This window comes from Phaseolus vulgaris, chromosome 2, assembly GCF_051622355.1.
Source record: "Phaseolus vulgaris cultivar YP4 chromosome 2, ASM5162235v1, whole genome shotgun sequence".
Lineage (NCBI taxonomy): Eukaryota > Viridiplantae > Streptophyta > Magnoliopsida > Fabales > Fabaceae > Phaseolus > Phaseolus vulgaris.
The window spans coordinates 13,524,095-13,596,183 of record NC_143499.1 but is presented as its reverse complement, the minus strand read 5'-3'; the positions used below and the strand labels follow the sequence as shown (position 1 = coordinate 13,596,183).

The 72,089-nt window shown below is 33.4% G+C and overlaps 5 protein-coding genes across 5 annotated transcripts in view; 2 read left to right on the top strand and 3 right to left on the bottom strand.

Moving 5' to 3' along the window:
* The window catches only part of AHP2 (Tat-binding protein 1(Tbp-1)-interacting protein (TBPIP)), a 2,947-nt gene extending 75 nt beyond the window's left edge, over window positions 1-2,872 (top strand). The window contains exons 1-6 of the mRNA XM_068610730.2: window positions 1-81; window positions 160-185; window positions 348-615; window positions 2,096-2,166; window positions 2,273-2,461; window positions 2,552-2,872. The exon at window positions 1-81 is cut by the window's left edge and continues 75 nt beyond it. Of these exons, the coding sequence (XP_068466831.1) occupies window positions 54-81; window positions 160-185; window positions 348-615; window positions 2,096-2,166; window positions 2,273-2,461; window positions 2,552-2,650 (681 nt within the window). The 5' untranslated portion in view covers window positions 1-53 and the 3' untranslated portion in view covers window positions 2,651-2,872. The remainder of the gene's footprint in view (window positions 82-159; window positions 186-347; window positions 616-2,095; window positions 2,167-2,272; window positions 2,462-2,551) is intronic.
* A 15,239-nt stretch (window positions 2,873-18,111) lies between these two features.
* Window positions 18,112-20,268, bottom strand: LOC137810726 (uncharacterized). Its single transcript, XM_068612135.2, has 5 exons — window positions 19,888-20,268; window positions 19,594-19,697; window positions 19,339-19,510; window positions 19,048-19,167; window positions 18,112-18,956 (listed from the first exon to the last, which is right to left on the bottom strand). Exons 1-5 carry the CDS (start codon window positions 20,071-20,073, stop codon window positions 18,282-18,284), a joined length of 1,257 nt encoding a protein of 418 aa, XP_068468236.1. The 5' UTR covers window positions 20,074-20,268; the 3' UTR covers window positions 18,112-18,281.
* A 30,166-nt stretch (window positions 20,269-50,434) lies between these two features.
* Window positions 50,435-52,785, top strand: LOC137810722 (uncharacterized). The gene has a single exon (XM_068612132.2). It carries the CDS (start codon window positions 50,920-50,922, stop codon window positions 52,441-52,443), a length of 1,524 nt encoding a protein of 507 aa, XP_068468233.1. The 5' UTR covers window positions 50,435-50,919; the 3' UTR covers window positions 52,444-52,785.
* A 6,337-nt stretch (window positions 52,786-59,122) lies between these two features.
* LOC137810723 (Peroxidase superfamily protein) lies at window positions 59,123-61,634 on the bottom strand. The gene is made up of 4 exons (XM_068612133.2): window positions 61,330-61,634; window positions 60,665-60,856; window positions 60,364-60,529; window positions 59,123-59,781 (listed from the first exon to the last, which is right to left on the bottom strand). Exons 1-4 carry the CDS (start codon window positions 61,558-61,560, stop codon window positions 59,357-59,359), a joined length of 1,014 nt encoding a protein of 337 aa, XP_068468234.1. The 5' UTR covers window positions 61,561-61,634; the 3' UTR covers window positions 59,123-59,356.
* Window positions 61,635-63,727: 2,093 nt separating this feature from the next.
* Window positions 63,728-64,913, bottom strand: LOC137810724 (trigger factor). Its single transcript, XM_068612134.1, has one exon. The coding sequence runs from the start codon at window positions 64,743-64,745 to the stop codon at window positions 63,984-63,986; it is 762 nt and encodes a 253-aa protein (XP_068468235.1). The 5' UTR covers window positions 64,746-64,913; the 3' UTR covers window positions 63,728-63,983.
* Between the last annotated feature and the right edge of the window lie 7,176 nt (window positions 64,914-72,089).

Here is a 72,089-nt window from a genome sequence, read left to right as displayed (position 1 = left end):
AAGAGAAAAGCAAGATCCTGAATTTTCCCGCCAATTTTTCTTTGATCCGAACAATGGCACCAAAATCCGATAGTGCCGAAGGTACCATCTCCGCCACACAACTTTCATTTCTTAGTTCTTCTCTCAAATCCTAACATCTCTCACTCTGTCATTTCGCAGCGATCGTGTTGAACTTCGTCAATGAGGTAAGCAACAACACCGTTCCCATTCCCGTGCTTCGCAATTCATCTCACGTGATACGCTTTCATAGTAGCAGGAAAATTAAAATTGAAATGGAAGTTAAAAACGCCTCATTTTGTAATGATGGTTTCCATTTTTGATTTTGATTTTTTTTTAAATTTGATCAGCAAAACAAGCCGGTGAATACGCAGAACGTGGCGGATGCGTTGCAGAAGTTCAACCTGAAGAAAGCGGCGATTCAGAAAGCGTTGGACAACCTCGCTGATGGAGGGCGCATTTCGTTCAAGGAGTACGGTAAGCAGAAGATATATCTCGCGCGGCAAGATCAGTTCCAAATTCCCAACAATGAAGAACTTAACCAGATGAAGGAACAGAATGCTGACATGCAAAAACAACTAGAAGATCAGAGAAAGGCTATCAGTGAGGTTGAAGCAGGTATATATATTCTACTATAGTCATGGGCCCTATTTGTTAGGGATTAACATTTTTTGTAGTTTAGGAAATGTTTACATAAACTTAAAAAAACAAGAAGTAAGCATCTTCACAAACTAAAATTAGTTTATGTATAAACTTAAAAAAAAACTTTTTTGGGCAACTTAACATGTGAGAGCGTCTGCAAATTAATTTAATCTTACTTTAGTTTTGGGTTTATGGAGGAACCAATTTATATTTTTCTTCTTATTTGTAAATGTTTACCAGGAATTTATCTAAGCAGGTTCTTAGTGTAGTTCAGTGAATGAGACAAAGATAATTTTGAGTTCATGTTTTGATTTTGATTAGCGATTCTTCCTAGCTCATTTTGGGATTATTCCTCATTTTTGTGGCTTGGAATTTGTAATACTACATTTTCAACTTTTACCCAAATTTAACTTATCTGCATATTTGGATGAGAGTGGAGAGAGTTCAAACGCATCTTTACTTTCTAAACAACATTTTTCTTCTTCTTTATGAGTGTATTGAAGTTCACAATTAAGCATTAGAATGTAAAAATATTTTTTAGAGTTTAATCTAAATATAGCCATCTGACCTTCATCCAATGGTTTGATTTCCTGACTGAACCAATTATATGAATTATTGAGTGAACCAACTCCAGATCATTTTCTGCAGTTAGCGATTTCATGCATTCACGCAGTTAGCAAATCGGAAACATTGAAAATCAGATGACTCGTATACTTTAATAAATTGGACTTAAAACATGTATCTGGGATTTGGTTTTGATTGGTTGAGTTGCCTGATTTCCATCAAATGGTTTCGATTGGGTGACTGTAACAATGATGTGAATTACTGTTGAGTATACTGAATCTGGGTGATTTGGTGGTGTCAATTATTTCACGCAATCATGCAGTTAACGAATCAGAGTTGTTAAACGAAGATCAGACAACTCATTTTGTCTTGGTAAATTAGACTTAAAATACACATTAAAAATTGAGTAGTTTGTTCTTCATGAAGTGATTCTAATTCACTGATTGTGTGAATGCTTGAAATTGTTGACCGTGGCAAATTCAGCACAATGTGGATGCCTAGGAAGTAATGTTATTATGGTTTTTCACGTTGATTTCGTTTGGTTTCTTGATTTTAAAGATCTAATAAAACCCGTGAAAACATTGAAAATCTTGTTAGTATTTTTCGTTTGAATTACAAAAATGAAATAAAAATAATGTGACATTTTGTAATTATATCTGAAATAGAAAATAAATAGAAAACTCTTTTTTCTGTGACTAAACAAACAAGTCCTTCTATGAGTACTCCTGTGCAATGATCTTAAAATGTGACTGTTGCATTGCTTAATAATTAATATTATAAAAACATTTCATTCTGGATACTAGTTTTCGTGCATTTGGAACAATTGAGAAAATTCGAAATTGTGGACATAACTCTTGATCTTGCAATTTATGGATGTAACTTGGTGGTGCAGAAATTAAATCGTTGCAATCAAATTTGACACTGGAACAGATCTTTGAAAGAGAAGTGAACCTTAGATTGGAGGTAGCTGATGGGATACTTTTGTGCTTTTCTTTCTAATTTCTTTGTAGGGAATTGTTGGTTTGAGCTGTTTCAACTAAGATGTTTTGCCTTTTATGTTCTGCTTCAGGTTCAAGAAATGGAGGAAAAATTGACCAAGTTACGTGGAGGTGTTACTCTGGTGAAGCCAGAAGAACGCAAGGCAGTTGAGGGTATGTTGTCAGAGATAATAGGTCACTGGAGAAAGCGCAAAAGAATGTTCAAGGATTTATGGGATACCCTCACTGAGAACTCACCTAAGGATCCCAAACAGTTTAAGGTTTCTTTCTTGGCCAGTCACAGCCATAGATCTTATTCGTTATTTTTAAATGTTTCTGTTATCATGTTGATACTAGTTCGCACTTTGCAGGAGGAACTTGGAATAGAATATGATGAAGATGTTGGGGTGAGTTTGCAGTCGTATAATGACCTGATTCAACATGGTAAGAAGCGGCCTAGGGGGCAGTGATGTATTTATTGAAATAAGTGTAGATTGTTTGATGTTCTGACCACAGTAAAATTACTGCAAATTACATACAGCTTATGCATTAAGTTTTTACAAATCTGATATAGTTTGGTTTTATTCACTAAAATTACACGCCTAGTTCATCATCATTGGAGCATTGTCTCAATGCAATATATTATTGGTAATTTCACTTTTGGCCTAAGCATTGGTAGTCTTTACTGTGCATACTATTCTGGTGCTCATGTTTCAAGGACATAAAACATTACCTTTATTGTTAAACTTCATATTTACTGTTATCTAACCCATATGTTTAGCTTTCATACATGTGCCATGCAGTGTTTATAAACTGTGTACATCATTCCTTTTGTATTAGTATCTTTCATATCAATAACAAAAGGTTTGCTCTTTCGTTCTTTTTTTTTCTTCTTCTGCATTCCGTTTTTGTTTCCTCTCTCTCTAACCTGACTGGTATCAAGAGTCTTCATGTCTTCTCTCACTCCACACATCTTCACCACACCAATCAATTTCAAGTTAGATGGTGATAACCATCTCATGGAAACAAGAAGTTCTAGCTACTCTTCATAGTTTCAATCTTGTTCTTTTCTTGGATTCTTCTTTTGCTCCTTCTTGATACACCACAAATATCTCGGATCAACTCATTTCTTCTTATATCACTTTTCTATCCTATCATCAACTAGATCAAGCCATCGTGGCATGACTACTTGCGTATATGTCTTCATCTCTCCTCACCAAAATGGTGGGACTTTCTTGCACTCATCAAATATGGGAAAAACATTAAGTTTACTATGCGTCACAAACACGACCACACGTCAAGAAACTTAAACTGTAGCTTCACACACCAAAATGTGACTAGACTATTTTTGTATTTCTTCTTGACATCAAGAACAAGAAGACTGTTGACACCTTAGTTACGATTGACACCCTAAACCTTCGTAACCTTGCGTCTCGATCCCTACACGGTTGAAGAGGTAGAGACTCTTCTTTTGGCCTAAGAATAACAGTTTGAAAAGACAAGATCCTTCAATGATAATCTTTTTCAAGCTCACACTACATTTGTTCCTTCTTCACGCTTTGGTTCTTTTACCAAACTTGGTCCTAGTCAACCCTACCCATCTTTTTTGTAACCACCACACTATTTCTTTGGATCTAAACCAAATAGCAAGAATTATTGGTTGTCTTCCTCTACTTCTGCAAATTCCATAATGTCTAACAAGACTTAATGCCAAATATGTGGCATTCCACACAAGATTGGCACAAGTATGATCGATCATCCCAATCCATTATCAGTGCTAACTCTTCTCAGTTTGTTCCTACAACATGTGATGATAATGAACCCTCCATTCTTGGCACACCGTTTATTCTTCACAATCCTTTTTGTGGTACCCAGGCAATGGTGCTTCACATCATGCATGAAGAATCAAATCTCACCGCCAAAAAGCCTTATAGAGGTTTTGATTGAGTCCTTCTTCTTGCATGGTTTGATTTTTTGATTTGGATGAAGTTTGGAATGAAGTATGGTGCGAAAGCTAGAAGGAACTTAAGAGAAGTTTTGTGAGTTGAAGTGGAGAATGTGGATTATGGCTTAGTGAAACTTTAGGTCTATTAGGTAGAGTCAGGAGGCTATAAAAAAGACCACCCTAGAGAGAGAGCTTACACAAGTGTATGGGTTGAATTTGGCAGCATAACACTATGGCTAAACACTCTTATTTATATATGCAAAGTAGTAGTGTAGTCAAAAGAGAGGGAAATTCAAAACTTGAATCTCCTTTGCTTTAGGCGTCGAGTTTGCTTGCACAATTAACATGTTTTTAATGTGCAAAGCATGCTCTAGTCGTGCTAACTCTCTCCCATGACCGACCTAAGGTGTTTTTTGGGCCAAGGAAGCCCAATTGAAACCCTATGTAGGTTTTCTAAATCCTAATATACTTTAGGTTAAAATACAAGCCCAAAAAACTACACTAATAGACTCAACTTCTAGGTCCAATTTATTCAATTGATTCCAAAACAAATAAATCCTATTATATTATGTACAACTAGGTCATGGCCCAAGATGATAAATGTTCAAGGAAGAAAAGGAATAGTACACCTGGGTAAATCAAAGCTTAAAGATCAAAAGTACAAAACTCAATTCTATTCCACACACTTGAGATAATCTAAAGCTTTTGAAATCTTGAAAATTGTTTTTGATAAACTGATACAATCCAAGTAGCCAAGAAGATGACCAAGGACTCAATAGACAATTCACACTGTGAGTAGTCATCTCAACAATCAAGTCAAGGCCCCACCAAATATCAGACGAACCTCACTAGAAAAGAAACCTTGCCAGAGTGTTGAGTGAGTCTTGAGTGTTCCCTTCCTTGGTCTTATCTTGTCAGTGTAGTGCTCTTCAAACCACTTATCTTGGAAGTTTCCACCCTTCCAAGTGGCGTGATCCACCTTCCATAAGCTTTCCTTCCTTCATCTTTTCATTCCTTTTTATTACGCCATTAATTCCTCTTTGTGTTCTTGTTTTTATCTTGTTCCAATTCGGTCATCTTCTTCATTTCTTGCTTCATTTTTTGCTCATTCAATTCCGCAATCATCATCATAATCACCATATATTGTGTTTTTTCTTTTTTCCTCTAAAAGTGAACCTTTACACTTAATCACTTGGTTAAGTTCGTGTGGATCTTCTTTGGGTCTCATACCATAATTGTTAACATCGAAAATCATAAACAAAGTGTCATAATAAAATGGGTAACTCTAAAATCAACTCTCATGTAAAGGAGTGTAAAACAACCTTTATATGACCTCAATCAAGTGGTCAACGTAGTTAAAATAACAAACCAAAAGCAGTTTGAATCATTTAAAACTGTTTAAAACACTTAACAAAATTATGTTAAGGTTTTTACAAAAAATAACCATTTGATTTATCGAAACAACCAGTTGATTTTATTTGACAGTAAAGCCAAAACAAAGCTAAGCTTTTCCAAACCATTTTAAAAATCACTAAGTGTCAAACAACAAGTTGATTAGACATTTTAACAGGTTGAAATTTCACAGCCTTTTAGAAAACCCATCTTTTCAAAAAGATAAAGATTCAAATGAACTTGGATCATCTTAAGGAGTGAATTAACAAGTTAAAAACTACTAGACAATACAAACACACCCAACAACAAGGTCTTCAAGCTTTCCACATAAATTTGGAGACATCAAAGCATCTTGTTCAACAATCTTCCCATATTTAATGAAGACAAATCTCTGATTTGTTTGTGTTGTAGTTTTTGACCTTGAAAGGTCTTGCAAAACAGAATTTGTACACATACAAAGCAAGTATAGAACCAGGATTTAAAACAGTTTCACAAGGCACAAAAAACCAGTTTTTTGCATAACCCATAAGCAGAAAAAATCAGTCCAAAACCGTGTGGCAACACCATCTTTTTGAGCAGCAGAACCAGGGTGTATGAGAGTGTGGCAACAACAGTTTTAAACATAATTAAACACCATAGAATATCCAAAATTACAACCAAGAAACCACTAATTTCTCCCCTTATTTGTCTTCACAAATAAACTAAGAGAATGAATGTACTTTTTGGCAACAACAATGTACACCAACATATTTAAGAAGCTAAGTCCACCTAAAAGGAAGAAAGAGTAATGGAGATGACCTTTGTTCAAGTTATTAGGAATCCAACCAAGATTTTCACCTCGTGTGGTAAAGTGAGTTACGATAGTAAGAATGAGAGAGCTCAAGTGTGATTAGTTCAATAGTTTAACCATGTGTTACTTGATATTTGCAAAGTTTTCGTGGCGATATAACATCCAAATAGTACTAGAACCACCCAAAACTCTCCTAATGCATTTATCAAAATCTGTCTAGCAACATGCGTATTTAGAGCACTTAGGGGATCATCAAAGATGTACACATCAGAATTGGAGTACACAACTTCAGCCATGGAAACTCTCTGCTTTTGGCCACCGTTGATGTTAACCCCTATTTCACCGATTTTAGTAAGATCGCCACCAAGAAGTAATATAAGGTCGTGTTGTAGTTCGGTCACATTTATTGCCCTTCGATATCTTGTTGTGTCAAAGACAAAACCAAACAAAACATTATCGCGTACAATTGCATTAAGAATCCATGAAACTTGGGGTACATAAGCAACTGATCCTCTCATAACAATAGTTGAATCTCCAATTGGAGGAATTTCTCCAAGCATTGCAGACACTAATGATGTCTTCCCTTTTCCTGTACTGGTAACAACTGCAACTAGACAGCCAACAGGTATTTCCAGATTTATGTTTGACCATGTAGGGCTCTCTGCCTTTGCATCCCAAGAAAAGTATCCATTCTTGATTGCGATAGCTGGTAAAATTAGATCAAGAGGTGGATTTGGTAGAAGTATTCTCTCTTCTACTAAGAGCAAATATTCTAGTCGTTTACATTTGCATTAACCAACTCCAAGCAAGGTGAAAACTCCAAATGTAATCATAGTTACAAATATTCATCAACCCCATAAACACCAATGTGATTGCCATTCATAAAAAGCTTTGAATTTCCAAGAAAACAACAAAATATATTCCCTTATGACCAGATTCTGAGACATACATATTGCATATTTGACCAACCGGTTTTGCAAATCTGAAACAGGTTTAACCATGCATAAGCAATTATGGCAGGTTTATTTAGAGGTGTCAGGGGAAAAACAACAGGTTGTTTCGTACATTCAACCGATTGTTTTATTATGACAACAAATGGATATTTTTCAAAAAAGATTATCTTCCAAAGTGATGAGGAAAGCATTATGTAATTTATTCATACCTTTGCACAAAGATAACCCCCAAAAGATTTAACCAAACGAAAAATATTTGGATGTTTATTTTATCATATGAGGCACATACATAAGATGAGAATATACAACTTACTTTACATGAGTTATGAATTTTTGAACTGTCAAGAATATGAGTAAGATGCATATTTCTGAACCATAAGAACAATCATCACTTTGATGAGTTTTCACCAGATAACTTCTTTGACTCAAGGTTTTCTTGACTCCCAAGAATACCTACAAGAAAGAAATCAAGAAACAAGATTTGGTCCCCATATGAATTTGGGTCCATTGGCATTAGCTGGGACATTAGGAACCTTAAAAATCTTAGGAGCTCACTTTAAAACACTTCTAGGAACAAAAATCCTCCTCACTCTGCAGAATCTAAGAATGTGCCCCCTTTTCATGCAGTAAAAGCAAGTTTCAATCGGTTGTTTCAACAAAACAAGTTGTTTTTCAAAAAAACTGGAAAAGGGTTTTGAAACTGATTTGTTCTTGCTGTTGGGTTAAATTCCAGTCCATCCTTTCCAAAAACACAATTTTGTGAGGCAAGAACAATTTCAAGATTTGATTGGCCTTTGGAAAACTTATCCACAATTTTTAAAAGATATTGGACCTTCTTTTGAAGAGATTCACAATTTTCACAAAAGCTTGAATTAACATACTTACCAAAAGAGTTTTGGTAAATCATTTTCAAGTTTTCAAAATCTGTTTTTGAATTGTTTAACTCTTCTTCTAAGGTATTGACTCTATTTTCTAGCCAATTGTTTAACCCTTTCAACTGGTCATTAAATCGGTTCATCTTAAGCTCATGCTCCCTTAGCTTACCAAACAAGGAGGTTGTGGTCAATGTGGTCAAATCCTTGGATTTTGAGATTGCAGTGACCTTTGGTTGCCAAGATCTATCCAAACATTTGAGGATCTTGATGTTCAACTGCTCCCTTTCAAAGATCTTGCCAAGGTTGATGAGGTGATTCACTATTTGGGTGAATATTTTCTGCACATCCGAGATGGTTTTCTCTTTAATCATTCTGAACATGTCATATTCTTGGATCAAGGCATGCTTCCTTGCCCTCTTCACATTAGTTGTGCCTTCATGGGTAACCTTAAGGATGTCCCATATCTCCTTTGCAGATGCATATTGTGAGAATCTAGAAAAGTCATTAGAATTCAAAGCGGAAGTGATGATGTTCTTGGCAATGCAATCATATTGAACTCTTTTACTTTCACTCTTAGTCCATTGGAACCAAGGTTTTTCAATGAAAACATCATCCTTTTCAATTTTAGGTACAAAATGACCATTTACAATAGCATCCCAAATTCCTCTATTAATTGATTCAACAAAACTTTTCATTTTAACCTTCCAAAATTCATAGTTCCGTCCACAAAACAAAGGTGGTATGTTTATAAAACCACCCTCCCTAAATGGTAGTTTTCCAACCATTTAGAAAAAGTTTTAGGATCGAAACTTGAGTAACTTTCAAGAACTCAACTCCTGATGCCAATTGTTAGAATTAGAGGGCTAAACAAGAGGGGAGTGAATTGTTTTTGAAAGATTTTTGCAAAGATTGAAGATAAAGTGAAAAGGTATGAAGAATCAATCAATTGAAAATTTTGTTCAACCAATAAAAAATTGTTTTAAGTTTGATTCTAGAAAATCAACTAGTTGTTTTCACGAAACAACCGATTGTTTATACCAGTAGAATTGAAAAACAGTGTTAAAACAGTTTATGAGTGTAAGGATAAAGAGAATCACACAAGATTACAAAACACACACCAAGAGTGATGATCTTGAACCTTTCAAGAACACACACCATTCTATGGCAAACAACACAATTTCCAGAAACACCTTATGAAACTGCCTTACACAAGAACACACAAAAATACAATGTTAAAAGAAGAAGAGGAATATAATACACCTGGGTAAATCAAAGCTTACACTTGAGATGATCTAAAGCTTTTAAAATCTTGAAAACCTGTTTTTTGATAAACTCTATTTCTTAGTTAATGTAAAAGAGCGTAAAATAACCTTTAAAAACCACTAAGTGTCAAACAACAGGTTGATTCGACCAGTTGATTCTGTTTGACAACAAAGCCAAAACAAAGCTAAGCTTTTCCAAACCATTTTAAAAACCACTAAGTGTCAAACAACATGTTGATTCGGCATTTCAACAGGTTGAAATTTCACATCCTTTTAGAAAACCCATCTTTTCAAAAAGATAAAGATTCAAATGAACTTGGATCATCTTAAGGAGTGAATTAACAAGTTAAAAATTACTAGACAACACACACACACACACCCAACAGCAAGGTCTTCAAGCTTTCCACATAGATTTGGAGACATCAAGTCATCTTGTTCAACAGATTATAGAGCTTCGGCCTCGGCTACTTGTGAGCTTATTTGGCTTAAATAGTTACTTAAAGAAATGCAATTTTGAGAGGTCACTCAAATGACACTTATATGTAATAATCAGGTTGCTCTTCATATTAGATCAAATCCAGTTTTTCATAAAAGGACCAAACATATTGAGATTGATTGTCATTTCATTTGAGAAAATATTATATCGGGAGATATCAAGACCGAGTTTGTTAATTCAAATAATCAATTAGCATATATTTTTACTAAACCCTTACGAGGGCCTAAGATTGATTACATTTGTAACAAGCTGGGTACATATGATCTATATGCACCACCAGTTTGAGGAGGAGTGTTAGATATTATTAAATATAATTAGATATTAATAGATATTATAGATATTGTTAGATATTTTATATTTATGTAATGGGCTTAGTCCTTATGTTTCTTTTCCTATATAAACATAACCCTATGTGTTTAATATACACAAGGCATTTACCCTATTCTTTCTTTTCCTTTAATACATTTTGTTAATGGAAGAGAATATGTGAACCAAAACCTTTCCAAGTTCTTTAAGGAGAATGAAGTTGTTCAGCAAAATGGAGTTGTTGAAAGGAAAAATCGTCATCTTCTTTAGGTTACTAGAACTTTACTTTTCTGAACGTCTATTCCTAGATCTTACTAGGGGGAAAGTCTTGACTGCCACTTATTTGATTAATAGATTACCCTCCCAGGTTTTAGAGGGTGTTACTCCTATTCAGTTGATGACCACATTCTATCATTCTATTCCCATTTTGACTTGTCTTCAGAATCGTGTCTTTGGTTGTCCTGCATTTGTCCATGTTCATAGTCTTTATCAGGATAAGTTAGATCCTCACACCATCAAATGTGTTCATCGGTTATGCCTCCAACAAAAAGGGATACAAATGTTATCACCCTCAAAGTCATAAAATCTATGTTTCCAAGGATGTCACCTTCCATGAAATAGGGTATTTCTTTCCTAGTTCTCAGCTTCAGAGGGAGAGTATTCAAGAAGATGAGGTCCTTGAGTTATCACCTTTACCATTATTGCAAGATTTCATTCTTAGGGAGAATGACAATGACCATGTGCCAGAATCATTACTAGAGAAGAATAATGAGGACAAAAACCGGTCCTAATCGAACAACAACTTTATTTGTCCGAATCGAAGGTAAGAACTCATATCCGTGAGACTTTTGAGGACACCTTAAATCTTGTTTTTGAACCTAACCTAGATGGTTTACCTATTGCCTTGAGAAAAGAAAAATGATTTTGTGCCAAATATCCTATACCCCAATTTGTGTCTATAGAAAAACTTTCTATGCAGCATCGAAGTTTGCTTTCAGTTATTGATTTTATCAGAATCCCTACATCAGTACAAGAAAACTTAAAAGATGAGAACTAGATTCGAGCTATGAATGAAGAAATGAGTGCATTACAAAGGAATGAGACTTGGGAGATTGTAGAGAAACCAAAAGATAAGAAGGCAGTGAGTTGTAGGTGGATATACACATTTAAGTATAAGTCTGATGGCACAATGGATCGATATAAAGCAAGGTTGGTTGCAAAAGGGTATACTCAAACCTATTGGATTGATTATGAGAAGACTTTTGCTCCAGTGGCAAAAATGAATACAGTCCGAATTATTCTCTCCCTAACAGCGCACTTTGGTTGGGAGATGCATCAATTTGATGTTAAAAATGCCTTCTTGCATGTAAGCTTGGAGGAAGAAGTATACATGGAAATTCCACCTAGTTATGGTGCTATTAATGAAGGGAATAAGGTGTGCAGACTTAATAAGGCCTTATACGGTCTTAAACAATGACCTCGTGCTTCGTTTGGAAGGTTTACTCAAGATATGAGATCTTTGGGGTACCGACAAAGCCAATGTGACCTTACTTTGTTTATACAACATTCTTAGAATGCTAAAATCACTTTACTTTTGGTCTGTGTAGATGATATGATTATTACAAGTGATGATGAGATTGAAAAACAAACTTTGAGGGAGAGACTGGCTGCTCAATTTGAGATGAAGGATCTTGGGAAGCTGAAGTACTTCCTTGGGATAGTGGTTGCTTACTATAGACATGCCATCTTTATTTCTGAAAGGAAATACATCCTTGATCTCCTCAAAGAGACTAGTAAGTTGTGTTGCAAGATCACTGAAGTGCCAATAGAGAAAAGTCATAGGATTGGGAATGATGAGGAAAATCCAAAGGTGGAGAATGTTGAACAAGATGCCTTGATGTCTTCAAATCCACGTGGAAAGCTTGAAAACCTTGTTGTTGGGTGTGTGCGTGTGTTGTTTAGTAGTTTTAACTTGTTAATTCACTCCTTAAGATGATCCAAGTTCATTTGAATCTTTAATTTTTTTGAAAAGATGAGTTTTCTAAAAGGCTGTGAAATTTCAACCTGTTGAAATGTTGAATCAACTTGTTGTTTGACACTTAGTGGTTTTTAAAATGGGTTGGAAAAAGCTTAGTTTTGTTTTGGTTTTGTTGTCAAACAGAATCAACCGGTTGTTTCGATAAATCAACTGGTTGTTTTTTTGTGAAAACCTTAACAAAATTTTGTTAAGTGGTTTGAACTATTTTAAATGATTCCATTTTCTTTTGGTTTTTGATTTAATTGTTTTGACCAATTGATTGAGGTCATATAAAGGTTGTTTAATGCTCCATAGCATTAACTAAGAAAGATAGATTAATCAAAATCTTTTTTCAAGATTTCAAAAGCTTTGGATCATCTCAAGTGTGTGGAATGTGATTGGATTTTGTACTTTCGGACTTTAAGATTTAATTTACCCAGGTGCATTCTATTCCTTTCTTCCTTGAACATTGTATTTCTGCATGTTCTTTTTTAGGCAATTTCAGAAGGTGTTTCTGGAAATTGTGTTGTTTGCCAAAGAGTGGTGTGTGTTCTTGAAGGGTTCAAGATCATCACTCTTGGTATGTGTTTTGTAATCTAGGGTTGATTACATAGTGACTTATCAGTGGTTAGTTGAGGACTAGATGTAGCTCTTGGTTAAGAGTGAATCGGTACAAACATCTTATGTCATTCTCTTTATCCCTACACTCATAAATTGTTTTTCAATTATGCTAGTATAAACAACCGATTGTTTCGTGAAAACAAATCGTTGATTTTCTGAAATCAAGCTTAAAACAGTTTTTTATTGGTTGAACGAAATTTTCAATTGATTGATTCTGTATAGATTTTCACTCTACCTTTAATCTTTGCGAAAATATTTTAAAAACAATTCACTCCCCTCTTGTTTAGGCCTCTAATTCTAACAGAGAAGACACAATATCAAGGACTAGTGGGAAAACTCATTTATGTATCATAAACTAGGCCATATATACCTTATGCAGTTAGTGTGGTTAGCCAATTCATGCATGATGCAAGAGAAAGACACTTGCAAGCAGTAAATGGAATTATTCAGTACTTAAAAGCCTCTCCAGGGAAAGGATTGCTATTCAAAAAAGGGAAAAACTTATCCATGAAAATATATACTAATGTTGACTATGCAAGATCAATTGTTGATAAAAGATCCACCACAGGCTATTGCATGTTCTTGGGTGGAAAATTTGGTGACATGGAGGAGCAAGAAACAAAATGTAGTTGCAAGATCAAATGCAGGAGCAAAATTTAGAGTCATGGCTCAAAGGGTTTGTGAACTATTATGGATGAAGATCATATTCAATGACCTCAAAATAAAATATGAAGCTCATATGGGTTTGGTGTATGATAATAAGGTCGCCATCAGTATTGCACACAATCCATTTCAACATGACCGAACAGAGCACATAGATATAAACCGACATTTCATTAAGGAGAAGTTGGATAATGGTCTTATAGCCACCGAGTACATCCCTTCAAAACTCTAATTGGCAAATATGTTTACTAAGAGACTTCCCACAAAACAGTTCAAAGATCTTACTTGCAAGTTGGAAATGATAGATATACATTCACCAACTTGAGGGGGAGTGTTGCATAATTAGGAGATAATTCTAATTAAGTGCACATTTCATTCTCTATTTATTAGGACAGATTTGATATCTTTTAGTGATTTGATTTGATTTGTATAGCTTTCATTACCTATTATTTGTTGCTTTCATTATCTATTATTTCTTTCCTTAATTAGGTTGTAAACAGTTTATAAATTGAGATTGTAATTACATTTGTAAAGACATCTCAGAAATGCATTTCATTTATTTCTTTCAACTAGTTTTCTTAAGAGAACTAAAAAAACAATTCAACACTAGAATTAAAAATGCACAAATTGAAACTTGAAGAATTCTTAGGTGAGGCTTGTTGGCACTTAGAAACCTTCAAGACAGACTCACCGTTTAAATGTTTTATCTAACAAGTAATTAAAGAAAACTCTTTAGGAGATGGAAGAACACCAACAAATCTTCTAAGACACATAAAGTTCAAAATTGATCGTTTACAAGAAATTGAGAAAAATAATAAATGAACAAAATTTTCTTCAAACTCTTTTCTCTTTAGTATTTCCTCTTTAATTGCCTTTGCACTTGTTGTCTCTCTTTACGGTGTTCATCCTTAGAATGCCTCCTCTTTCTTCTAGGATGCTACCAAATCAAATTAGCTACACAATCCAGAAAAGCAATTCAACCAAGGATTTAATCCACTTTAAAAAAGTCAAGAAATAGTAAAACAAGAAAAGCTAATTTGAATAGAATAACTCAAGAGATTGGAGATGAAACAAGACACAAGAATTATCAAGAATTTTAGACAAGCAAGAAATTAAGGTAATCAAGAAACTGGACACAAGAATTAACTAAGATTGACACTAGAAAGAAATACAAAAGCAAAATAAGCTAGATTAAGAAAAAAGTTACATGTTTTCTTTTGTTCCTTTTACTCCAAGATCAAGTCCAATGTCATTTGGTTGAATATATGTCTCATGTAATCCAAATGGTTTATGGTCCAAATCAATTTAAGTCCAACATGTCTTGGTCCAAAATACTCCAATTAAAGCAAAGGTGGATTATGGCTTAGTGAAAGGTTGGGTCTATTCACTAGGAAGAGTCTAGGGGAGGCTCTCAAGAAGACTACCCTAGAGAGAGTTTAAACAAGTGTATGGGCTGAATTTGGCAACATAATACTATCATTCATAAGCTGAATTTTAAATGGTTGAAATATCCTATTTATAGATGCAAATGAGGTCAAGAATGTAGGCAAAAGAGAGGGAAATTCAAACTTGAATCTCCCTTGCTTTAGGCGTCGAGTTTTCTTGACAATTAACATGTGTTTTTAATGTGCAAAACATGCTCTAGGCGTGCTAACTCTCCCATGATCGGCCTATGGTTTCTTTTAGGCCAAGGAAGTCCAAATGAAATCCTATGTAGGTTTTAAGCCAAAATACAAGCCCAATTTATTCAATTGATTACAAAGCAAATAAATCTTATTCTACTATGTAGCACTACATCATGGCCCAAGATGATAAGAGCTTCTCTCAGCTGAGTCCCACTCCTCCTAGATTCCCTTGGCCATAGCCCTAGTGGTAGGTTCTACTTGGAGGCTCTGCCATCAGGTTCAAAGTCAGTAAAGATAGGTAACAGTTCCTATTTGCATATAAAGCATGTTGGTTCTGCCACTTACACCGATTCCAAGTCTTCTACTATTTTTTTTCACTCAATAAATTGCTTCATGTGCCTTGTATTACTAAGAATCTTTTAAGTGTTTCACAATTTGCCAAGGACAATCATGTCTTTTTTGAATTTCACTCTGATAAATGTTTTGCCAAAAAAAATGAAACAAAGGATATTTTACTGCAAGGAAACCTTAGAGATGGACTATATGTTTTCCACAATTTTGTTCCTATCTCTCATTGTTCTGTTAATACTTATTCTCTTACACCATTGATAAATTCTTACAAATTGTGCCATTGTCATTTTGGCCATGCAAATGTTAATATCATTCAACGAATAATAAAATAATGTAATGTTCTATATAGTATCAAGAATAATTTGTGATTCGTGTGTGATTGGCAAATCGCATCAATTGCCTTTTAATGACTCTAATACTGTCTACACTAAATCTTTGCAGATAATCTTTGTAGATATTTAGGGTTCGTCGCTTATTCCTACTTCTACTTTATCATACATATTGCTTTCTTGATGCTTATTCTAAATATGTTTGACTTTATCCTTTGCATCATAAATCTTAAGCTCCCAAATTTTCAAATCTTCCAAATCTATACTGAAATGGCATGCATGCAATCTTCTTCAAGAGCTTCGTATACAACTTTCACCTCCAACTTTATACTCAAATAATCTAGGTTTCGTTCTCCTTGTTGCCAACACGATCATGCATTCCAAAACCAAACATTTTGATCTTGATCTGGACTTCATACGTGACTCCATTCAATAGAAAAAACTTACTCTCACTCACATACTAGACTCCCTACAAATTGTTGACATCCTTGCTAAATCTTTATATGTTTTCTCCTTTCAATTGTTCAACGATAAACTAATGGTTGATCCTAATCCAACCATTAGTTTAAGGAGGAATATTACCTTACCCATATATATAGCTTTCATACATTTGCATGTGCCATGTAGTGCATAGAAACCTTGTACATCATTCCTTTTGCATCAGTATCTTTCATATCAATAACAAAAGCTTCTTGTTATGAATTACACAATTTAATTTGTTTTTGTTACTTTATTTACTTTTCACTAGTACAAAAGACTAAATATATGACACCGTATAAAGACGGTTCATAAAAAACTATCGTGATAAAAGAGGCGGTGGCCTTTTTGTAATTTTTTGAAATTTCCCCCATTTTTAACTACGGTTCCCACATGAATCATCGTTATATGTGTGTCTGTGTGTAATCTGCAATGGTTCCTCATGAACCATCGTTTGCATGATGTTTCCTAGTATAAATTATCAAACCATTATGATTATGATTATATTACATTCACAAATTTATTACTCATACATTACATTACATAACGTTATAACATGTTAAGTGGGAGGAGAAGTGCAAATGCAAATACAAAGAAACTCACTTGGATGCATCTTAATGTAACCATGTATAACACTTTAGAATGACATAAAACTTTTTCATATATTTATAGAACTTTTTGTAAACTTTCATATTTAAATTATGATATTAATTACATGCATTATTGTCTGAAAATTTGATATTTTATGTAGGATTAGAGTGAGTATATAATAATAAAACTTTTTAAAAAAAAATACACTTATAGCGACAGTTCCCATTGGAACCGTCTTTAAATGTTCACCAGACTAGAATCGTCGTTATAAGTGTATTTTTTTTCATTTATTTGGCAAAATGATAGTTTTTACACGTGTCGTTAATGTGGTTTTATAATGATGGTTCTAGAACCATGTTATAAACAACTGATTTATAACGACATCCACAATAATGATGGTTTCAGAACCATCTTGGTCTTTTTAAATGTCGTTAAAGGATTTTTTTTTAGTAGTGTTTCTTTCACCAATTCTTTTGAAAGAAATTGAAAATTGAAAATTAATTTTTAAAGCTTTTCTCTTTTATCATATTAGTATTTTTTTTCTTTCATTCATTCTTCATATGTACTTTGTTTGGTTTCATTGCTTTGTTTATATTATTTTTAAAGAGATTTCACCAACTCAAATAAATTCTTCTATTCTAAATTACACAATTTAATTTGTTATTGTTACTTTATTTACTTTTCTTTCACCAATTCCCTTGAAAGAAATTGAAATTTAATTTTTAAAGCTATTCTCTTTAATCATATTAGTACTTTTTTTTTTCTTTCACTCATTCTCCAGATGTACTTTGTTTGGTTTCATTGCTTTGTTTATATTATTTTTAAAGAGATTTCACCAACTCAAATAAATAGTAATTTTGTTTTATGAGACTTATTTATCTTTCTAGTGTTAAATTAATAAACGAACACTACGTATTATGTTTTACAATATATCTGTAGTTATTTTCTTATTGTCTTTAATCTTATGATCCAATACAGCTGATTCAAGTTTCATACGTTTCACTGTCATTGATTTGAATGCCCCTTTGATAGTTTCTAGTATTATGTTTCAAATTGACAATAAGATAGTTAATATTTGGTTTAATCTAATGTCAATATACATCCCAGGTTTTTTCTGCAGTCATTTCTGTGCGTGATCAAATATCAACCTGCTTCCTATGTTCATGACTCCATGTCCAGAGACTGCCTACTCTTATGTTGTAATTGCAATAAAGGAGAAGTAGAATCCCCAACATTAATTTTGCAACGAACTAAATTAATAATTTAAACAATGAAAAACATATTGACATTCTGTTAAAAATATCCATGAGACAAAATTTAAAGAACCAAGCAATAGCACACTTAGCTAAGCTACTAGCAAAACTTCAACCTTAGGTGCTACATGCAATCATACTCTGTAATAGTGCATTCATCTAGTCCTCACTGAAATTGGCCTCTTTTGCAGATCCAACTGAGGCACACCTTGCATCTTGGATTCTGACACGGTATTTAATACTAGTTTCCTGGAACCTAAATTGACACCTATACCAGTTCCATAACCTGATGATGTCTTCTTGGGAGATTCATTTTTATTCTGATTGTTATCAGTTTCATCACCACTATCATCAAAAACTGCTTCCTCTTCCATAGGATCAGCCTCAATTTCAGCATCCACTGAGGCAATAACCCCCATCAAAAGCTTATCAGCTGAATTTCTACCTATGACGTCTTTTGACCTTTTTAACTCATCCCTATCCTTGTTAAAATCTTCTTGTTGAGTTTCACCGAGGATTTCCTTTTCCAGTTGAGGTTTAACATTATCATGTCCATCCTCCACTTTTCTTGGTTGAGGGCCTGAACTATCATGATCACCAGGATCATGTGACTCAGATCGGGAGAGTTCCAGTGCCGCTCTTGCAGCTGCTGCAGCATATGCAGCTGACTCGAATGCTGCCTGTGCTGCATCAGCTACGTCCTTGTACTTTTTCCCGCCCGTAAAGGAATTAGTTAACTCCTCATTTTTCCCTCCACTAGGCAAAATGCTTATATTCTCTTCCTTTTTCTCAGGTCCATGCTGGTTTTGCATTTCTACTTCAGATTGTACCTGAACAGTTAGCATCAGATGCCATAAGTAGTTGTTTTTCAAATGTATATACAACTAGAAATTGTAAATTTTGAGGGCTTAGTTTTAATACCTCAACCGAAACAGTAGTTTCTTCAAGCTGCAGAACAATACCATTCTCAGAAGCAATGTCTTTGAGTACCTTTATTCTGCTTTCCAGGCTTGGCATCCTTGTTGACATCTTTTGTATCATCTATGAACAATGAGATAAAAAGGGTGTAAATAGTTTCCAGAGAAAAATTAATTAAAATTAGAACAATACAGATCTACTTTTAGCACACATTTTAGCTTTTACATAAATCCTAGTTCCTAAGAGGCAAAACAAAGGCAACAAAGTTTGCTGATTTTCATATCATATACATACCTGAGGATGGACGCCACAGTTGTTCCTCAACTCAATAGAACGAGCAGCAAATTCCTTGCCAAACCGCGAGTTCAAAACTGCACGAATCTCTTGAATCTCTGGAAAATCTCCACACCTTGAAGCTGCATAGAGCAACCCCGATGCTGCCTCTTTCAGTTCCTCGGGACATTCCCTGTAACAACAACACCAAACCCATTATTTCAAGAGAAAATTAAAACCAATTCCTTCACGAAAATTATCCTTAAACCAACCAACCTCTCTTGTTCAATGAGGTGGATCCTTTCGATCAAGAGGTTGCAGTATCCTTCAATCCTGTCATACACATCCAACATGTTCTGATCCTTGATCACATGCTCAACCTTATAAAAAACAAAACCCAGTTTTAAGTTAGCTACATATGTGAAAAAAAACGAGAAAAATAGTTTGTGTGCTTCTCTTATGATAAGGATTGGTTGATGGGGTAAACAGTTGTAGACTGATGATGCAAAGAAATTAAATTAAAAAAGTTGTCTGTGAGAAACAAGATATAGAAGATGTATAACATCTTACTCTAAGTGAAGCACGTTCAAGGTGACCTTGTTGGAGGAGTTCAAGGACATCAGAACGTGCATGTCTAAGGCGAGACTGGCGCTGGTTCTTGAGAACAGCGAGACGTGAGATGGCAAGGTTAACAATAGCCTTGAACTTTGCAGCCTTGAAGGTTCTACCAAGGAGAGCGTCTAGCTTCTTACCCATAGTTCTGAATGATAAGAACAAAACAACACACCCTATTAAGTGTGTTGATGAAACCTGTTGAACAAAGAAGCAGACTCAAAATGAGAAGTTCTATGTGATGTCAAAGAAAGAGAGAGAAAATGGAGGTTTTATATGGTGATTTGAGAACAAGGACAATGACTGGTGTTTTCCCTCGGAAAAAGATTTTACCTTTTGATATTTTTCTTTTTTGGGTGTTGTTGATTGCAAGAGTTTTCTTAGGAGAGAAGAGTCTTCAACGCGGTTGGCGTGTGAAATCTTGAAGGAAGATGGATAGCAGCTTCTGAGTTGCCACCTTCTCAGAAAATACGTGAAAAAATCAGAGATAGGAAGGCCAAAACACAAATCATTGTTTTGGTGTGACTATTTGGTTAGACGCATGAGACGGAAATCCAATAGTCATAGTCATTCTTGTTGTCATTTATTACTTTTTCTTAATTATGTATACGTTTATTTTTATATTAAATTAAAAACCTTTATGGCTTTTGTTCTTATATTGTATTATTTATTTTATTCAATTTGTTCTTCTTATTAATAAAATATTTAATTAAATTTCTCAATTTGACTTAACTGAACATTTTATGAATAATGAGAGTAAATTGAATAAAATAAATAAATAAATAATTAAAAATAATGAAGCCAGCTTAAATATATAATCGTAAATGTATGATATTAATAAAATTATATATGTATATATTTGTTGATAACTACCCGTTTTCTGTGAAACCGCGTAAGTTCAATAATAATTTTTTACTTATTTATAAAATTCTGTTTTAGTTTATATATATTTATGAAAAAGTTATACGAATAAGAAAGATTATGGAAAAGTTGAAAAGGTCGTATTAATTTATTATTCATGTTTTTATCATACTTGTTGACAAATTGATCTAAAGTCACTTCAAATTTTAAAAATGAATTTTTACTCAATTTTGATTGATGTGACACTTTACGTTATCAACAAAATGTTCGTAGTTTTCAGTTTAAAAGCATAAATAATACTTGGTTTTCAAGAGATACTTAAATAGTATACTATGATTTTTTTTTTTAATTTTAAAAATCATTCTTCTAACTTAAAAAAAGAAGCGTCTTAAATTTTACTACTTGTGTGAATAAATGTTGACGAGTGACTGATTAATTATGAATGAATCTCTTATGTGTTTGGGTTGGGAGAAGATTTGTAGGAAGGGAAGGGAGAGTGGATTTGTGAGGATCTGAGGTTATTTGGATTGAGGATGATAGATTGAATGTGTGAGGATGATAGATTGAATGTGTGAGGATGATAGATTGAATGTGTGAGGATGATTTATTGTAATTTTACAAATTTCTTCTTGTTATTAAAATATATTTGAATAATGAATTATATTTTTTTGGTTTGAATTAATTAAATTTTTTTAATATACAATATCCATAATTATTTTTATTTTTAAATAAAAAAATAAAAAATATTTTCGTGTTAAATTAAAATAAAATTATTAAATATATTAAAATTGATGAAAATAATATTTATTATTATATTTATTTGTTATTTTATATAATTTTGTTGATATTATAATTTTATTTTTTTATTTTCATTATTTATAATTATATGTTATTAATAATATAATTAAATAATTATTAAATTATTAAATAATTTTTTGTAATATTTAATTTTGTATATTGTAATAAAATGCATACATAAGGATATTTTGGTAAAATACAATAATTCTACTTAAATTTGTACAAATCTCCTTATTTGTGTGAAGAATGAAAAAAAAAAACATCCACCGTCTCCCACATTCACTCTCTCATTCTCAAAACGATGGAAACAAACACAAAAGACAATCACTCTCTCTAATCTCCTCCCTCCTCATACTTAAAAATAAACACAGCTGAAAATTTTTCATGTCTACAACTTCGACTCTTACTAGTAACTTATTTTGAATACTCGTAAAACAAAAACCAAAATTTTGAACAACACATTCATCTATTTTTTTTAGCTTCATCTCGAATATTTATTAATTTTTTAAAAATAATAAATTTAATGAGTTTTTTTCTCCCTTAATAAAATTATATATTTATTTTGATAAAAAAAAGTCAACATTTAATTAGATATAGCAATAATGATTAGAAATTTTACTCTAAAAAATCATAATAATAATATATGTAGTGGAAAGCGATATTTGGTTCACTTAATGTGAAGAAATTCTATCAATAATTAGCAAATATAATATCCCAAATAAAGTTAGTTTTAATTTTAATAAACTTAAAAAAACTTTTGATAAGATGCTTAAAGGAGCAACAATATTTTGTGATAAATGTAGCACTAAATGAAAATATGGAAGTGAATTTGATGAGATGCACAATTTTCTCTCCTACATAAACCTTATTGAGAAACTCAAGTAAACACGCCAAATAGAGAGACCATGAATTGGTTGGAAAGTACGAAGTTAGACTAAGTAGAGTCATACGGAAGAGGCTTCATTGTCAATATTTTGTACTCTCCCATGAAACTCAGATAGCTTCTTCTTTTCTTTTCTTTTCTTTTTTAACTTTCCCAACTTGTTGACACAATACAATTGGTTTCTAGATGTTTCTTTTTTTAAGGCTTAAATAACTTTTTGGTTCTAATTTTTTTTTTTGACTTTATCCAATTTAGTCTTCATATTTTTTTTTAAAATATTTAACGTGATTCATTTGTTAGATTATTCTTATTATAATATAGATCATCTTAGTGATTCTGAAACTGTATTTTGAAATATATGTATTATTTCTGTATTTAATTATTTTTTATAAAAATTGGAACTATTATATTGAATTATTTTTAAAAAATGAAAACATTCTTAACTTTGTAAAGAAAGTTAGAACCAAATTGAATTCTATATAAAAAAAAATTGGAATCATATTAAACTTTCTAAAAAAGAGTTGGTATATTTTGAATTATTTTTTAAAATATAAGAATTAAATTGTATAAAGTCAAAAAAGATTGGAAAAAAAGTAGTATTTAAGTTTTTTTAAGTAGAGTTCTTCTAAAATATAACAGACGTGTGGACTTGTTTTTCAATTTTGATAATATTGGCGCCTATTAAAAAGGATATATATATATATATATATATATATATATATATATATTATTGAAGACTAGGTTTTGGGTTTGGTTTTCTTGATATATTTTTGTTTAGTTAGTAAGTATTTTAAGTAAAAAATAAATTATATTATGTCTTTAACACAATTAATGTTCACTTAAAGAACAAATAATATGATTATGGATTCTTTAAAGAAGATTAACTGTTATTGACTTTCAATTTGTGATTGTAATAACAATTATTTAAATAACAAACTCCAAATTAGAATTGATTTCTAGATTTAAACAAAATATTACTACATTAACATTACAACAAACGTATTTATTACAATTTAATACTATGAACATTGAAAACCTTTTATAGTAAGATATTCGATTGACTTTAGATTTTTAGAAAGAACCAAACTTTAAGAAAATAAAACACGTGGAAGACCTTCATGTACTCAATTTATGTCTAAACAATTTGTATAGTGACTTGATTATGTGTTATATATAGCTCAACGAGGAGTTGCATAGTTGCTCCGTGGGTGCTCAACTCATAGTTTTTCATCAACCATTTGGATTTAATACCATCAAAATTTGTAATGGTTACAAGTTTTTCTTTGATTTATAGAGTTTAAAAAATGTTTACTTTTATAAACTTCTCTTAAACATTCTCTCCTTGATATATCAAGTTTTTCTTAAAACATATACTATTATCTAGACTATCTCAATTTTTTGTCAATGAAATCTTCATCTTGACATTATTTCTCAAACTAGCTTCTCATATAATAGAATGTTCATGATAGAAAATTCTTAGCTTTCAATCTCCTTTTATGATTTACCTTAGTTCAAGGATGAGATTAAATTATTTTTCATTTTTTATCTTTAAACCTTTCCCTCTAGTCTTTTGCCAATATTTAAATGTGGCTCTTTAATTGAGGCCTACATATTTTAATCATGATTTCAATTGTTATCATATTCAAGATCAATTTGTATCTTAACATATCAAATCATAACACATTTTCAGGGATTTTATTTAATACAATTATAATTTAGATTTCTTTAAATTTTAAAATATGTAAAACAACAAAAAATAAAAAATAAAAAATAACAATAAAAATAAGAATAGAAGTTTATGCATGTTCTCATGATGTATGAATGTGATTATTAGTTTTATGATTTGGTTAGTTTGATTTTATAAAAAAGTGATTTAGTTTGCATTATTTAGTTTGTACTTGTTATTGCATGAGTGTCTGTAATGGTAGAATAGTATATATGATAAAAAAAAATTCAAATAAGAATAATAAATATATAACAATCAATCACTAATAATAATTTGAGAATACTGCTATTAACTTTGAATACTTTATACTTTATTGATGACGTAATCTACACTTCGATTTTGATTGATGTGTGTCCTATATTGAATCGACCAATGTTGACACTAGTTAGTTTTACGATGACAACTCAAGTGGATCCAATTCCACCTTTCTATATATGTTAGTCCAACATTAGGGTTAGAGACCTCGACCTAGACCTAGAGGAATCAATTTGACTTTCACAAAGGATATCATTGGGAAATGCCACCTTGACAACCTACCTAAATCGTAAAATAATTTTGGTTTAATGTACAATGAGAGTTAAATTATGTTTATGCTTATAATGGAGATCTCAAGAATGATAACCTAAATAATGGAATATAGAGTGAAAATTACATTAAAAATTGATATAAACTTGTTGATAAAAAATTCAAGGGAGGTAGAGGACTAAGCCAACCCAACCTTCTAGGAGGATAACCAGAAACATGACACAAGACTCAGGGCTAGGCCAAGCATATCCCATTATTCCTCAAATGATCTTCAAGAGGAGAACACGTGAGCATGGACTAGAATATCAACTACTCTTTCTTTTAGTCTTTTTATAAGACATGATTAAATGTAATAAATTGGGCTCACATTGGCCCAAGAAATATAGCCTAGCGTAGGTTTCAAAAACCCTAGCTAGAGGAGCACATGTGGTCACACTTTCCACATTAAGCACATGCTTAAATGTGAAAAGCATGACCCTCCTAGATCCTCTTTAAGTGGCAAGAAATTATGAGCCTAAACATGTTTAATTTGAATTTTAAATTTCCCTCCACACACTAAGCTCATGGCGCCTCATGCTATAAATAGGTGGTCTTACATCTTATAATTAACAATATATTTTGAGAAAATAAACTTTGTGTGAGTGATTTTAAGTGTTTAAAATTCTTTGAGTCTTATCTTGGCAAGATGCTTCAAGTGGCGACTCTCTTCATCACTTATCTTGAAATTCCTCTTCTTCAAGTGGCGTGACCTCCTTCATTCCTCCACCTCCATGAACGACTACAACCATCTAAGTTTTCATTTTCTTCTTCTTTAACTCCATGTCTTTCCTTTTCGCTAATTCTACTCTATTTTGAGTTCTTAATTTCCGCTTGCATATTTTCATTTGTGTGAGTCTTTTTCCTTTGCTTTTTGAAGAGAACCTTCACACTTACTTAACCACTTGGTTAAGTTTGTGTCTAGTGGCAATCCTCACTGAATCATCACCATAAATGTTAATCCAATTCTTAATCCAAGTGAAACCTCTAAAAATATGTGCAATTCTTAAATCATCTCATATTAACTAGAGTATCTGCAAATGAAGTCTCTAGTGGTGTCCTAAAAAAGAAATCACGAAGAAAAACTAACAGAAAATTATGTAAACAAGTATGGGTACCAAAAGATAGAAATTTTCTTGCAGATGTTTTTAATCCAACACAAGAAGACTCCTGTTTTGGAAAAGGACAATGGATGTTTGCAACTCACCATGGCAAGAAAGCATATATTCCCAAGGTAGAGGAGCTAAAGAAAAGATCAAACAATATACTTATCAACACAAATTGGAAAGACACTGAAGATGGTCCAACAAGATGTATTCATCTTTTACTAATGAAAAATCTTCATATAGATGATTTGTTTTCACAACTTTTATGAAATAAGTATCTCTAACCTATATGTCTCAATAATATTTATTAGATGATCTAACCAATTGTGTTATGATTTTGTATGTATAAACGATGTAGGAGTTGCATGCACTAAACCATCCAAGATTCCTTTTTCATCCATATAGACAATCTTAAATGTGTTATATCATACATTCTCATTTTATATGCATTAAACATATTTTTGGAAATCTCATGTTTCGTGATTTACTTGATTAATTTACAATTATTTGGTGCATGTGCATATTATGTATTAGAAGATCTAGGATGTGTGTGCATTTAGATAGTTTAGGTGGTAAAAACGATAGATGGTCAAATTTTGAATTTTGTAAAACAAATCTTTATGTACTACGAAAAACCACAAGCCTCGTTGTCATTTTGAATTGAAGTTCCTACATATATTTGATTTAATTAGTGAATATTTGTTGATTTCGTGAATACTAGATTATGTTTTGATTGAAAATTGGTTGAACATTTGAGTTAAGATTATTTTAATTTATGAGGTTTGTAGTTTTTTTCCTATTAAGAAAGAAAAATCTGAGATGCAATCTTTTTAATATTACCGTTGCCCAATTACTATATGGAACATGACTATGCTCTGCACAAAAATGGTAGTTATTTCTATTTCTTTGTTCTAAAATTTTTTTTGGGCTAGCCATTCATAACGGGTTCAGGCTTTTAAAGGCAGTTTCTTCCTACACCCTTATGTTTTTCTTCCTGCATCCACACAATGTTATGCAAAGACAAAACTACCCATATTATTTTTTAAACACCCTAAAAGGCACATGAGACCCACACTAATCTTTCTTCTTCCTTTGCCCAAACTGCAAACACGAACTCCACAGACTTTGAACAACGAGGACGCTGCTCCATCTCTTGGCACAGGAAGGCGTTTCTGTAGGTGGTGGTCAGTGGTGTCTCAGTGACTTGGTGGTGATTGGGTGGTTTCTCTTGATGGTTTCCTGTCTGAAGAAGGAATATTTTTTTTATTGGTTTTCGAATTTGTGGTACTGTTTTTTTTTCTTCACATTTTCGTTTTCACAATTCATACGTAGTATTCCAGACAATGAAGTCCGATAGTTTTACAGAATAGAGAATCGACATTTGCTTTTTCGCATTCTAAAATATTGAATCCGCAGAACTCTGGGATTGGGAAATAAGTAAATCTTCTAGATTCATCAATTCATAAGTCAAACAATTTATTTTGGATCCAAGAATCCAGAAGTCAAAAACATCATTCCAGATCCCCAAATCCGTAATTCAAAATATGCATTCCAGATTTAGAAATCCATAAGTCAAAGTAACTTTTGGGTCCATCAATCCGTAACAGAAAATAGGCTTTCAGATTCAACAATTTATTAAAAATTTGCTTCCGGAACACCCCCTCACTCGGAAAATAAAATGATTTACTTACGGACTGGTGCATCCGGAGATCACATTTTCACTTTCGGGTTGATCAATTTGTAGCACACTCCCAGATCCCAATTTTCGGTAATCACAAAAACTCTATAACCACCCATACTCTTAAAAAAAAAGTTAATTCTTATCTTTAGAAGCCAAACAATACTTGACAATGCAACCCACTCCTCCACCTTGCTCCGCACAGTTAGAGTGACCTTCCAGAAGTGTCTCAAATGAATGAAGAGGAAGAACAGTACCAGACCAACTCCACCACCATGCCTTTTTTCAAATAAAATGTCAAGCCCAGTTTTAAAAATTTTAAAATTGAGGAGATACAGGAAAAAAACATAGGGGTGCAGGGAGAAACTCCCGCTTTTAAAACAAAATCTAAAAAAAAGAACAAAACAAACACAAAAGGCCTAACTTTTATCCTCCACACCGATTTACTTTTTATGCCCCCTCTCTCACACGTTTTTCACTTTCACTTCTTATTTTCTGTCTCCCTAGGTCACGTTCATCACCACTTTTTTTTCTCATTCACACGACATCCTACACTTCTCACACTACTTTTTCACACGTACACTGCATACCAACATAAACATTCAGGAAAATATTCTTTGACATTCAAAAGTAGACAACTCGCATTTGTAAACCTAATAATATTTTAAATTAAAAAATAAAATAAATATAATTAAAATATTAATATTTTAAATTGTTAAATATTTATTTATTTATTTTGTTAAGGTGTTACATATCATCACCCATAACATTCATGCCCCTCCTCTGCACAGAAACAATCACGTTGTTGCCAGCCCTTGGCACAAAAAAGCCTACACTGACAATGGCAATTCTACCATTTACCCTAAACACTCCGATCATATATACCTCTTTCTCAAGCTCACCTCCCACACGGCATTGCAATTTGCCTTTTCTCTCTTCACCCACCACGTGCACTCACTAGAGATCTTTCTACTCACAATGATTCAGTGGGCTATCTTGATCACTCTCCACACACGACCTCTACACTCATGGTATTTCTTTTTCTCTCATTCCTTCTCTCTTTCTCGGCACCCACAACTTCTTCTCCAATTGTACTTGTCACTAAGGTTGGCAAAAAAATTTAAATTATCAAATCTAATTCATAATTACCCAAATTCATATTACTTTTAATCTATTTAAATGGATTCATCTCAAATCCAAATTGATATTTTTGGATTTTAAGTCAAATCTATTTAATTGGATATAGATTAGATATAGATTGGATATATTTTTGAATTATCCAAAATACATTTTGGGTTAGATTTTGAATTGGTATGAGCCTAGGTTAAGCTATGTCGACCCAAACAAGTTCACTTGAGTCGACCTGGACCTAAATCGAGTTGAATCAGTCTAGCCAAGGTCGAGCCAAGATAACACGGGACTAGGTCTAGTCGAGTCAACCCAAACCCATGTCGAGTTGAGTTGACCTGGCCCATGTTGAGACAAGTTGGTCTGGGCCCATATATAGCCTAGTGTGTTTGGGCCTGTGTCGGGTCGGTTTGGGTCCATATCGAGTTGAGTCGACCCAGACCCATGTCGAGCCGAGTCAGCAGAGGTCCATGTCAAGTCAAGTTGGCCCAGCCTATGTCTAACTGAGTCAGTTCGAGCCTATGTTGAGCTGAGTCGGTCCGGGCCCATGTCGAGCTCATTCGGTTTGGGCCCATGTCAAGCCGAGTCAACCTCGTCCCATGTTGTGCTGAGTCGACTCGGGCCAACGTCGAACCGAGTTGAAACGACCTGTGTGAACCTGATTCTGCTTGGACCCATATCGATCCTAGTGTGTCTGGGCCCATGTCGAGTCGGTTCGGGCCCATGTTGAGCCGAGTCGACTTAAATCCATGTCGATCCGAGTCAACCCGACCTATGACAAATCGATTCGATACAGACCCATATCGAGCAAAGTCGGTCCAGGCCCATGTCAACCCGAGTCAACCTAGGCCCATGTCAACACGAGTCAATCAGGTCCCATGTTGACTCGGGTCCATGTCGAGTTGAGTCGGTTTGGGCCTAACCCATGTGGAGTTGTGTCAGTCCGGCCTAGAGTGAGCCAAGTCGGTCCGAGCCCACGTCGAGCCGAGTTGGTTAGGGCTCATGTCGAGTTGAGTCGTCCAGGCTTAATGCCGAGCTAAATAGACCCGGACCCATGTCAAGTTGAGTCGCCTCGGGCCCATGTCGACCCGAATCGACCCGGACCCATCTCGATTCTAGTCGATTCGGGCCCATGTCGATCGAATTCGACCTTGGCCTATGTCGAGCCAAGTCAGCCTGGGCCCATGTCAACCGGAGTCGACTCATGCCCATATCGAGTTGAGTGTGCTTGGCCCCATGTCGAGTCGGTTTGGACCCATATCAAGTAAAATCGTTATGGGCCCATTTCGAGTCAAATAAATTCGGGCCCATGTCGAGCCTAGTAGGTCCGGGCCCATATTGAACCGAGTCGATCGGGGCCTATGTCGAGCAGAGTGGACTTGGGTCCATGTCGAACCTAGTCGATCCGATCCCAACAAGAGCCAAGTCCGTCGGACCTAGGTTAAGCCGAGTCAACTTGGGCCCATATCAAGTCAAGTAAGCCCGGGCCCAAATCGATTTGTGTCGGGCCTAGCCAATATCGAATCAATTAAGCTCGGGCCCATGTCGAGTTGAGCCGCCTAGTACCAGGTCGAGAGTCGGCTCGAGTCCAGGTCGACCTTAGTCGGTTCGGGTCTAGGTTGTAGAACATGAGAGCTTTGATGATTCAAATTTGTGTTGAAGGTTGAAGCTGTGCTACTTTTGGTTTGAGCTTAGTCTAAGTTTTTTAGATTTCTTGTAAAGATCATTCCTAGTCCCTTGCACAAGCTAGTTCAATCCGTTTTAAAAGAGAAAAGTGTTTTTCTAAGCAAAGAGAAAAACAACTGGTTGAAACCACGATATAATCGGTTGTTTGTCACTTAGCTTGATTGAAGGTTTTCAAAACTGTTTTTGACTTGGTTAAATAATTGTCTAACCAATTCAACCGGTTAAAACGACTTTTCAACCAGTTGATTGTCACATTTCATAACAGCTTTTCAAAAAACCTGTTGGATCTGTTTTCAGTTGGATCAAAACTGTTTTGGCTCATGATTGACTGCCTAGAACGACTAGTTTTAAGAGCTATAAGTATGGCTTCTCCTTTTATTTCAAAAACAACAAGTAAACACATTTACAATGAGATTGAAATTGTTTTTGTGAAGAGATTCAAATAAAGTTTTGCAAGATTGCTAAATAGTTGTGCATTTGGTTCAAGGTCTGATCTTAGGAGCCCTGTGATTCCTGTAAATTCAGGTGTAATCTGTTCCTTTTTTATTCTTGTATTTGTTCTTTTATAAAATTGTGAAGTGTGTGAAAACCTATAAGGTCAGAGGGTGTTCTTGTGTGTAAGGCAAAAAGGGTGAATGGTTCTTGTGGTATCAAGATCACCTCTTTGTGGTTGTGTGTATTGTAATCTGTGATTGGTTACTAGTGGAACCCAGTGGTTGTTCTGGGAACTGGATGTAGCTCAAGGTTGAGTGAACCAGTATAAATTGGCTGTGTAATCTCTCTCTCTCTCTCTCTCTCTCTCTCTCTCTCTCTCTCTCTCACTCCTTATAAACTATTTGATTTAATTCTGTTTTTGTTGCTACCATAAATAACCGGTTAAAACGAAGTTTCAACCGATTGAAATTCTGCAAACAATTTCTTTTACATTGTTTGATTGGCTTCCTTGATTGCTTCTTCTGTGATTGTTGATAAAGCTTCATTATTATTCAACCTTTGCGAAAATATTTTGACAAAGAATTCACCCCCCATCTTTTTAAGCCATTAATTATAACAATTTGCATCAAAAGCTAGGTTCTTGAAAAATATTCAAGTTCTGCTTTTCTAAAAACTGCTTTAATGGCTGACAAATTACCTTTTGGGGAATGTGCTTCCATAAACAGACCACCACTGTTTTGTGGTGTGAATTACCAGTTTTGAAAGGTAATGATGAAGATCTTTATGCATTCCACAGATAAAGGTATTTGGGAAACAATTGAAAATGGTCCCTTTATTCCTTAAGTTAAAAGAGATGATGTCTTAATTGATAAGCCTTCATCTGAATGAACTGAGGCTGAAAGCAAGAAAGCAAAATTTGATTGGATTGCTAAAAACATAATAACCTTTGCTTTGAGTTGTGATGAGTTTTTTAGGGTATCACAATGCACTTCAACAAAGGATATGTGGAACATCCTTGAAGTCACACATGAAGGAACTAATGATGTTAAGAGGGCAAGAAAGCATGTTCTCATCCAAGAGTATGAGCTTTTCAGAATGCAGAAAGGGTACAGAAACGATTTTCCCACATTGTGAATCACTTGATGAGCCTTGGCAAGAACTTTGACAAAGAGGAGCTGAACATCAAGATCTTGAAGTGTCTTGATAGGACATGGTTTCCAAAGGTCACTTCCATTTCATAGTCAAAGGATTTAACATCCATGACAACTACTTCTTTGTTTGGTAAGTTAAGGGAGCATGAACTTGAGATGAATAGGTTGGTTGTCCAAGAAAGTTAGGACAACCACAACAAGGGTATTTCACTTAAAGCTGCCAACCAAAAAAGGAAACAAGACTCAAGTGATAGTGATGAAGATACCATGAGCTTGCTGTCAAGAAAGTTTAGCAAATTCTTGAAAAAGAATAAATGCCAAGGTTCAAATAGGTACAGTTCTAAGAAGCCAAATGACTTTAATCTTAACAAATATACTTGTTATGGCTGTGGTGAACAGGGTCACATCAAAGCTGGGTGCCCCAATAATGAGAGCAAGGAAAAAGCTGATTTCAAAAGTGAAAGAAGAGGAAAAACCAAGAAGGCCTATATAGCATGGGATGATAATGAGATATCCTCCTCTAGCTCTTCAGAAGATGAAGAAGCAAACCTGTGTTTAAAAACATCTGTATCAAGTAGCATGAGCTCATCTTCTTTAGTCAAAGGTAACAATTACTACCAACTACTAGAAGCTTTCAATGAAACTCATGAAAAAGCCAACCGATTGGCTTTCTCATACAATCGGTTGAAAGGTTTGAACAACTGGCTTGAAAATAGAGTCAAAACACTGGAAGAAGAGTTGGAAAAATCTAAAGTTGATTTTGAAAACCTGGATTTTATTTACAAAAACACTATTTGCGTGTGTGACTCAAGGTTTTGTGAAAACTGTGAAAATCTTGAAAGAAAGATTCACTACCTTTTGAAAACTGTGGATAAGCTTACAACCGGAAAATCCAACTTTGAGAATGTTCTTGCATCTCAAAATTGTGTCTTTGTAAAAGCATGCTTAGGATTTTATCCACAGAGCAAAGAGAATGGGATTTCAAAACCTTTTTCATCAGTGCCAGAAAAGCAACCGATTAAAAGAACGAAACAACCGGTTGTTACATGTTTTTACTGTATGAAGAGAGGTCATTCAGTTAGATTCTGCAGGTTTCGTAAATATTTTTTTCCTAAAGGTATCTTTAAATGTAAGGATATATCTAACATGAAAGGTCCCAAGTTCTTTAAGGGATCAAATCTTGTGATTTGATAAGCTTTACTTTGCAGATTTTTGACTCCACATGAAGGGTCTATAAGATCGGAATCTCATGGAAGCCAATTTGCAAGACAATGCCTTGTTCTGATATTGTGTACTACTTTCATATGTGTACTTTAAAATCTTGAAGAATGTTTTTTTTATTCTTTCTATTGTTGAACATTTAAATCCAATTCTGAATATTCATTAGTTAGTTTATGGATTATGGTTGTTCTGTATTTCTTCTCGTTCAATACAAATTATAATGTGCTTTGAACCTGAATGACTGTATGTTCAATGTCTGTTAAAAGAATTTGGCTTTTTCAAATTTTTTCACCAGTTGCAGAAATTCAACCGATTGTTTCTTCGAAACAACTGATTGTTTCAACTCTGTTTTTTGATTCAATGTGCTTTAAACTGATTTTCTGTTCAAACCTAGTGATTTTTGTGGTCAAGAATGCTTTAATTATAGTCTTGAATACAAAGTATCTCTGTAATAACTGCTCTTTATGAATTAGATTCCTCTAAATCTTGGAAATTAAAATTGCTTTAAAGTATGGTCAAATCAGCATGTGTTTTTTTGTACTTTTTGTTATGACCGACAAAACTGCTTTATGGTTCTGATTTGATTCTCTTTTCTGTTTTGAAAACAACCCACTAAATGCCAACTTTGACTAATTGTTGTGGCTATATATGTGAATCTATTGGTTGCTATTTTTTCACAAAGAACAACCCGTTTTTCTTCCTTTTTCTTTCTACTCTAAGTTTGTTTCTGCAGTGTGCTCTCATCTTTTTCTAACTGAACTATGGCTTCAACTCCTCCATCCTCTAAGAGAATGAAAACAAGAGCTGCAAGGAGTGGTGGAAAGCTAGAAGGTTGATTCTCAGGAGAATCAGAATTGATAGACAAGTACCTACACGAAACCAGTAGGAAGATAGTTAACACTCCAAAGCTTGTCTCTTTCACATGGATGAAGCAACAAAATCTGACTGTGGTGAGAAGTCTTCTAAAGGAGCAAAGGATGAAGAGATTCCTTGAGCTTTCTAGAAACACCTAACCAGATTTGGTGAAGGTATTCTACACCAACCTTCAATTCAATGGTGACACTATTAACTCTCATGTGAAAGGGGTAGACATTGTAATCGCCAATGATGCGTGGGCTGCCATAACTGGGCTGAAGTTTTCTGGAGTAAGGATTAACAAAGGCAATCTTGGGGTGATAGAAGAGTTCAACAAGATGCAATTCTACAAGAATTGTCTCAAGAACCCCCTCTCAAAGAAGAATTGGCTGAGATTATAAAACCTTCAAGTGAGATCAATAGTGGATTCCTAAGCAAGATGGGGTTTACCAAGATTGGTGGGAGATGGGTAAGTAAGGATGGTGACCAAGCTGGTCCTAGTGGAACTAATGATGGAGAAGAACCTGAAGCTGCAGCAAATCAAGAGGAACCTGTTGTTGAGACTCGTGAAGCTGGTCCTAATGATGATCACATAGGAGAAATGATGACTTCAATGTCTCCTTTTGAGAGGCTAATGGTAAACCAAATGGACACCTTTGCTGAAAATCAGAGAAATCTTCATGAATTGTGTGAATCAAGGTTTTTGTGAATCAGAGAACTCAATATTTTGAGTTCTTAATTTTCGCTTGCATATTTTCATTTGTGTGAGCCTTTTTCTTTTGCTCTTTGAAGAGAACCTTCACACTTACTTAACCACTTGGTTAAGCTCATGTTGAGTCATCACCATAAATGTTAATCCAATTCGTAATCCAAGTGAAACCTCTAAAAATATGTGCAATTCTCAAATCAACTCATATCGTGTAATCCTTTGACCAAGGCTCTAGTATTCTTTCACGGTGTGGAGGTCTTCTCTTATATGCTTTATACATTCCTTCCTCCTAGAGTTGTGCTCTTTATTATGCCTACAAAAGCCTAATTAGGCCCATTTATGCTAACAAGTCTCTGAATAAAGCTCTAGGTATTTATCCTCCTTATTTTGTCGATGTTTTGGTTGGATGGTTTCTATCAATAATCTCGCTTCCAGTAAGTACCATGGGAATAATTTTATCTAGACCCCATAGTAGGTGCCAAAATTTTTTACCGTGGGTGTGAATCGTCTGAGATGGATTAGGAGGGTTCCAAGGAAGTCGAGATGAATCCTCTGGAAAATGGTTACCGAGTTGTTGAGAAATATGGAATGAGATCTACCTTTGAAGTATTTCCCGACGTACAAGTTAATAAGAGATAAGGAGATTTTAAAAGTAATAGTATGTGAATAATGAAGGAGAGAATTAAGTGAGTATCTAGTGAAGGATCAATTTGTATTTATACACCTTTTGGACCTAAGTTGAAATATCCAAAACTGAATTATTATTGAACATTGACCATTTAGTTTGTTATAACAAAATATTTTTTAAATATATCAAGTTCTTTGGATTTTAAATAATTTTATATGCGAGACCTTCAAATATCTTAGAATTGGAATTTACATATCCTTAGTATCAAATATTAACATTAAATTTATTAAGTTCAACTAATTTAATACTATTAAATTATTTAAACCATAATACTATTGAATTGCATATTATATTTGGTAAATATAATAACTAGTACTATGAGAGATGTTAGTTTATTTATATAAATACTACATTAATAACACCAATTAAATTCTATGTTACTTATATATATATATATTATTTAATTTTATTAATTTAAAGTATGTTTTATTAAAATAATAATTAAAATAAATATTTTCTAAATATGTAATTAATTTAATATAGTACTAGATGTCCAAACACCTCAATGTATAATCAAATAAGGAAAGAGTTACGAGTTCAACGAACTCTCCTATTGTGGCGTGTTCCACGAAGTCCCCTAATCTAAAGGGTCATTGTTGGACTAAAGTGAACTACCCTGCACTCTAAAAAACAATAAAAAGTAAAATCGTACTAAAATTTAAGTTTAAAATTTACACCATGTAATTTTTGTAATGATTTTAATATTTTTAAGAACATTAAAATATTTTTTTATTAGTTTATTTTATAAATTTAATTTCTCTAATACTACTAAAAAATTGATATTTAATGAAACTTAGGATAAATTATTAATATATTTTTTACATCATTTAACTAGATTTGTTTATTTAAATTAATTTTATAAAATAAATATATGATTTTTTTTTATTTTCTCTTTATATATTAAACTTTTGGCAAGGTGAGACAAGTTTTTCTTCTAATTTTTATTAGTGGGTAAATATTATTACAAATCATAAATATATTAAATACACTCTTTTCTTATTAGGAATTTCTAAAAGGAATATATCTACATAACTACAAATATTTTTATAAAGTTTTTTACTGTTGTCTGACCTTGTATATGAGCATCGATCTATTTAGGTGTCAACACATGACTATCATAATTATAAAGGCAACTACAAATAAAAGACAAAAAAACTAACTATTTGATACACTTCATATCAATTATATTAAATGAACATCCAATCATACATGGACTATATAGACTTCACAATAATCAAATAAAAAAATATATAGATATTGCACAACTTCTGAAAGACTTTATTATGTTATGAAGTCAAAGACTAACCCCTAATATATATCTATTTGGTCTACCTAGCAATTTTACCCTTACAAGATTGATTTCATTTGGTCACCCTTATACAACATAGACTAGATTGTAGAAAGCCTTCATTAACTGTTTTTATTTGTTACTTTCATCTATATAATTTAAACTATAGATATAATCCAAATATTTCATTTGAAAACAATTTAATATTCCATTTATATTTCACCAACATAGTATCTCCTTAGTAGTGTACTACGGGTGGCCGAAAAGTCGACTAGACGACAAGAGGAACAACTAAACACGTAATTAGACATAAATAAACTAACTTAGGTGATAAACACGGTTAAGGCACAATTGGGCCTCCGCTTGGACCCTAAAGCAGACCCATAACAGCCAGAGCCCATCTAGAACAGTATAAATAGCAGGAGGGGCACAACATCCAAGGTAACTATTCACTCCCTACTCCTCTGGTATCTAACTCTCAAACTGACTTGATCGTCGGAGTGTCTTCGCAGGCACATCCCCCATCGTGTTCAGATCAAAGGAGATCCTGCCAAAAAGAGCCCAACCGAGATACCAGAAAGACGAGAAGAGTGCAACAAGAAGAAGTGTTCTGCAGAATTCTAGCTTTGTAGGAGCAAGTAGTTTTCTAATCATAAGATATCCAACTCATCAATATTAATCACATTTAAACATAATAAATTCATGAAACAATGTATCATGCACTAAAACCATCTTATACAATATATATTTTTTAAATAGAAGCTAAAAATGAGGAAATTGAAGTTCAAATTACAAAGTAATATTATTTAAGTGAGGTTTCCTCGCTTAAACGATATTCTTCAATAAGAGATAAAACTAATATAAAATTTATCTAGCTAAAATAATAAGCTACCAATTAAACGACAAAAACTCATTAATTTAATGACTCTTGTGTGCTTGGGTGATGGTCTTCCATGATGAACGAAAATTAATGTGACTTTTTCCTTGTTTGAACGACAAATTTTTGTTTGTGTAATGAGACTCATTGCTTAAGAGAAGAAGTATAAAAATAATAATTTAATTCTAACTATCATATATTACTTAAAGGGATCAACCTTTTGCTTTAGAGGTATACGAAGATATCAACATCAGTACACCGAAAAAGTGATAAGAAACGAAAGACAAATATTTCATTTCAAAACATTTTCATGTCAATTATACTCTAATACAAACCTAAATTGTATAACTAATCTAAATTCTTCAAACTTGTATACAACATTAAACATCCAATTCAAAACCAATTTTCATATTCCTAACAACAAAAAGTGTTTGGAATGATTTTCTAAACATTCTTCATTGATGACTTTCTTTCGTACAGTTCTAAAATATAAGGTATAATATTCACTAAATATAAAAAGATGTGCAAAAGTTTGATTTAAAGGTTGTTGGTATCATAAATTTATGTAAGAAATTAATTGAAAACAAAGTAAACGATTTAGATAATTCAATTGAGAAAATTGGGATTGAGATTAATCATTCTCACTCATTTGTATTTTTTCAATGAATAAAAACATATAACATTCTAACTTGATTGACATTGATGCATATACAAAAATCTTTCATATCGATTCCTCACATAAAATTATTAAGATTGTCTCCTAAATATTTATTTCTCACATATTTATAGAAACATTTTTTTATCATTATGAACCGATGTTATAAAGCAATTAACATTTCAAATATATTCCCAACTTTCAAATATGTTAAGCATTTTCATTTAGGTTAAATACTCAAAAGTACTTTCCAGTCAAATCTAATGATCAAAATTATGAATAAAGATTTAAGCTTTAAGAATAAAATGATAATCCAATATCACTTAAGAATAAAATATTATAAATAAATATCACCTCAATACATAAGAGATTGAACAAATTATTCACAATCCCAAAGGGAAGACTTAGCCACTCATATTTTCCTTGGCGGCTGCCTTCTTCAGGGTTTCCTATCTTTGATCATCCTCCCTTCTCCCTTACAACTCTACCTCACGCCCTTATTGAACCTAATTTGATGTAGGTTACTAAGTGACATCTCGCTCAAACGAGATATTGCTTCCTTGAGTGGGTTTCACGAGAATAAAAACAAACTTCACTGGGGCAAACTCATTTAAGTGAGTTTGAGCGAGTTTTGGGAGAGCATGGGCGAGTCCTTGGCGAGTTTGCTACGGAGAGAAAGTTTTATTGCTGGAGTGATCTCGCTTAGGGCGAGTTTGCTCCAGAGTGATCTTGCTTGGGCAAGTTTGCCTTTAGAGTGATCTTGCTTGGGCGGGTCTGAGTGAGCTTTGATCAAATTTTGAATGCCCTAACTTTGTGTTTTCTCCTCGTCTCTCACTTTTCTATTCCTCATTTAGTTCTTTATCTCTATCTTCCCCTAGATTCCTGAAATTAGCACAAACTTGAGAATAAATAGTTCTTATTCATCTTATAATAAAAAACTATATAAAAAAAATCAAATTTCCTAATTTTAAAGTTGAATTATAACTTTTTCAACAATTAAAATCCATAAATGCCTATCTTTTTACATAAATACCACTAAATTATGACACTTGTCAATCATCAAAACGAACATTCAATGCATACCTTATAATAATATTTTTGTAAAATATGAGAAAAGACAAGAAGGAAGGATAAGTTATTTTTAATGAATTTTTGAAAACATTTTCGAAGACTTTAAGGATAAATAATTTATTTTAATATTTTGGAAAGAAGTTGAACTTGGATTTTGACTTAAATAATAGATGATGAAAAACATCCGACAATGATTAGTATAAATAGGACTATATCAATTTTAGGTTGTTCACTTGCTTCCTGTTCCAGTTTCTATCACCTCACAATTGTATTAGAGAGTAGGTTCATTGCAACAAAATTTTTAAAGGTTTTCTATGTTCTCTTTCTATAAATCGTGTCTTTTGATGTAAAATTTTTTATAGTTACTTTCAAAACTTAAATTTACACCGCTAATATTCTTATTGATGTGTTTTACCATTTAGAGACATTCTTTACATAAAAGAGACCACATATCAAGTGCAAGGTTTGTTCTTAGACGACGTAACAACATAACATATATGTTAAGCATGATGCATGCTCAAATGGCAACACATTTTATTTTAACTTAAAATGAATAATTAATGTGTTTGCACTAATCAAAATACATAATGCAAGTCTGTTCAATTTTGAACTTACAATTTCAAGTTATCATCTTCACATATATGTAAATTTACTAGTACATGTTTCCATACAAAACAATTTAGTCATTCAAAATTCAAACAATTTTCAACAATAACAACAATATTAAAATTTAAATTAAATTTGTATTTAATATTTCTACTAATTTTATCTCTACTCTAATAACTTAATTCAAATTTAAATGTAAGTTTCCCATACTTGTAAATCTCTTATTTTTTCAAAGGACTCAATCATGAAAATGAGAATGAGCTAAGAATGCTCAAAGTTCCTCTTGGTTTTTCTTAGGTGACCAAAACTAACAAACATACATATTACCACAAACATATAATAACATAGATTCATATTTCACAAGATTTTAAACCATAACTTCTAGCTTAGATAAATAGATAAAAAATAACAATAAAAAGAAGGAGTACACAAATATTTTTATACTCATACATCTACAATAAAGATTATGTAGTCATTAACCAAATCATCAAGTTTCATTAAAATAAATATTGTTCAAGATAAATCTTGACCTACAACAATAATGTTCTTTGAGAATCCTTTATACGATTTACAATGCAAGTATTCTTTTTGCTAACCTTTCCAAGCTACTCACACGAGTATTCTTTGACAAGAGTCTCCAAGCTTTACACCACGAGTATTCTTTTTACAATAATCTTTCATGGTTTCATTCACAACTAAAATGTATTATGATTACAAGGTTTGCAACAGGTTGGTCAGTCTAGATTTAACTTTAATGTCTAAAAAAAAGTATATTAAGATTTCACTCACTATAACTAGGTAACTATCAAGATATAGATGGATAGGAGTTATTTACAAAATTCTAAAGGATATGAAAAAGTATTTCTTAGAGGATTGTGTTTTGGATAATCTTTAGGAACAACAACCTTATCTTTTTTCTTTCTTCTCTTATATATATACACTGATATTCAAAAAGTATTTGTTATGTCAACAAAACTTGGGCAATTCACTTGTTTCCCTCTTTTAGTCCTATCACTTCACAATTATATTACATAGTAGGTAACATTGCAACAAACTTTTTAGAGCTTCTATATGTTTTTTTTTTTGTAAAATGTGTCCTTCGATGTAAAGATTTTAAGAGATGCTTTCAAACTTCAATCTTCAAACGCTAAATTTCTCATATATATGCTTTGCCTTTTTAGAGGAATTTCCTATGTAAAAGAGAAGACATATCAAGTATAAGGTTTGTTTCTCAAATAGACAATGTAACATCATAACATATATGTTAAGCATGATGCATGTACAAATGATGTAACAAATCTTGTTTTTAACTAAAGATGAATAATTAATTTATTTGCGCTAATAATTTTGAACTAACAATTTCAAGTGATGGATGACCATGTCAACCACCTAAATAATCAGGTTCATAAGAAAAGAAATGTTGATAAAAAAAATCTTTTCTAGAAGATTCTCTTTTTGAAGCCTTGTAAAAATGTACAGTGTAATTAGGATTTTAATTTCAGTCTTTAAAATTCTGTATAGGATTTTTGGGTCTTGTATTTGGGCCATTTTTAGCCTAGGATTAAAAAGTTTGAAGGGAGCACACTTGGCATCCACCTAGGCGCCACATGGACACCTACATGGTATCATTTCCTTCCTTTTTCCAAAGTGACTCTTCCTTCTCCTTCATGAAGAATTGGGCGCCCAAATGCTTGTCCACTCCTCTCCTTTATGCCACACGTCCTCTCATGGATGAAAAGCTTTTGAAAACATAGATTTCCACATGGCAAACCATGAATGAAGAGTGTTGGAGGTGTCACCTGTCACTCCAAGAATGGAGAGTTTTTTAGAACTCCAAGGGTCACTTTGACCTTATAAGTAGAGAGTTCTTCTTGTAATATGGAAATACTTGATTTGAGTACTGAATTTTTTCAAGTTTGGTATTACAATTTTCTCTCAAGTCTTACTTTTCGTTTGCTCTCACTCTCTAAGTGTAGATGATGGTAAGTGTCCAACCTCAAAACTTTTGGACAAGAAGATAGACGAAGATCGAGCTTTAATGAAGAGTTTGTAGAATCTTTTTCTTCTTCTTAGCCTTGTAAAAATTGTATAGTGTAGTTAGGAAGTTTTGGGCCTTGTATTTTGGGCCAAAGTAGAGAAGGATGTAAATAGAAAAGAAAGTAAAGTGTAAAATAGTAGAAGACGGGTGCAAATAGAAATGTAGGCAAGGAAGGCATGAGGCTCCACATGTCTTCTCCTCAATGGAGAGGATTTTCACCAATAAGGTGGTGACACTTGTCACACTCTCATTTGAGAGGTTTTGAGAGACTTTTTCCTATAAATAGGAGTCTCTTGTACATGTATTTTAAACTTGGAATTAGTAATGAAATGCTGCCTATTTTTGGTCATTCTACTTGTTCTTAAGTTCTCCATAGGTTAGTCTCCTTCAAGATTTAGCCTAGACTCTTTCCTAGTGAGTTGACCTTACCTCTCACTCTCACAAATTCCTAACTCCACTTCAATCCATGGAAACTTTTCTTGAGTTTCTTTAATGCTTTCGCTCCTCAAATATCCTTCATCATCCATCCAAAGAAGAAGTTACAAAGATCACTACTAGAAGAATAACATTTTTCCATTAGTAGAAGCCTTAGAAATTTCTAAAAGTTTGGCCTAATCTCCTTCCTAGAACCTTTCTCCTACAACACTCTAAAACTCATTCATTCTTACTCATTGTTTACCAATTCTTCCGCTTCCATGTCTTTTTCAATCATTCAAACCATCTAAAATTGAAGAAATTATGGAAGGAGCAAGGTGAACTCCATCAGTTGGTAATCAAAGGTTTGGTTTCATAAAAAAGACAAAAGAGATAAGTTCCTGGTTGTTCTTTGTCTTATTTTTGTCTTGGCCAAACCATATCCTTGTTGTTCTTGTTGTTTGTTTCATTTTCCATCGATTAATGTTTTTGTTTTTCATTTCTATTGGTTTAATTCATGTGTTTCCATAAATTATGTTGAGAAATCATAAAAAATTCATAGTTTCTTGTTATTCTTGATAAGCCGAATGGGTTTTCTTGGTTTGGGTCTTGTGGTTTGTGTTGTTTTGATTTAGATATCTGTTTGGGTTTTGTTTTGTCATGTTTCTCCTTTCAATTGTTTAAAAAATTCCATTATTAGTAATGTATCCAAGATGTTTGTTCATTTGTCCATCAAGTGTGTTTGTGAAAATGTCTCATATGAAAATTATATTTTTATAAACTTTTGGTGCATTTTGTTTTTAGTCTTGAGTTATAAAATTACTATTAGGTCATTAGTAAGTCTCTTGCATTAAAATTTACATTCTGTCAAGTAGTTTTGTTCTATTTCTTTAATTCTTTAGGGTTCTATCTTGCTGCCAAAATTATGTGTAATTGCTCTGGATTGGGAAATTTATTGTGATCAAAATACTTGTCCAAATCAATTGAAATTTTATATATGAACTTTTCAATATGCCATTGATGTTGGGTTAAAAATTCACATCCAAATTCCAAATAGAAAAATTATAATAAATCTTAAAATTCAGGACGGGTTTGAGCGAGATTTGTTAACTCTTTGGTGTTTGATTTGTTAAAATTAATCTAGTGATTTGTTTGACTTAAAATTTTGAGAGAATTATACTTAAGATTTTATACATAACTGGTTAAAAGTTCAAAGCCAAATTCCATCTAGAACGTTCTAGAGAAATTTGGGAAGTCTCGTTGCCAGTGACAAATCTAGTTTCTTTTTGGTTTTTAATGTACTCTAGTGCATTTGATAGGTTCCTTTTGTTGTGCCATCTATTTTATTTTTCTTTAATTCTTGTTTGTCATTTATTTACTTTTATTTTAGTCATGTCTATATACATTTCTGAACTTTGAGTTTAGCCTTTCCAAATTAGCTTTTCTTGATTTTATTTCTTGAAATCTTGGAGAAGGGTGTCAATATTCTTTGAAGGAAGTTGAGGCAACTTTTAAGATGCATTTTTTAGGATTTATTGTGACTTTTAGAGTGCCAACAAAGCAGAAGAAGAGATTCAAAAGATAGTTGGATGGGTTGGAATTCAAAACACACCAAAGATTGTACAAAATGATCAAGAAAAGTGAATTTCTGATTTGACCATACCACGAAACATTTGAGTATTTTTTTTTTTTTGAGCATTTAATCTTCTATCTTGAAAAGTGTTTGCTAAAATTCCTCTTAGGCAATCTCATTGAACAACTACTTAATATTTCCATTTAGTCTAGAAGTGTGTCAATGGCTCTAAGTGTCATCTGCACTTCTATTAGGAACACCTAGTTTCTTGTCACTAGCATTTAATTGATTTTACTATTTCTATTGTTTCCTTTATTAATTGTTGTTGTGTTTAGGTCTGTAGTATTAGGAGAGTTTCCTTTCTGGATACTTTGAACCTTCCTTTGGTTTAGTAGGCTCATTTGCATATTCACCCACACACTTTTCGTAGCTTTTCCAAAACTGTTTTGGAAGTTACTTGAAGGGTCTTTTGTGAAGACTATCTAAGGAAAACTCTAGATAGAAAAGACTTGGTACTTAAGAAGTCCTTGTGACTCACCTCTCTTTCTTGGGAGTCTACTTAGAGCTAGTCTCTCTTAGAGCCTTTAGGTGACAACCACCAAAATATTTGTTTTTGAAAACTTTTTGTTTCCTTTTTGCAAACACTATAAAAATATCTTTGTGAAAACTATTTTCCATTAATCTTTTTAGAATTCAAAATACTTTTGAAACCTTTTGATTTCTCAAGTCTTAATAATGAGTAATAAATCATATGGTTCTATGTTTATGGGGCAAAGTAGGGGTAAAAAACTTAAAAGGGAAATGCAAAATACCAAGAGGGAAATCTTTGATCTCAAAAGTATGTTTTCTCAATTTTAAGAAAACCAAGATAGACTTAGGAGCAAACAAGGGAAATGGTATGATAAAAATAATGGATCTTATACAAAACCCTATTCTCCATATTTTCCAAGTGAAGAGGTTTTCCCTGACCACCATAATGTGAATGATTACACCATTGCAGACTACTCTAGTTCTTTTTACCCTATGAAGGAATAGAAGAGGGAATGTTATCCCTCCAAGTCAAGTTATAAGGTAGCACAAGACAGAGAGAGCCTAGATAAGTTTAAAAATAAGAATACGGAAAAGTTTAGCTGAAAGAAAGAAAAATACCAAGAAACTTTCCCTAAGTCTAGTCAACTCTCTGAAAAAGAAATTTCTTTCTCCTAGGAAAATCACATAGATTATGTTTCAAACTCTCATGATCATGGAAATGGATACTGTATTTCTGAGTATCTAAAAGAAAAATTGTTTTTAAAAGAAAATATTGATGAAAGTTTGAATAATACTATTTTGGATTCAGAAGGAAAAGAAAAGAGGAAGAAAAAGAAATTGGAGAGAGAAAATTTATAAGAGAAACAAAGGGAGAAAATAGAAAGAAAAGAGGAAGAAAAGAAAGAAAGGGTAACAACATTTTTGTTTGAAGTTGAACCTGACAATGACATGAACTCCTCTCTAGAAAACCCTTGTGGGGTCTGGATTATAGAAAAGTCTTGTGAATGGTTGACTGATAAATAACAGAAAGAAGAAGAGTCTAGTTGTAGTTCTTTTCATATTGTTTACACTGACTCTTTCTTTGATAAACATATTTTGTTAAAGAATGTTAAGCAACTTGATACTATCCATAGAGAAAATGTTTTTCAAACAATTTGTCAAATTTTTAAAAGGTTTTCTCTCATGGATAGTTGTAACTTTATCACTTTGTTTATTAAAATGTTGAAACACAACATAGATATCCTTTTTCCATCTTATAAGCCTTTTTGGATTCAAAATGATGGGGATCTAGTTGTGAGTCGATAAGTGATTGTCAAGGACACTATGCTAAAACTGTTTTAAGTCACATTGTGCTTGTAGAAGCTTGTGATATTTTATTAGAATGACCTAGCATTTTAACCGTACCTTTGTTTACCATGGTTGTTTTAATAAAATTATTTTCACTTACAAAGAAAATAAGTTTGTGGTTTGTTTTTCTACACTTTAACAAGTAGTGGAAAACCAACTACAAACACAATTTAATTTCGAAGAATCTTTATATTCTGATGAATCAGGTATACGTGCAACTTCACAAGGTAGAAAAACAAAAAATTAATCGTACTCCTTGGATTAATCTTGTCTACCAATCAGGTAACAAATACAAAGACCTTGGAAGAAAGGTCCTTTCTTCTACTCTTGTTATTCTTTTTGAACAAATAACATATGTTTTAATGTTTTCTTATTTCTACATGATGGTGTTTGATCCTAGAAGAGAGTGAAGAAAATAAAGAAATAGAAGTGGCATTCCCTAGATTGTAAGGCTAGGATCTGAGGGTATATCCTTTTGAAGGGGATTGGCCCCACCAAAATTCCAAAATTTCATCATTTACTATCAGTTTTTTTTATTTTTTAGTATTATTTGGGTACTTTTAGGTATTTTTGAGGTTTTAGTTCTCGTACTTACACTTATAAGAAAATTCTGAAATTTTACATGATGTTTTGTAGTATGAATTAGAGATTTATCAAACCATTATGATTACATTACATTCACAAATTTATTTATTACTCATATATTACATTACATAATCTTATGTGTGTGTTCTAACATGAAATATTATTATTTCAATGCTTATTATAGATATAAGATGTTGAGTGGAGGGAGAAATGTCAGTGCAAATGCAGAGAAACTCACTTGGATGTACCTTAAGGTAACCATGTATAACACTTTAGAATTACATAAAAAAATTTCCATATATTTATAGAACTTTTTGTACACTTTTATATATTTAAATTATGATATTACATGTATTATTGTTCTGAAATTTTGATATTTTATGCAGGATTAGATTAGAGTAAAAATATAATAATAAAAACTATTTTTTTAAAATACACTTATAACGGCGGTTCTCCATTAGAATCATCTTTAAAAGGCATTTATAACGACAGTCTAGTGGGGAACCGTCGTTATAAGTGTATTTTTTTTAAAAAAATTATTGTTATTTGGTAAAAGAACAACAATTCTAGAACCGTCGTTATAAACAACTGATTTATAACGACACTCACAATAACAACGGTTCGAGAGCCGTTTTTATATAACTTTTTAACTGTCGTTATTGAGTTGTTTTGTACTAGTCCATTACCATCATTCAAACCATCAGAAATGGAAGAATTTATGGAAGGAGCAAATAGAACTCCACCATCAAGTCTATCATCCAAACATGGAAATTTACCACTATGTTTCCAATTCAACACAATTCAATCATTAATAATTGAAATCAAAACTACAATTCAAACAATCTTCAATAACATTATTAATATTTAAATTAAATTTGTATTAAATTTATCTATAGTCCATAGTAAATGTCATGTTTTCTAAAGGATTTTATTTTGGAAATGAGAATAGTTGTGAAGGCTCAAAGATCCTATAGGTTGTTTTTAGGAAGTCAAAACTAATAGACAAACACATTACCACAAACTTAGACTAACAATTATCTTTTATCAACTGACCATACATGTCACAACTTCTACGATATGCATAGGGACATCATGCATGAAGACAATACGAAAAAGAAACTTAAAAAAAAATAAAAAAAATTGATCTTGATCGAAGTTTTCGTTAGTTGAGTTTTGCTCTCAACTATCTCCAATAAAAAATTAATATATTAAAGATATGATGGTTTTGGAGAAATAAAAAAGAAATCATATAATTTTCTATTTTATAACCTTTAAATATAACTTAAATACAATTATAATTTTTTTATCAACTTTAAATTTTCATCTTTAATATTTATAAAAATAAGTATTTAATGACAACTCATTTTGGTAGATCAGATCTCAAACAATAGGATTGACCTGATTTCTATCTCTAATTAATGGATGGACTTTTGTTTATATTTGTCATATTATATATATATATATATATAAATTTTTAAATTTTTAAATACATATGTATTTCTTTTATCATGTCTCTAAAAATATGTACAACTGAACGTATTAATATTTCTTTTAAATGCAGTTGGTTGAAGCAAACTAACGTCAATGAGTTTAGTACACTAAAGACTTTTTACAACCTCATTCAAATATAGGGCGTGTGATAACATTTATTAAAGATATTTTACATTCTCATTTTAAATATCGATTGACATGTAGAATAAAATTAATTAACTTTTAATTACTATTTTAGAATTACATATAAGATAACTTTTAATCAGTTTGCTATGCAACATAAAAATTAAATTCTTTTCTATGATATATTCGTAGAAGAAAAAACTATCAAAGAAGGAGTGAAGAAAGACTAAGATATATTATTACAACAAAATTATAAAATAAAAACCAATTTTAAAAATAAAAAATAAAAAATTATTATATTAATTAAATTAAATATTATTTTAGATATTAGAATAATTATTAATACAGATCTTTATTATTAATAACTAATTTTAAATTGATTTCTAAAATTTTAACTACAAACTGTAAAATTTAAATAATTAATAAATAATTTTTTTCAATTAATTAGATATTAATTTTAAAATTATATATTTATAATAATAATTTTTTTAATTTTTTAGTATCTAATTTAATTAATATAATAAATAATTTTTTAGTATAAAAAATAAAAAAAAAATATATAATTCCTTTTTAAGTTATTCCAGTCAGTTATTTTTCCGTAAAAGTTTAATTCTTTAGTTTTTAAAACTTGTATTTAAACATATTTTACTCTAATTTAGTTCCTTTTTAAGGAAATAAAACCGAGTAAAATACTGCGAAAATGTTGCTAAACGCTAATATATAATCACATTGACTAACCAAATCAACCTCTTAGAGGATGTAAGTGTAGAAAATGAACCACCATTAATGGTGCTTTGCACAAAAATAGGTAGAAGAACAAAAGTAGCCTCTTCTAACAAGCAAATCACATCTCTGCAACAGTGTTTGACTTAATCTAAGGGAAGTTATGGAAATTTGGGGTGCCAAGTGTCTATCAAACATTTAGCATATTCTAGCCCAACATTGTTCAATGGTATGTCTGGGTTTTTTCCAGTTCAACACTGTTATTGTTTTTTTTTATGTATTATAATATATAAACAAATATTTAGGGTTTCTTATATGAGAATACATACTCACATGTTTTTTACGATAAATAATTGTTACAAATATAATAATTTTAAAAAATAAGTAACTCAATTTTTTTTTATCATAGTACACATGCATACATGAAAAATTTAAGTGATGAGTGCTATAAATGTTTTTTTCTCTAAGAACTGTCTTGTACTCAGAGTCATAATGCACATGAACGAAAACTGTGGGCAAAAACAGGGGAAATGATTCCAATCCCATGCATGAATTATAGTATTATTTTGTACCCTTTAATTAGCATTTAGCATTTATATAAAGATTAGCATTTATATAAAGATTTTCTAAAGTTTTATCACTATTACATACATAGAAATATTGGATAATGATAAACTATTTTGGTAAGAACACAATTCAGGAATATAATTATTATTAAAAACGAGTATATTCTTAATTGGGTAAGTCATCAAATAAACCTCATGAGAATGGGCATAATCAATCCACTAAAAGATGATATGCATGATATATAAATATGTCAGAATCTAAATTCAGTGTCTCTTCCAAATATTTTATTAACTACCAAAATTTGGGATATAACTCTCTATTTAACACCCAATGAAAAAATAAAACATTTCGCCCCCTACAGATTCCAAAATTAAAATAATACAATTATAACAAGTTATAATACAATTTTTAAAGAAATATAATACACATATGTAATAAATTGCTGATGGAAATATAAACCTTCTTTTAAGAGTAACTAAATAAAATTACAAAAACAAAAACACCATTAAAAGGACCATAAAGAATTTTGCTGACCATTTCTTTTATAATAGAAATCAATACTTTTTCTTTTGAAAATTTAATGTAGCTACTAGATTTAAATTTGAAAAAAAATCAATTATTTAATTTGGCATTAGATGAAATAAAAATGTGAATTGATTATTCATACCTAAACTGAAACTTTTTAAATAATTTTTATTTTTACATTTGATTAGTGGATATAAGGTTACAAAAAACAATGTGAAAAAAGGATATAAAAAGCATATTGTTAGAATAAATAAAATGTTCTAAATGCAATTGAATATATAATTTTTAGCAATGGGTGGTGGAAGTGAAGGAGGTGTTTAGCTTAAAAAAAGAACTGTTGGAGATTCTTACATTTAACTTGTGTGAGTTGAGAAGCAAGATAATCTAAAGCATAGTTTGGATGTTTCAATTTTTGGTTTGCCATACATCTTCAAATATTGACTGTGCAAAGAACCACCGAACAGTGCTCAACCGAGTACACGTGTTTCAATATTTCTTTTTTCTTTTTTAAAACTACCCTTTTACTTTATGTTATTTTTATTCCATGCATGGAATTCTCCTCCAACTACAACACCACCATAAAGAGAGAACAACCAAAAAATGAGAGAGATATATGTATATATAGAGAGAGAAAAAAGAAAAGAGAGTGATGGTTAGTTCTAGCTCTTCTTCTTTGGTGCCTATTGAGTAGTAGCAGCAACAACAAACAACAACAACCCATCTCTCAAAATTTGATTTTTTCCATCGCACCCCTATTAATTTTGTTTGCTTGGGAAACACAAAATTGAGGTTCTCGTGTTGTACCTTTTCTTGGGTTCAATCTTTGTACTTATGGAACCGTCGCATCTGAACGCTTTGATTCTCTTTTGATCATCACCTGGTCAAAAAGGAAGAAGCTTTGTGATCTGTTTTTCTGAACTTGATCTGAATTTGTGGCTTACGCCCCCTCCCCCCAGTGTGTTCATATGATCATGGAACGTGCATATGCATATAGTCCCTGCGGATTTTGAGGTAAGTCTTAAAAGTTTGTTGATCTTGTTTTTCTGGTTGGTGGGTACAATAATATTTGGATTAGATTCATTCATTATTCATGATGTCGTATCAATCAATGGAGGAGAGAAAGTTTGTGTGCAAGTATTGCAGCAAGAGGTTCCCGTGTGGGAAGTCTCTTGGTGGCCACATCAGGACTCACATGATGAGTGAGAATTCAGCTTTAGGTAATGCAGAGAGGAACATTGCTACTAATGGTATGTTCAAGTTGAATGGAGGGGGAAAGAGGAAGAGGGATTCGGGGTCTGAAGAAAATGGTGGTGGTGCTAGTCGGGGGAACTATAACGTCATTTATGGTCTTAGAGAGAACCCCAAGAAGACCACGAGGTTTGTGCATTCCAATTCCAGTTTGCAGGTTGACAAGTTCTGCAAAGAATGTGGGAAGGGATTTTTTTCATTGAAGGCTCTTTGTGGCCACATGGCTTGTCACTCTGAAAAGGACAAGGGAGCCAACAGGTTTGAGAGCAGTTCTGGCGGGTTTTCTGAGAAGCAGAAATTGGTTATGGACAGTCAGTCTGACACTGAAACTTCTACGCCAAGGAGGTCCAAGAGAATGAGGTTCAAGACCCTTAGCAGTAGCAACAACCAAGCTCAATCTTCTGTTTCGGAGGTTGAGCAGGGTCAAGAAGAGGTGGCCAGGTGTTTGATGATGTTGTCCAAGGATTCTAGCTATAAGGGTCGTTTTGCTTTGTTCACAGAGTCTTCTGATAACAACTCGGTTGTTCTGGAGGCAAAGTCACCTTCTCCAGAAACCAAGGTTACTATGATGAATAGTAATGGTAAGAATTTTATGTCTAGTGCTTATGTGGAGAAGAAGTTGGAGCAGCCCAAGGACTTGAAGTTTAAGTATGCTGAAGTTGGCTATGATTCTGATAATTCAGATTCTGGGTATTTTAGATATGGTCCTAAGGAGGTTGACTCAACTGATTCAAATAACGGGAATTCCAAGAATGAGGCTATGTCTTCGAAAGCGGGGTACTTAACTGGGTTTGAGGATTATGATGTTGAGTCGAGGAAAGTGCTAAGCAGGGGAAGAAGCAGTAGCATTGAATTTAAGAAATTTGTTTTGGAGGATTGGGAGAATGATAGACAAGATGGTGGGGCTGCAAGGAAATTTGATTCAAAGAAATTTAAGAAATCCAACTATGATTCTCTTGGCCAAAATTTAGGTGGGGTTTCTAGCAGGAAGATTGGGAATGGTTTTGCAAATGATAAGGTGAACAAGTACAAGTGCTTAACCAGTGATAGAGACAATGGTTATGATGATTCTGCTTATGAGAGTGATGAAAACAGCACAGACACTGATTCTTATCCAGCTCCAAAGGCGTACCGCAACAGGAACCTCAGTGGACAAAAGGGGAAGAAGAAATTGAAGTCAAAGAAAAGCAAGGCACATGAGTGCCCAATCTGCAACAAAATTTTCAGGTCAGGCCAAGCCTTGGGGGGTCATAAGAGATCCCATTTTATTGGAGGTTCTGAAGAGAACACTCTTGTGATAAGGCCATCTGCTCCTGCTGTTCCTTGCCTCATTGATCTCAATCTACCAGCACCAGTTGATGAATAGGGAGAAACTGTGCCATTTCATCCTGGGTTTTGCAACATTTTGATGCATCTACTGTTGAGGAAGCTGAATGTTTGGAATTCTAAAAGTATTGTGTTTTTATCCCATATGATGAAAGCAATGACAATGTACAAACAAGTGGGTAATTAATTTTTGTTCCCAAGGCCTTAGATCCATTATTTGGTGAGGGGTAGTCTTTCTTTTCATGTTTATAGAGCATGAGAACTTTCTATATTTTTTTGTTATTTCCTTTGTCAAAGTACAACTATATACTCATGGAATTATGTTCTTTTCATGCAAATGTTAACTTAACCCTTGATTGGTTCAATGAATTTTTGTCTTTTAGTGTTGGGGTCTTTCAATTTTTCATTTTATAGAAATGTAGGTGGCATGGGTTTACCAATAGCCATGTACCAGAACTAAAGTAATAGTAGTTCATTTTGAACTGTCTATTTGCAACCAACACCTTTAATGCCATGAAAGTTGTTGAAAACTAAAAATTGTCATTGGAGGTGGGGTAGCATTCCCAAGGTTGGTAAATGGTAATTGTAATGGTTTTCTAAAATTGAAAAAGAAAAATATCTTTAAACTTAGCTAAGCCACATAAGTATCTCGTGCCCAAGTGGTTCCTTTAACATAGATCTTAGCACTGGTCAAATCGTTATGCTTGTGATATGTGCAACATTTTGGAAGGTGAAGCTGTAAGAGGAGGCGAACTAGTATTTGAAAAAAGTGGTTGTTGGACCATTCTTTAGCTTGAAAATTTAAGCAGGAATAATTACTTAGTAGAACTATGAGGAAACAAAACAAGCTTCTTTATCATTCCATAAAGTTTTAGGGTTCCCACCAGTTAAGGTAGTAAGACTCATAATTGCTCCATGTACAACTTTCTAACACATGTATCTTAATAGCATGAGATTTCGTACACCTTTTTGGTCATGTCGGTTCCTTTATATTTTGTTGACTATGTTTCCATTCTTAGTCCTTGAGGTTGTATGAGAGGACCACTTGTATTTTACTAGCTCTTGGTAATGGTCACATGTGGGCTCAATCAGTAGAATCCATAGGCACTCAAGAAGAATCAAACTCGTATTTCAACAGAATTATATGCTCCTTTGGGATGCTGCATCATTATGGGGAATGAACCACACAAAGGGGTGCCTTAATTTTTGCAAATGGATTGATGAAAACCAACTGAATAACAATCATGCAAATACATTTGAATATTTTTCATTAGGGTTTTCGGGGGTCTTGTAAACATCTGTCTACTTTGTTTTATAGGAAGTTAAAGTTTTTCTTTTTACATTATGACCTGTAAAATTTTCTTTATGTAGTTCATAATGGTAAATTTCGTGTTGGCTGATGGCATAGCCAATAGTTTGAAAAGAAAAATATGAAAAAGAAAATAAAAATAAATGGGGTCATATAAGATACTTTGTGGAAATGGAACTGAAAAATGATTACTTCTTAATTCGATATGTAGGTCATGAGTGACTCAGTCATCATGCTTAGTTAACAAGGACAATTGCTGTCTCTATTACTCATAAAAGTAACTGCTAAATGAGCAACTTTTTCTAGTTCTTGTTAAGACAAAAATATGCACATTGAGGGTTGAGATGCTCTGGTCGACCTTACTGAGGGAATCACAATTCAGAGTCATTTTGTTTTTGTCAATTGACTTAATCAAGCCTATATTATAAGAACATTTTTCAGTGTTGATATAAGGTGAGTGGAGCATGTAAGTACCCCATTTATGAAAGAAAAATCATTATCTCAATGGTAATATCTCATGGAAGAAAAAAAAGTTACTGGGTTCTTGCTTTAAGATGCCAATAAGTGTGCTTCCATTTTTATTATTTCCCTTTCATTTTCACTTTCAGCTTTTCCATCTAGTTATTGTCTCTCTGATAATATTGAAAGGAAGGATATCGTCCTTTGTGATATAAAACAACATTTTATGTTAATAATGCACCTTTTACTTTTTAACATTTTAAGCAACATTTTTTTAATTACAAATTTTGAAGAAATTTACATTTTATTCAATGATTCTCCAACCTACTTTTATAATTTCTAATAAACTTTAGCTTGTAGTAATAAATTGTTAGAAATAATGTGTTACTAATTATATATATATATATATATATACTAGTGCAAAATGTTAAAAAACTACTACTGCTTATTTAATGCGTTTTTGTTTCAGGGACAGTCTTTCAAAATGCGGTGATATTTTTTTAATTATTTTCATTTATGAATGCGGCTATGCGGCTATTTGTAGTAGCCGCATTCATAAATCAAGTGCTTTGATTTAAGAATGCGGCTACTATAAATAATCGCATTCATAAATCAAGCGCTTTGATTTAAGAATGCGGCTATTTGTAGTAGCCGCATTCTTAAATCAAAGCGCTTGATTTATGAATGCGGCTTTACCTATAGTTGCACTCTTAAATCAAAGCATATGATTTAAGAATACGGTTATTACAAATGATCGCATTCTTAAATCAAATTTTATCCTAACTATGAAGCGCACCACTAACTCTTTTCATATTTTCTTTCTCTTCGCGTTTGTTGTTCCTGCTCACTTGTTCCTCTTCTTTCCCTTCGAGTTCGCTTATGCTTCATTGTTGTGTCACTGTAAGTTCGTTCGAGTTTTGTTTCTTCTTCTTCTTCGTTTCTCTTACTTTTTTTTTTTTTTTGCGTAGGTCGAAGTAGTACTGTTTCATTGCCTTCGCTCTTCTTTGGTGCACTTTTCTTTACTCCCTCACAGCTGTCGCGTCCGCTGTCGTCGTCGTTGTTGCCAGTCCCATGCCACTCTTCACCAATGTTGCCTTCACGCACAAGGTTGGTCGTGTTTTATTTATTTTTTATTTTTTTTAATGTTATGAATTTGTTTATTTATTATTTATTATAATTTGTATTTTTTTAAATTTATATTATTTAAAATTTATTATAATTTGTATTTATTATTAATTTATATTATGTTAATTGTTAGTTTAGAATAGAATTATCGTGTTGGTATTGAGTCTGAGGGTGTTTGACCCTTGACAATTGATACGTGCTGGTATTGAGTCCAGGGATGTTAGACCCTCAACTATTGATACGTGCTTGTATTGAGTTCGGGGGTGTTCAACCCTTGACAAACGTGAGATTTCACACTCACTAGTAAACACTTGAATGACTATTACATAATATAATGGATCGAAATTGGATTAATTTTGTTCGCATAAGTGATGAGTACGTAAAAGGAGTAGAAGAATTTATACAATTTGTGTAATGTGACGTGAATAATAATGGTCATGATGGAGCAAATATTAGGTGTTCGTGCTTCCTCAGGTGATGGCCATTGGAAAAGTCTATCAAGAGGTCACCACCTTACAAAACGTTCCTCTCAACCCTGATGTGGCGAAGGTAACGATGGAAAGAGTACGAGTAGTTGATACATTTCAGACATTTGTAGCCTGACCCAGACATCTCATTTGAATTATACCAGAACCTCCGATAATAATTTTATTTCATTATATTAATTTATATTTATATATTACATCTAATTTAATACAAATGTTCTTTATTTTGTAGAAACCTCGTTGGAAACCAAGTCTGAAAAGGAACCAGGAGGTTCCGATCGACAATCCTGTAGCTTCCTTAGCTGCAGCTACTAGAGATTAAAAAAAATCAAAAAAACATTCCATGGGATGATACATTTTTTGAAATAAACATTGACATTCAATTGTACATATACATGTCAGATTTCTTAGAATATGTAGCTGGGGATCAGGAGCTCAATATAAATATAATTCATTTTTTTATGATGTAAGTATCTTTACCTATATTTCAATTTACTTTATGTTAAATTATTATTGATTATTCTTTAACTAATAACTTGTAGGTTTTTTCATGGAGTTTCTATTAATGATGGGAATGAAGATGTGTATGGATTCTTAGATCCCTCGTATACTAATCCCAATGGAACAAAGAAAAGTGAAACCCAATCATACATCACTAACACCCTGGAAAAAGAGGGAAAAAAAATTTATTTATACCCTATATTAATAAGTAAGTTTAATTATAAGTCGACAATTATTACTATTTCATGTTTTAAATATTTATTATATCTTTTCATGGATGATATAGGGCTCATTAGCAATTACTTGTCTTACCAACGGTTTTGTTCCCTACACAAGAAGTCATCCACACATCTAAAGAATATAATTGATGTGTGTAAGTACACTATAAACTTAACTCCGTAAGTTACTTAAACATCTACTAACGCGGTTTTTCGTATTAAATAGTTCATGGAGTTTATATAACATCATCAAAGGTCAATCCAATTCAAATTTTCAAAATCTGAAGTGGATCACACTAAAGGTTTGTAATTTTTGTCTTTCTCTTTTCATTGTTTATCAATATTAACTTTTACTTTTTATTGAATTATAGTGTAATAGACAACCAAGAAGCTATGAGTGTGGCTATTACGTTATGCAATGGATGGTTACTATTGTAAGACTAGGCCTCAAAAGTGATTGGGAGTAGGTAACATGATGGTAAATTATTTTTATAAATCTTTAACATATATGTATCTTTACACTAATTTATATGAACATTATTTTGTAATGTAGTTCTTCACGGATGAGCCTCCAATGTCTTCGGCCGCCATAGAATATGTGAGACATTCTTGGGCCACATACTTCCTAAATTTTTATAACTATAGGATAGCTAATCAATAATGTAGTAATTAGATAAATAGATAGGAATATAGGTAAAGGTATATTATTAGTGTTTGTAATACATTTTTATCAATATATATAATTTGATTATCTAAATTTATGTATTTTTCTGGCTGGATTATAATTGAACAAGTTAATTTAGATAGGAATTACCATTAAACAAAATGTATTAAAAAAATAACCATCTACAAGGGCGGCTATTTACCGTAGCCGCCCTTTTAGATGTAGCACAAAGATTTATAAGGGCGACTATGATAAATAATCGCCTTCTTATATGCTCCAGAATGATTTATAAGGGCGATTATGGTAAGAGCCGCCCTTTTACACCTCATGCATAAGGAAGGTGTAAAAGGGCAGTTTTTACCATAGTCACCCTCTTTGTCTGAATTTATGAAGACGACTAAATAGTTGTCTTCTTCTCTATTGGATATAAGACTACATGTACATCAAAGGTTATTAGAAAGCTGCCATTTTACAGTAAAAATAGTCACTGTTTTTAAGCCTTTCTGCACCAGTGTAGGGAAGCCACCGTAGTTCCAACTTCATATCCCTTTTGCGCTTGGCAAGCTACACGTTAGACTCCTGAAATCGGCCAGTGGACACGCCCCCAACTTTGTGCGCAACTTCTTATAATCAATGTCCTTGCCCATGATCTCTGCATTAAAAACAAACAATATCAGTCAATTACATGATAAAATGAAAGAAAGTAAGCAATATATAGAACCTTACCCATGAACAAGGCACGAAGATCTTCGGCTAGGGGCATGCTGAGCGATGCTTTGCTAATAATCTAGTGAGGCAAGGTTTTTTATTATCTCAACATGTACTCAACCCTAGACTTAAACCTATCCGATCTCTGTCAATACAAGGGAAATTTAGGAGTGAAATTTTGATAAAAAAAGGTGTTTTTGTTGGTCTTGTGATGTATATTTCAGTTTGAAGAATTTATTTTTAAAGTTCTTAAAAAAAGAAGAGTAAACTGTAAAAATAAGTCTGAATTGAGTTCCATTTAGCGAAACCCAACCAACCTTTGCACCATTTTTAGTTGGTAAAAATACATAAAAATATTTATAATGGGACATATTTGAAGGTAGGTGCAAAATACCGTAAAAGCCTTCGAGAAAGCTAAACTATTAAGATGTAACTGACTCAGTGCCACATTCATGACAATCAGCACGTATTCTTTGACAAGTACTCGTAGACATATGTGAAGTCCTCAACATCAGACATATGTGAGAAGGGAAACATAATATCGAGTTCTTTAAAAAGTACTCGTATACATATGTGAAGTCCTGAATTCATGAATACCCGGTCGCCCTTAGTGTAAGGTTTGACAACCATGAACTTGGTCATCATGTTAAAACATACACTAAAGAAGAGTACAAATTCCTCTACTTTATCTCTCGAAACATACTTAAAAGACATAAGAAAAAACTCCCCCAAATACATAAGAATATTAGGTCATGTAAATCAAAAGAAACTTGTTCTTCTTTCTGTTTCAAAAATCGAAAGAAACTTGTTCTTTTTTCCCCTCTTGACCAAACTCGTCCGACATCTTCCCAAAATCTTGAAAGGAGACTTTAGGACTAAGCAGAGCAAGACTAATTTTTGAATTATTAAAAAAAATATATTATTCAAAAGAAAATTGAGAATTTTATAAACAATATTAGAACATGATTTTTAAACCATAACTTAAAAAATTACCGAGTTTTCAGTTAGAAATCATTGTCAATAAAATATTTTTATAGAAATAAATTATCAACTAAATAGAAATCATTATTATACAATCTATCAGATAATTATCATAAAAGTTAACAAGCTTTACCATACATACTTATTTGTTATTAGATTAAAGTGGAAAAAACTTTTGACACTGTCATTACATATATTATTTACTCGTAATTCATATAGGAAAGAAAGTTAGACTTAGACTTAACATGAGTTTTTTTCAAGCCATACAGTTTGAAAGCAACTTTCTTGTATAAAACAGTATTGGCTCTTACAACTCTCATAATCAAACTTAACACTTACCCTTATATGAAAAAGGGAAATCAACAACTTCTCACTTAATTTGTTCATTATATAATTGGTAGCTTAGTTTTGAATTATCAATTTGTTGTAGCTGAAACACATAAATTCGGTGGTTCTTTGTGTGTGGAAGCAAACAAAACGCATATAAAACAGAAAAATGAAATTTATGTGTTCACAAATCTGCAGTTCTTCCTAATTTCCCCAGTGATGAAGCTTTCCGAGTTTGTTATATTTCCCATTTTCACCATTGACTCTGAGAACTGTTGGAAGAAAGCCAGAGGATCTGCTGCATACTTCTTCACAAGCTCTCTAGTTTCAATACCAAACAAACTTGAGTACATTTCTTGGTCTGAGTTGAGAAGTCCCTCCCCATTTATCAGTAACTGGTAGAAAGAATTGTCAAAGAGATTAGGTGTCATATAGTCCATTGCTGTTATGTTGTTGTCTCCTCCCCCAACAGGTGGACAAACAGATCTCAGACTGCTGAGGTGACTTTCAGAAATTGGATTTTTCAATGATGTTGATTCAAAGTCTCCATAAATTCTTGACCGGAAATTCTTACACTGTGCCATGCCAATGGTGTGGGCTCCTGCAGGATTAGTGATCAGAAAATGTGGAATGAAGAAAGTGCTAAATACATCTAAGTATCTTTTGAGAAAAGTAGGGAAGATGAGGTGGTAGATCACAATTATATTGATCATATTAAGATTATTAATTTTATGCAGTTTTGTTGTAAGGTTTTGTTCACTCACTTTCCTTTTAGCTACAAAATTTTTTGTTTAGGTAAAAGTTAGAATCCAATACACCAACTTAATATATTGCTAGAGTTTTGTCGTGTTTATAAACTTAGTTAACTCGTATACAAGTTTGCTAGAATCATAATAACACATAATTGAACACCATGATCTCCCACTTTAGTTGGGACATATATGATGGTACATCTAGCATTAGTTTATTCAACTGTATCTATCACACAACTATTAGTCATGAAACTCACACCTCCAAAATGCATGTTAATTCTTCACTAAATGATGATAGAAACTTTAAAAAGTTACGGAAACTAAAATCAATAAATATTGTAAAATATTAAAAAAGAAACATGTTATATTTAAAAGAAATAAAAAAATGAAATATTCAAAATTTTATTCCACTAACAGGAAATTTAGCATACCTGCAAGGGCTACCATGTCTGTCACAGATAGACCTTGATAAAGAAACTTGGCAATGATAGAGAGAAGGCTCTCCTCTGGAGTGGGAAGATTGGTGTTGGCAAGATCAACATTTGCAGTGACAGAATCCTTCCTTCCCACAGGAACATCCCAGTATGGTCCCCCTACCTAGAAGAGATCAAAGGAAAGAGGCATGTGCATAATTCTACTAACATCTATCGCAGAAAATTAAAGATCAAAATCTATGAAAACCATAGGATGAACTATTTTGATAAAATCTAGAAGCAAGCAGTTTTTTCTTACCAGAATCACAGCATCTCTGGCTGCAATTGTGAGAATATCAGCGCAAGAAACAACTCCAGGGCACTCTGATTCAATCATGTTTTTTATTTTATCAACGATTCCCGAGCCTTTCAAAGAGTTGATGTTGTTAGCTGCCTTTTTCTCACCTCTAAGTGTGACTGTATCATCAAGCAAAATTGATCCATCGCATCCCTGAGCCCACGAAGATTATCACATCTAGTTATTGTGTATATATTTCTCATTGGATTCATATTATTATATGATAGGACAAAACTTACACACTCCCATAGATCTTGTTTGTGATGTCCTTTAATTAGAATTGGAGTTTTTCATTAATACTATACCAAACAAAAGTTTGCATTATGCGTATTACTAAAGTAAAATTTTAATTCTAATTGGAGAGCAACACATACAATAGTTATTATATAAGTTGTCTTTTGGTTTCCTAAAAATGAAACTATAGAACTATTGCAAGTTCCATAATTGCTTACAACTCACACATATGGTTAGTGTTAGGCCTCGATATTATAATTCCTAAGAATTTTAATTCTTTTGGTTCACTTTTTACATTATTATTACCAGACTCTCTTTAAATAGACCTCGATAAGCGATACAGTGAATTAGGCAGCCAGTATACAAGTTACTGAGATAGTGAAATCACAAACCTGAACAAAGCAGTCATGGAAGTGTAGCCGCACTATCATTGCTGCATTGCGGGGTTCAGAAATAACTGCACATTCCATTTCCTTCCTAACAATATCAAACACAGTGGGGCACGTTGATGCATAGTAATCCAGTGTTAGAGGAGGGTCATGTGCATGCAATCTGGTGGCACCAAGAAAGCCTAAAATAAGAAGAACATGCAGAAGGGATTTTGAAGTAAACGAAGGATCCATTGTTACTGCTTTAACTTTGAAGAAAAGAAGGGTGGGAGAGATAGGTGGGAATCACGAGTATATATAAGCCGTTTGAAGTAAAGTGTTGCACCTTGTTCTTTCGTAGGCTACTTGAGTGTTTAGAAAATATGCTTGTAAGAGTCAAGAGAAGATGCAACTAATATGATTAAGTTGGTGGGTGTTCTTAAACTAAAAGTAATATTCCCCATTGAGAAGTCACCAAACAAAACTAATAACAGCTAATCTTACTTTATCTTTGCAGTTTTTATATAGTGTCAATTTGCACGTTTGGCTTTCTCGTTGTTTCTTCTAAGAATAAGATTGCATGTGGAATTGGTCAAATTCCAAATTCCTTGTTTTACAAAAGAAAGAAAAACATATTACACGTTTAGTCCTGAACTGAACGATTAAATGTATCTTTAACTATAAGAATAGATAGCAGATATCACCAAAATTACCGTCCATATTGACTTTCTCTAATTTAACAATTACTCTTTTCTCTTTTTCCGTTCTCAAACCCAACAAAATGAATGCAAGTAATTCAGAGTCAATAAACATTGGGATTGTAGCTTTAGAGTGCTTGTTGATTTTTCATAATACACATCATAAAAATTATTTTACTTTTCCTGAATGCTTGTTACAGATTCAATATGAAATTATAGATGTAATTTCAATTCCGATCCTCTGTTCTCTAACTGGATCAATTGTCTTGAAAAGACAATTTACATCATGAGATTTTCAACTCTTCATTTGAATTTACAACTTTTTTCTCAAGTGAGTCTCCATAGATTACAAATTCCCCCTACGAATCTAAGTGTCCACAACTTGGTCATGAGAACATAAGCTGGAAAATTTGACCCCACCTCTAACCCAAATGCTTAAGGTTTTATAGATCTTCTTTCTTATATATTACTCACCTCACTCATCTCCACCCAATATAAGAGTTCTAACTCCACACTTGAATTCTTCCCATACTATTATCACGCATCCAATACCCCAAACAACAGGTCTTTGGGCATTACAATACGAGTGAATAACTTGTTTGTAGTTTGGGTTAAAGATTGATCAAATACAAGATAATAACTCGATTCTCCATAGCTACCATCATTCAGAAACATATTTACATTAATTACTAACATCTACAGCTTGGAAAGCATCTTTTGAAGGAAAATTTCAGTCACAATTATAATGCAAGCTGTTCTGAAAATTGAGTTACGAAGATTCTTCTTGCAAACCAGACAACACAGAAACACAAACCAAAAATCATTAAACCAGAAAACAATATAGATTGGTACAAGGGAGATTACCAACAGATATACATGTTTCAGCTAATGTGACCTTCATAAACGGGAAAAGGCAATTTCAATTGTATTATTTGATCAAGATCATGTTTTCTTACAACAGAACCTTTTTCCTTGGCTTATGTTGCCTTTTTTCTTTAACTCTTCAGAAAACAATTTCATGAATATCAAGTTTTTTCTTTGTTGCTGCTCACTCACAATCTCTATGTTCAATTCTCCGGTTTTCCACACAGTAGGAGTTTCAGCATTGTTTCAAAAGATGGTTTTCTATATTTAATGATGACACACACATAAATACATAGACCTATACACGCCTCACTACATGTGTACCACTCATCTGAAATCTTTCAGCTGTAAGACCAGTAACTAATCAACTAACTTAAAACTGATTGAGACACACTTTACACAGAACACAGTCACAACTACTTTAAGGCCATTAGAGACCAATTGCTCAAATTAAAACCTAGTGGAACCCAGTTGATAATCAGTGCCCTATGTCACGGTGTGATACAGTTGACAAATTAAAACCTTGCTTAAGATCAAGGATGAAGACAATTAGTTTTAAACCGCAACACAACCATAAAATTCAAACAAGAAAAAAGATCTATAGTATTTTCTTATTCAAGCAATTGACCACACAAGTTAGAAATAACAATTATCCAGTGAGAAAGAGATTAATCATTGATAGTGGATTTTAATTACTAGGAATCCACGGAACTTAGAGATGACATATTGCAGGGAATCAATGGCAAGAACACCCGCAGCTAATGCATTTTAGACAGCCTCAACCATTTTAAAAATGCATAGACAAAGCTATAATGAGTCAATAAAAATAAACCAAAATACTGCAAATTTGCAATCCATGGTCATCCCGAAAGTAAATCAACATAGCCATAATATATCAACCAAAACCCAAGTAACCAACTAGCCTGGCTGACAAATTACAAGAATAAATTCCTCTCATCATTACACTGGCTTAAATGTGAAATATGTTTCAGTGTAAATCTTATGACAAAAACAATTTCCCAAGTAACCGACCATAACAAAACAAGTTAACCAAAATAATCAGAGACAAACGAATTAGTCCTCGTGAATCAAAACATTCATATAATACACCACAAATCAAATATACAACTCAGAAAGCAAAACCCTACCCTTACGCCTCCCAAATTTCAAAACCTCTTCATCACTCAAATCAAAATCAAATCCCTTCAACAAGCGGCGATGAAGCAAACCCTTAATCAACGACACCACAGAGGCGTCGAACTGAGGCCACGAAACACACAAACTCGCTCTGACGTTCATCACCTGGCACCGTGCGAGAATCGCAGCGCCCAGCCCGTCAACAACGCTTCCGGAAGGGTAGTACTCCAAATCTGGCAAGAGCTGCTCCTCGCCGCTTCTCTTTCTCTCAGCTGCAGTGTCCAGCTTGAACGCCACAGCCTCATCGGGGGAGGGCTTGCCGCGGAAGTTGGGGGGCGCGAGGGAGTCGAGGACGAGGACGGAGTCGGGGCGGATGCGGCCGGCGAGGAGGGCCTTGGCGACGGCGTAGGCGCGGGGAGCGGGGACAGAGAAGGGGAGGGCAGCGAGGAGGACAGAGGGAGAAAGGGGGAGGATGCGGGCGGCGTTGTCGGGGTGGGAGAGGGAGAGTTCGGGGAGGATGAGTGAGGCGGCGGGGGAGGCGGTGCGGAGGCGGTGGAAGAGGGCGAGGGAGGAAGGGGAGAGGGCGACGATGAGTAGGGAGGGGTTGAGGGGTTGGGGTTGTTGGGTGTATGGGAAGATGAGGAAGGGTGAAGGGAGGGGTGAGGATGGAGCTGTGAAGATGTTTAGGTCTTCTTCCAAGAACCTTGAAGGCGCTGCTGCTTCTGTTATCACGTCTTCCATTTTCCCTAACCTTTTTCTCACTCCTATGCTCCTTTTCCTTTTATTTGCTTTGCCTCTTCCCAGGGTTTCCTTCTATTTCATCACCCTTCCATCAATCTTCATTAACTTGTTATTCAAACTAAGACTTAATTGGACATCCTCTATGGGTTAGATTCTCACCCACAATGATCAAACCTTCAATGTATTTTATAAATTCGGTAAAAGAATTTAAAAATTAAAAAAAAAAACTTATCTATTTATTTGAAGTGAGTATGGGTAGATTTTGTAAATGAACACTTTTTAACAATTTTGTAATGAAACTCGTATTATCAGAGTTTTTTAACTCCACGGAAAATACAATAAAACAGCGTAGTTAAGAGGAAAAATAAGTCATTAAAAGAAATAACTAGAAAAATGTTTAATTTTGATTTAACTTCCAAAAACATTTTGGACAAAGGCACTAAAGAGAACTATTACAGCTATTTTGAATATATAAATGCTGCTATACAGTCGTATTTATCAGCACGCACTTGTAAATCGAAGAGATACAAATGCGGCTATGTAGCCGCATTTATAAATATCATTTACAAGTGCGACTATTTCTTTTAGCTACACTTGTATATGTTTCATTAAATAAAAATAACAATAAATATGTTTAAATGTAACTCACAATATACAAATTATTTATAAATAATATACAAATTATAATACATAAGAAAATAAATTCAAAATATTAAAGAAAAATTCAAAAATTTTATAACAGATTGTGTGTGAACCAACATTGGTGGTGAAAAGTGGGAGGAGTGCGCCAGCAACGACGGTGGCAGCGGAAGCGGTGGCGGAGCAGCGATGGAGATGAGAATGCCAATGAAACAGTTAGACCACAATGTGATGACATTTTACGGAAAGTGCACCGCGTTTGTAAGAAGTAATAATTGTCCCTAAGGACGGATATCGATCCCACAAGGAACAGTAAATTATCAAGTACAATATTCGCTAAATATAACAATATAACAATAAAAAGATTTTAGAAGTGATTGTGTTGGCATTGATCAATAAGAAAACGAACAAAGAATTAGTTGCTTCAATTGGAAAAATAGGGATTAGGTTTACTCTCTCTCACTCTCATGTATTTTGATTAGCATGTCAATATTAAGTTCTTTAATTGAAATTGATGCCCGTATAAAAATCATTTATATCGATTCCTCACATATAAAATCCTTAAGAATGTTCCCTAACTATCGATCCTTCGCATAGTTATAAGAACAACTTAGAACGAAGCTCAGACGTTAATAGCAATTAACATTTCAAGTCTATTTCTAGTACTCAAATATGTTAAGTATTGTTGTTTAGGTCCAAACCCTAAAAATACCTCCCGGTCAGATTTAAGATTCTCAATTTCTCACGGAAAATTAAAAGTAAAACAACAATACCAATAATCAATCAAGAACTGAATATTAATATATAAGATATCACCTCAATACATAAGAGTTTGAGCAGATTACTCCCAATCCCAAATGGTAGAATTAGTCATGCATACTTCTAGCACCTTCCATTCTCCCAATTGGGTTACAATTCACTCTATGGTGTTTTCCTCTCAATCTGGCACACTAAGGTTGAGCCTCTAGCCCTCTATTTATCCTAGTTTTCTAGGGTTAGGTTGTTTATTGTGTCGCGCTAATGGGCTAAATGATAAAACATAAAAAAGGCTCAATCTTTCTTTGCATCTTTTTCCATTCTGGGACCTTCTATCTTTATCTTTTTAGCTCAAATCATTCATCTTTAATCCAAATCTCCAATCTTCCTTAGAAATCTGCAATTAACACCAAATTTGGGAATAAAATACTCTTATTCAAATAAAGATCATAAAAAATGTAAAAAAGTATAAATTCATAAATTAGGGATTATTTTATATGTAAACTAACAATAAATACTCATAAGTGCCTATATTTTAATATGAAAATTTACTGAAATTAGACACTTATCACAATGCAAGGAGAAAAAACAAATATAAGGAAAACGAAAAAAATGTATACGTAGTGAAGATGCAGAGGAAGAAAGCGATTCAAGAAACTCACAATGGCACAAATTAATGAAGATGCAGAAGAAGAGATGAACTGCAAGCGTACGTGAGCGCAGGAACAGTGAAAACAAAAGGCAAAGTGGAAAAGAAAATATGAAAGTGTTGTGGTGCAATTCAAATTTTAGGGTAAAAAATGATTTACAAATGCAGCTATTTGAATAGCCGCACTTGTAAATCAAGCTCTTTGATTTACAAGTGCGGCTATACAAATAACTGCATTTGTAAATCAAATTAATTTAAAAAATGTCACCGCGTTTTTTACGAATGCGTTTGAGCGCAAAACCGCACTTAATAAAGAGTATTCCTTTCATCATTTTGTACTAGTGGCAATTTTTCTTATAAGTTATAAAGTTGAATGTTTTCTATCAAGCTTCTTCAATCTCTTTGTAGTGTATGGGTGGAGTACTTACAAAGACACTCTGACGTTCAAATAAATCATAGTATTATTCGGTTCGCGAGTTCGAGATTAAAATAGTCATTATCTTTTACCATTAAGGACTCTTCATATTTATAATTTTCTGGTGGGCTTTTCTCCGTGTCAGGATTAGCGTCAACCCAATACTTGCTTAATCACGTTATTAATGTTTAATTAGGTTTTACTTCTAATCATTAAATTAGGACGTGTCTAATCTAACTGAAAGGTAGAACGACTCATGTTCAGTTAGTCGGCTTCTCAGTTTATCGGTGCTTGGCAATACATATGCCCCCCCAAGCTTGAGTGTTATTTGAAGCGAAAAGTCGTGAGTGTTGTTTGAAGTGGGGTGGACCGATAGGCATACCTACTACCGTGTGTTCGATGTGAAGAGTGACCAACATGTACTTACCGTCATGTTTCCACCCTGGAGAGAGTCACTGAGTACGCCACCTATCGGTTGTCTATCATGAAGGGCCCTCTTGATTTGAATCCTTTTCCATTGTTCATGAGTGACGTTTTGCTGATGTGGCATGTTAGTTCGCCAACAGTCACACGATCTAGGTCGTTAGCTTTGTGTTGATCCAACGGTTCGAAATTGATACGACGATTCACATTCTTGCCTCCCCTTGGTCTATAAATAACAGTGTGGTGGTCCCTTCATTTGCTCACTTTTCTTCTTTCATCTCCTCCCTATGAAACCCTACCGTGCTAAAAAGTGGAGGTAACCATGTCTCCCTCCTCTCCCATAGAGATGCCGAGAGAAGTTGAAAACTTATCGGACTCGGCAAGTTCTGAGAGTTCCTCTGAGTCCTTTCGCATTAGTGGCCAAGCTAGTGCGGGTGGGGGGTTGTCGAGGATGCACGTCCTTTGGTTGATCCTATTGTCGACGATGTTGAGTTGGACATTCCTCCGGCTTGCGTTGTCGGTTACGGATGGGTTGATACTGACGTTCGAGAATATTTCTCTAAGTACGATAACACACCTTCATTAAAGTGTTTTATTGTCGATATAGATATGTTAGATGCGGAGGCGCCAGATGGAATTGTTTCCCTCTATAAGTGTTATTCTTCCAACATTGTATGCTTACAGTCGGATCTGACCCTTGGTGATTATTTTTTTCTTTTATTCATGTTTAATAATTGATATTCACGTCCGATTTCCTTTAAACGAGTTCACCACGGATGTATTACGGGCCTTGAATGTGATGTCGACGCAGTTGCATCCGAATAGCTGGGCACATATCCAGACCTTTCGACTTTTGTGTTTGTTGCTACACTTGAGACCGACACTGCAAGTGTTTCTCCAAATGTATAGTATCAGACACGGTAACTGAGTAAGGTGGTTTAGCTGGCCTAGGTCGTGCTTGCTTGCTCCTTTACTTTTTCTTATAAGAATTTTAGGGGGAGTTTCTTTAAGGTCATGGTCGGGAAGGGGTTGCCACCTCTTTTATGATGGTGACGCTCCGCGATTTCCCTTATATTTAACTCGCAAACCGCCACGTTTCCGTGTGTGGCCAAGGTCATCATTAACCCGATAAGACTTGGAAACCTTGTTGATACTGGACAAGCTTCCCTACAAAATCCCTACTCGGTGGTTGATATGACCCAACTTTACAAGAAGTTAGCCACGAACCCAAAGGACTATTCAAGCATAGGTCAAACATCTCAGGCGGAGACACAGAGCCCAACCATCCATTAGAAGATCCTTAGGAGAAGAACAACTGGGCATGGGCCAGAATATCAATTGTTCTTCCTTCTAGTATTATTAAGCCAAGATTAAACTGTAATCAATTAGGCTCACATTGGCCCAATTAGACGAAGAATAAGCTAGCTTAGGCTTTTAGAAACCCTAGTTTCTAGAAGATCACCCATGTGCTCACCTTTGACCTAGATTCTAGAAGACTCCCCCATGTGCTCACATTTGACCTAGTTTCTATAAGCTTGTAGTCATTTATGCCCTACTTTTCCTTTTTTCCTCTCCAAGACACTCATATTTATAAATAGGGTGTCTTCCCTCTTGTAAATCACATTGAATTGAGTAAAGAAACTCTGTCATAGTGAATTCCTGAGTGTTTCCCAAATTTTCTTACGAGTCTTATCTTGAGCAGAGTGTGCTTTAAGGGGAAACTTACTTCTCACTTATATTAGAGCTCTCTCCCTCAAGGGGCATGATTCAATCACCATTTTCTTCACTTCTTATCTCTTTCTTCTTTCCTTTTTTTCTTCCGCCAATTGTTCTTCATTTCTCTTGTTCACTTTTCTCTTTTTATTTCCACCATTTATCTTGTCTTGCTTTACATTTCGTCTTCATCATCATAATCATCATATATTGTGTTTTTCTTTTTGCCCTCTTAAGAGAACCTTCACACTTACTTACCACTTGGTTAAGTTCGTGTCCAATGGCAATCTTCATTGAGTCTCACCATATCTTGTTAAATCAAAATTCATAAATCAACTAAACATCATCTAAAAGGTGCAATCCTAAAATCAACTCACAACAGTGGCTATGGCGGGTTTACTTGTCGCCGACCCAACTTCGTGATCTTGAGGGTACGCTTCTTCTTATCCATTCGCTTTCGTCCTTTTTTTTATGTTTGTTTGACTTATGCCTTTTGAAACTATCATGGCCTCCATCACTGCCGAATATGGCAAGCTTTTCTATAAGAACTTGTTGAAGCAGCGACAAGCAGTGGCCAGGAAGGAGAGACCGGTTCAAGTTGAGGTTGTGGAGCCTTTTCAGGTCATTCTTGCCGGTAAGGCCCTCCCTCCTATCAACCCTAGCTCCAAGAAAGTTCGTCGAGAGAAGGAACACAAGAAATTTTCACGCCGTTAATCCAACTAGTCCTTTTCATGGAAATCGCACAAGCGGGCACACCGTGAGGTCTAGGTCGGGCCCAACTCTTCCCAAAATATTTTTGTGGAGGGATATGCACCTGGGAGAGAAAGTGTACATTCCCCTCAGCTCGACCAAAAAGGAGCGATACATGTCGACCACTCCTTTAAAGCTCGTTGGCTTCTTCTTGGAGTTATGTGCCCATGCTCTAATGGTTGACAAACGTATGGGTTCGGTTCTGAAAGAGAAGGATTTGACCAACATTGACCGAGTTTGCCTATTCTCTTCAGTGTGCCTTAGACGCCAACATTACCTTTGTTGGTTAAAACAAAGATCTAGCCATCGAGCTTACTCAACTTAAGCTGGACAATGATTCATTTCAAACTCGTTGTCTGACTTCCGAGGAGAAGGGGAAGGAGGTGTCAGTTGAAAATAAAGGTCTTAAGCAAAGTCTTACCGACATGACCATGACTTACTACGCTGAACAAGAGAGACTGGTCAGCTACAAGCGACTTTCCACAAGGTTAGGGAGGACCTTCGCCGAACACAAGACTTCGTTCTCCATCAGCATGACATTAGCTTCAACAAGACCTACTTCTACGACGCCCCCCTTGATGAAGGAAAGTTTGATGTTAACAAGGACTTTTATAAGAGGGAATTTATGTTTGTTACCCACATCCCTGATGATGATGGTGAGGAAGAGTCTGCTCAGCCAACCACCCCATGTCTCAACAATATGATCAAGAAGGCTCCCCCCTCTTAGAGCTTGATTAAGAGAATTTTGGTAGGTGTTTTTGTATTTTTTATGCTGCTAATGTGTAGGCAATTTTCTTTTGTTGGCCTTTTGCTGTCTTGACAACTTTCGATGTAACTTTGACTCAATATATGAATCTTCACATGTTTTCTTCTTCTCGTTTATTACTTTACATTAGTTTCATGCATTATTTACTTGTTTTGCTTTTCTTTTATTGCTGATAAATGAGAGTTTGGATGCATTTCCGACTTGTTGGCATTTTTTTTGCTTATCGATTTTCGCATTTTTATTAATCTTTTAAGTATGGACCTTTTTTTAAGTTTCCCTTTTCGACTTTATAGCGTTATCGGTTTGTTTGTATTTCGTTTCTTTTTGTTTATTAGTTTTCACGTTTATTATCAAGTTGTGATGTAGGGATCCTTTTGGGTATGTTTGGGTTTGGATTGGGGAGGAGAATTGAAGTGGATTTGGAGTGATTTGAGAGGAAAGTGAGGTTGTTTGGATTGTAGTATGCTAGAGTAGATTTGTGAGGAAAGTTTATTGAATTTTGTGACTGATGTGATGATTATGTGAAAGTTTTTAATTTTTTTTAAAAGGTATAAAATATAAATTTACAAATTTACCTTTACTTTTAAAAATATATAAATAATAAAATTTATATATTTATTTTTTATAATTAATAATAATAATATTATTATTATATAAATAACTACATTTATTTTTTATTATTTATTCATTCTAATTATTTTAATTATTTATTATAATTGTTATTTCATAAATTTATTGTTTATTATAATTATTATTTTATATATTTATTGATAATTTTTCTTTTTTTAATAATAATAATTATTTTTATATTATATTATACAATTAATTTTATTTATTTGATTATAATATAAATATTATAATCATATGGGCAAACATCTTTCTAATCTGCAGGGGTAAAACAAAGGGAAGGGATAGTGGGAGGTACCTGAGTTTCCAAAGATAAAACCAATTTGGAATCTCATTTCCGACTCGACACCAAAGACCTTCCCCCTGAAAAACCACCTGTTGTAGTGTTAAAATCACCCAAAAGAAGAGTCTCGTGGTTGTGTCCTTGCGACTAATCTTTGCTCTTTCGATTTGTCTCTTGATCCCGAAGATATTTTGTCAAAAACCCTTCTTTAACCAGCTTGGCGAGTTGATATTTCAGGGTTAAGCACCTCTCGGTGTCATGGCAACGGGCTTGATGAAACTCATATCAAGCTTCCTTTTTTCCCCGAATGTGCGATTGGTCTA

What these genes read in the sequence shown, in the direction of transcription:
- LOC137810722 (XM_068612132.2), top strand. Translation starts at nt 50,920, where the DNA reads ATGATGTCGTATCAATCAATGGAGGAGAGAAAGTTTGTGTGCAAGTAT.
- LOC137810726 (XM_068612135.2), bottom strand. Translation starts at nt 20,073, where the DNA reads ATGGGTAAGAAGCTAGACGCTCTCCTTGGTAGAACCTTCAAGGCTGCA. An exon ending in CACCTCATTGAACAAGAGAG is followed by an intron (nt 19,511 to 19,593) that starts GTTGGTTGGTTT and finishes TTGTTGTTACAG; the next exon opens with GGAATGTCCCGAGGAACTGA. An exon ending in AAACTACTGTTTCGGTTGAG is followed by an intron (nt 18,957 to 19,047) that starts GTATTAAAACTA and finishes CTAACTGTTCAG; the next exon opens with GTACAATCTGAAGTAGAAAT.
- LOC137810724 (XM_068612134.1), bottom strand. Translation starts at nt 64,745, where the DNA reads ATGGAAGACGTGATAACAGAAGCAGCAGCGCCTTCAAGGTTCTTGGAA.
- LOC137810723 (XM_068612133.2), bottom strand. Translation starts at nt 61,560, where the DNA reads ATGGATCCTTCGTTTACTTCAAAATCCCTTCTGCATGTTCTTCTTATT. An exon ending in TCCATGACTGCTTTGTTCAG is followed by an intron (nt 60,857 to 61,329) that starts GTTTGTGATTTC and finishes TCGTGGGCTCAG; the next exon opens with GGATGCGATGGATCAATTTT. An exon ending in CCAGAGATGCTGTGATTCTG is followed by an intron (nt 60,530 to 60,664) that starts GTAAGAAAAAAC and finishes GATCTCTTCTAG; the next exon opens with GTAGGGGGACCATACTGGGA.